General features: G+C 38.7%; 5 protein-coding genes, 1 long non-coding RNA gene and 1 pseudogene across 6 annotated transcripts; 5 read left to right on the top strand and 2 right to left on the bottom strand.

Moving 5' to 3' along the window:
* Window positions 1–1,169: 1,169 nt before the first annotated feature.
* LOC131002363 (uncharacterized) lies at window positions 1,170–8,434 on the bottom strand. Its single transcript, XR_009094266.1, has 2 exons — window positions 7,121–8,434; window positions 1,170–1,348 (listed from the first exon to the last, which is right to left on the bottom strand). It is a non-coding gene; the product is annotated as an uncharacterized LOC131002363 (long non-coding RNA).
* On the top strand, window positions 1,176–2,649 carry LOC131002360 (F-box/kelch-repeat protein At3g23880-like). Its single transcript, XM_057928856.1, has 2 exons — window positions 1,176–2,165; window positions 2,297–2,649. Exons 1-2 carry the CDS (start codon window positions 1,285–1,287, stop codon window positions 2,307–2,309), a joined length of 894 nt encoding a protein of 297 aa, XP_057784839.1. The 5' UTR covers window positions 1,176–1,284; the 3' UTR covers window positions 2,310–2,649.
* On the top strand, window positions 6,868–9,501 carry LOC131002362 (F-box/kelch-repeat protein At3g23880-like). Its single transcript, XM_057928857.1, has 2 exons — window positions 6,868–7,937; window positions 8,946–9,501. The coding sequence occupies exons 1-2, from the start codon at window positions 7,057–7,059 to the stop codon at window positions 8,947–8,949; spliced, it is 885 nt and encodes a 294-aa protein (XP_057784840.1). The 5' UTR covers window positions 6,868–7,056; the 3' UTR covers window positions 8,950–9,501.
* A 22,585-nt stretch (window positions 9,502–32,086) lies between these two features.
* On the bottom strand, window positions 32,087–33,483 carry LOC131002364 (elongation factor 1-beta-like). Its single transcript, XM_057928858.1, has one exon. It carries the CDS (start codon window positions 32,653–32,655, stop codon window positions 32,398–32,400), a length of 258 nt encoding a protein of 85 aa, XP_057784841.1. The 5' UTR covers window positions 32,656–33,483; the 3' UTR covers window positions 32,087–32,397.
* A 3,280-nt stretch (window positions 33,484–36,763) lies between these two features.
* Window positions 36,764–38,347, top strand: LOC131002365 (putative F-box protein At5g50220). Its single transcript, XM_057928860.1, has 2 exons — window positions 36,764–37,559; window positions 37,674–38,347. Exons 1-2 carry the CDS (start codon window positions 37,328–37,330, stop codon window positions 38,117–38,119), a joined length of 678 nt encoding a protein of 225 aa, XP_057784843.1. The 5' UTR covers window positions 36,764–37,327; the 3' UTR covers window positions 38,120–38,347.
* An 845-nt stretch (window positions 38,348–39,192) lies between these two features.
* Window positions 39,193–42,363, top strand: LOC131002366 (pentatricopeptide repeat-containing protein At1g12775, mitochondrial-like; annotated as a pseudogene).
* Window positions 42,364–54,174: 11,811 nt separating this feature from the next.
* Window positions 54,175–55,329, top strand: LOC131002340 (F-box/kelch-repeat protein At3g23880-like). Its single transcript, XM_057928830.1, has one exon. The coding sequence runs from the start codon at window positions 54,175–54,177 to the stop codon at window positions 55,327–55,329; it is 1,155 nt and encodes a 384-aa protein (XP_057784813.1).
* Window positions 55,330–72,089: the final 16,760 nt, after the last annotated feature.

Below are 72,089 nucleotides of genomic sequence, written 5' to 3' on the forward strand. Positions count from 1 at the left end.
GAATTCGAGATGAAAGACTTAGGAAGACTGAAGTACTTTCTTGGCATTGAAGTACTCAGATCAAAGAGAGGAATCTTCATCAGTCAGAAGAAATACACTCTAGATCTTCTTGCAGAGACAGGAATGCTGGATTGCAAACCAGCAGAAACACCTATTGTGACAAATCATGGGCTACAGATTGTGAAGGGAGCAGAGTTAGCTGATCGTGGACAATATCAACGTCTGGTAGGGAAGCTTATCTATCTCTCCCATACTCGACCGGATATTGCCTACGCTGTTGGAGTGGTTAGCCAATTCATGCATCAACCCCAAGTTGATCACTGGGAAGCCGCACTTAGAATTGTGAGATATCTGAAAGGAACCTTTAATTATGGAGTGTTATTCAAGAAATCTGGACACCTTGAGATACAGGCATACACTGATGCTGACTGGGCTGGAAATCCTGTCGACCGAAAGTCAACAGCAGGATACTTCACCTTTATTGGAGGCAACCTTGTCTCATGGAGGAGTAAAAAACAGAAAGTGGTGGCACTCTCAAGTGCAGAAGCAGAATTCAGGGGAATCAAGAGTGGGCTGACTGAAGTTCTTTGGTTGAGAAGGCTACTAATGGAGTTAGGTCTTTATCCAACAAAAACATGCCAAATGTTCTGTGACAACAAAGCCGCCATCAGCATATCTGAAAATCCGGTGCAACATGATAGAACCAAACATGTTGAAGTTGATAGGCACTTCATCAAAGAGAAGATCGAAGGAGGGATCGTGACCCTACCCTTTGTCAGATCCGAAGATCAACTCGCTGACATCTTAACCAAAGCTGTGAACTCCAAGAGTTTTTCAGAAGTTCTTGGCAAGTTGAATATCGGGAATCCCGTTACTCAACTTGAGGGGGAGTGTTGAAAATAACACAACAAAAGTCATAAAGAGCAACAACAAAAGTCATAAAGAGGAGCTGCACCAACCAAAGTCATAAAGAGGAACAACGGTGCATTTATTTAGCAGTCAAATATTTACCACGGATCCCTTAATAATAGGGATCCTGGTATGACTTTAGAAATGTAATGCATTATAAAGAGATCATTGTATTCTTCAGAAATAACAAGAAAGCAATACAAGAAACAATATTCAATCTATCATTCTCTCTTCTATTATGAAGATATCATATTTTAACAGAAATTATTATCTGTTGCCCTATTTTCATTTCCGCCGCCCCCATTCCCACCGCTCCCGCACTTCAGATTGGAGTTTCTATTATACTGTTGAAAAACCCTCTCAATCCATCCCAAAATGGAGGCAGATTTCTTCAAAAATCTACCATCCGAAATCATCACCGAGATCCTCTTAAGACTACCTGTTGTAAGCATTCCAATAAGCAAATGTGTTTGCAAGCGATGGCTCCATCTGCTTGAGTCTGATGCATTTGTCAAGTCTCATTTTGCCAGATCCGCCCCCGCCCTCGTTGTTGTGGGGAATTCAAATCAGTTGAAAGTTTTGGAATTGGAAGGCGAGCTCAATCTCCATCTCGAGAGCTACAATCCACTCACCCAGTATGATGTCCCTTACCGCTTGATTGGAAGAATAAGGAATTGTTTTGATGGTTTTCTTGTTATAAATTTGAGTTTTGATAAGCTTGTTGTATGTAATCCGATCACTCGTGAAGTTATTGAGCTGGATCTGCCTGCAGATCCACAACAGTCTACTCTTCTAGAAGTATCTGCTTTGGGATTTGGGGGAAGCGAGGTAGTCTGTATTAAACGTAGGCCCTATGATGATAAATTGGATTGTCATGTATACACTCTTGGAGCAGGATCATGGAGACGCCTTGAAGGTATTCCATATAATTACCATGATGGTGAAGGTGCATTTGTTAATGGAAATCTCCATTGGATAGCAACCATTGGAGGAGAAGCGTCATGGATTTCTTGCTTTGATGTTAAAACAGAATGTTTTAGCTTCTTTAAAGCTCCTCCTTATCATGCTCAAGGATTGCCCTTGATAAGAGTAACGTCCATTTCTGCTTTGAACGGTTGCCTATGGTTTTGCAAGGTAGCATCCGAATATGTGAATTATGGTGGGGGATGCGAGCTTACTATATGGATTATGAAGGAATATGGAGTGGACGAATCTTGGAGCTTGGAATATGTGATCCCCATTGATGATGGCTTGAGGTATGTTGATCCCATCAAAGTTTTCGAAAATGGCGACCTATTGTTGTTAATGACGGTATACTTTTCCGATCGCCTTTTCTACTACTCTAAGAAGACTAAAACTATGCAAAGTATTGATTTGTTTGGTGCAGGGGAGACCTCTGACCGTGTCAAGTGTGGGCTTTTCACTCCCACCTTTGTTTCACTAAAAACTTTAGGTTTAGGTGTGGAGAATGTAACCTCATTCTGATTGATTGCATTTTCATAATGCTGCATCAACTAAATGTATGTTTGAAGATTGAATTAGTGATGAAGCATATCATTTAGATCAAGGAAATTATCTTATCTACATATATTATGGTTCCTTTTGGTACATTTCATAGTGGCATTGATGCTGCTCCTACTCTTACTTGTATAGTTTGAGGGATTATTATCCGTATTTTTTTTTAATGAATGATGTGATGATGAGATTGTTGTTTGTTATATATGTTGTGATATTTGTCAATATGAAATTTGTATGTAGCTTGTGTTAATTTGAGTTTTTATTTGTCTGTGGAATGACTGAATGAACAGTTGTTATATGTGGCTTTTGAGTTTGTAAAGATCATGTTATTTGAATTGAGTAGAAGGCCTATGATTGGAGATAATGAAAATTCATTTGGAGATGAGTTTGGAAATTCTGAAAATTCATTTGGCTGATAAAGATGAATTAGAAATAAGGAGTATGTTTGTCTTTTCAAAATAATTAGAAGGTTATAATTGAAAAATCTGATTTGAATTTTAAGCACAACTACCAAACAACTAGTTTGTGTTATGTAGGGTTTATATATTAGCTACCAAACAATTACACTATCAATAATACCTTATTTAGGATAGGTATCTTGATTTTACTTATCTTAATTTATCTCAACATGGCTAGCAAACATGGCTTCATGTATTATTATGTGGATTAGAATTTAGACGCAACACTAATTAAACACCATCAGAAATCTTCAATAGTATATTACTTCCTCCGTCCCATTGATAATGACTCATTATTTTTGGGTAGGGATGTCGGTGGGTGGGTATTACTCAGACCAGAACCGAAACTGTTCATAACCCGTTGAGCTATTAAGCAATGGTTCTGGTTCTGGTTCTAGACGTGACTTGCTCAGACCCAGTACCTAATCGGTCCAGACCCAATTCAACCCGTTTGTTTCGGGTCTGGTCCGACCTGAACCATAAGCCTTTTTTTTGTTGAAGCAAGGAATATGTGATCCCTCTTGATTATGACATGCTGAGAGTTGATCCCATCAAAGTTTTCGAAAATGGCCACCTATTGATGTTAGTGAAGAAAGACATTTCTTGGCGCCTTTTCTACTACTCTAACAAGACTAAAACTATGCAAAGTATTGATTTGTTTGGTGTAGGGGAGACCTCTGACGATGTCAAGTATGGGCTTTTCACTCCCACCCTTGTTTCACTCAAAACTTTAGGTGTAGGTGTGGAGAATGTAATCTCATTCTGATTGTTTGCTTCATTCTCATAATGCTACCATCAACTAAATGTATGTTTGAAGATTGAGTTAGTGATGAAGCATATCATTTAGATCAAGGAAACTATCCTATATATATTATGGTTCCTTTGGTACATTTCTTAGTGGCAATGATGTGTTTTTTTGTACAGTTTGAAGGATTATTACCTGTGTTTTTTTGTGATGAATCATGTGATGATGAGATTGTTGTTTGTTATATATGGATTTATGTAGTGATATCTGGCAATATGAAATAATTGCATGATTGGACAAATAAACAAGAATAGAGGATGTGTATAGATTAAAGAATTATGTTATGTGATACGCCCAACCCAATCTCTAAATTGGCCCAATTATGCTCCAACCCATTAGCCCATTAGGTTTTTGTTATGAGATATAAATATGTAATCTCTAAGTTTGCTCAGCAGGAAATGAATATTTTGGTTGATTTTTATCAAATCTCTCACTTCTTTCTTAATTTCTGGAGTTTGAGCTTGCTCGAAAAGCTCTACCATTGATATAATCGTATCAATTGGTGCTTTCATTGACAGAAACTCTCTTTGAATATCCATTTTTTATATAAAAAAAAAAGGTGTTGCGTTTAGCAGTCGGCATCGTGCGAAACCAAGTGGAAGAAGAAGAAGGAGAGATGGATTTGGGTTATTTGCAGTGTGGAGAACAAGAAATAAGAGAAAGGAATTGAAGCAATTGAGGTCAGGGTTACTTGCCAAAATTTCTTTTTGTTTGCAGACCAGTAGTTTACCTGGCTTGCTGCAAATCTCGTTGCTCGATTCTTCTACTGTGGTTGATTCGTATGAGTTGGTATTGTTGAATGGGTATTAGTTTTAGGCAAGAGGATTAGTGGGCATAGCTTTTCGGAAAAGAAAAGAAAAAAAAAAACAGGGGGTGCAAGGATGTTAAATTAATTGTAGATATGGCGGGGAGTTTTGTATGCATTTGAAAAAAAAAAAAACAAAAAAAATTGATTGAACTTGTTGATGGTTTGTGAGAAGCAGGCACGCTGACGAATAATTGAATTTCTTTTGTTGAAGGAATTTTAGGAGTTTAATATTTGAGGATCTAAGAGGACTCCCAGCAGATCACTTAAATGCATCACTAATTCTAAATTTAGGCTAAAACAATTGAAAATGAGATAAAAAATGGATCCAGCAGATCCCCTAAATTGGATGGAGCCCACAAAATTTTTTACACCTACCTAAATTCAATCTTAAATTTAGATTCACCCTAAATTTATTTTAAACTTATAATTAGTAGGGCCCACACATAATTATTATTTTTATGTAGAAAATAAGAGATCTGATGTATGCATTTATAAAATCTAAATCCTAAAATTAAATGGATAATATAGGAGTATAATTTTAGGATTTCTGCTGGGAATGCTCTAAGTCCACTTCTCCCTTGTTTCTAGGAGCTACCAACAAGCTCCTCTTTTCTCTCTCCCTTTATCTCCACATCCTTCTTCTTCATAGGAACAACCGAGTCTCCTCTTTCAATCTCTTTGACTTGGTCGAAACACCCTACAAAACTTTTAATTGGAGAAAGGCAAAACAATACTAACAACAAGAGAGATATTTATCGAGTTAGAAAATCAACTCCAACAATTTTAGTTGTGAATTCATCAAATTGGTTGTTAATTCTAGTTTTAGTTGCAATAGATCTAGTTGTGAATTCAAGAACATTAAGTTATGAATTCATAGATCTAATCGTGAATTCAAGAACATTAATTAATTATCTATTTTTTTTTTCTTTCAATCGATCAAAATACTATATGGATCCACCTTATTGATGTAAACGTAGCATCGAAGTTATTTGATAATAGTGTTTTTATCCAATCCAAAACCAATAACCCACCCTTCTTGGATATTTTCGATATCTTTCGAAAATGGCAAAATTTTGGATTTTGAGTAATGGAATGATTGATACTCATCGCAATATGTATTTTAATCTCTCCAATTTTGGAGTTTCACTAGAAATATGTATTAGATCTAATCCCATGGCTACATCTCACTATTAATTTGCTCTAATTAAAAAAAAAAGAGAGAAAGAAAACACAATATCTTCGAGTTTCGACAGCACCTTGATCTGATTGCTTGCTCAAAAAAGCATGATTTTGAAATGTGTAGTATTTTCGTGATGATGCATTTGTGAGTAATTTTTTAATTTTAACTAGTAAGGCCATTCGTGCGATGCACGACGAACATCAAAATTAAATAATAATTTAAATAAATATATATAAATATTAAATAAAAGTATAATATAAATAAATATAAAATACATTTTAAAAATAAAATAAAATAATCCATGTCAATTACTCAATGAAATCCTGAATTTGAATATGTGTGTATATATATATATGTATATATGTATAAATTTTTAACTTTGTATAAAGCGTAATGATAATTAAAGTTATTAAATAAATTTTAAAAAAATCGATAATAAAAATTAGCATTATGCATTATTATCATTATAGAGTGTTACACGTCATAATAAATAAATAAATATTTTCATACACAAACATAAATAAAAAGTTGTAAACTTTTAATAAAGAGAGAAAATAAAATATTTTACATTTTAATCTTTTTCATATCTTATTTTTTTTAAATTCATTTTTCATAATTTTGATACTATATTAAATTTAAAATGCATATTGAATATTTTTTTTCATGAATCAAATGTAACAATGTTTAGAAAAAAATTAAAATACATAAAAAAATAGTGAAAAGATTAGTGGGAGAAGAGAGAGAAAAAAGAGAGGAAGAAATTGGAGGAAAAAAACTCCTCTTTTATATATTATATAGATATATATTAAATTAAATTTTTTGTCATTATCTTTAATTTGATATGTATATTGAAGATTTTATTATTAATTAAAATATATTAATTTTAAAAAAAGAAGAAGAAACGAAAATGACAAAAAGAAATAGAAAAAAGGTTTTAAAAAAAAGTAGCATGAAAAACGGGTATATTAAGATATGCTTGGGGGCTTCTTTCTTTGCAGCATTGAGTTGGCCGAAAATGTAGGAACGTGAATTCAAAAAAAAATGATTTTCTTTTTTAAATTTTGACGATAAAAAGTAGCCGTTGAACTGCTCTTTTATATAATATATAGATTTTAAAAGCAATTTAGTCATTTAACAAAAAATTGGGTAATTTTTAAAGTTTTTATTATAATATATAGATTTTAAAAGCACTTGAGAGGATTTGAAATTATTATCTGTTGCCCTATTTTCATTTCCGCCGCCGCCATTCCCACCGCTTCCGCCCTTCACTCTCTTTTTTTGCCTCCAATTATTATCTGCTCCATGAATTTGTTCAACACAAGTCTCAGATTGGAGTTTCTATTATACTCTTAAGAACCCCTCTCAATCCATCCCCAAAATGGAGCCAGATTTCTTCAAAAATCTACCGGCAGAAATCATCACCGAGAACCTCTTAAGACTACCTGTTGTAAGCATTCCAATAAGCAAATGTGTTTGCAAGCGATGGCTCCATCTGCTTGAGTCTGATGCATTTGTCAAGTCTCATTTTGCCAGATCCGCCCCCGCCCTCGTTGTTGTGGGGAATTCAAATCAGTTGAAAGTTTTGGAATTGGAAGGCGAGCTCAATCTCCATCTCGAGAGCTACAATCCACTCACCCAGTATGATGTCCCTTACCGCTTGATTGGAAGAATAAGGAATTGTTTTGATGGTTTTCTTGTTATAAATTTGAGTTTTGATAAGCTTGTTGTATGTAATCCGATCACTCGTGAAGTTATTGAGCTGGATCTGCCTGCAGATCCACAACAGTCTACTCTTCTAGAAGTATCTGCTTTGGGATTTGGGGGAAGCGAGGTAGTCTGTATTAAACGTAGGCCCTATGATGATAAATTGGATTGTCATGTATACACTCTTGGAGCAGGATCATGGAGACGCCTTGAAGGTATTCCATATAATTACCATGATGGTGAAGGTGCATTTGTTAATGGAAATCTCCATTGGATAGCAACCATTGGAGGAGAAGCGTCATGGATTTCTTGCTTTGATGTTAAAACAGAATGTTTTAGCTTCTTTAAAGCTCCTCCTTATCATGCTCAAGGATTGCCCTTGATAAGAGTAACGTCCATTTCTGCTTTGAACGGTTGCCTATGGTTTTGCAAGGTAGCATCCGAATATGTGAATTATGGTGGGGGATGCGAGCTTACTATATGGATTATGAAGGAATATGGAGTGGACGAATCTTGGAGCTTGGAATATGTGATCCCCATTGATGATGGCTTGAGGTATGTTGATCCCATCAAAGTTTTCGAAAATGGCGACCTATTGTTGTTAATGACGGTATACTTTTCCGATCGCCTTTTCTACTACTCTAAGAAGACTAAAACTATGCAAAGTATTGATTTGTTTGGTGCAGGGGAGACCTCTGACCGTGTCAAGTGTGGGCTTTTCACTCCCACCTTTGTTTCACTAAAAACTTTAGGTTTAGGTGTGGAGAATGTAACCTCATTCTGATTGATTGCATTTTCATAATGCTGCATCAACTAAATGTATGTTTGAAGATTGAATTAGTGATGAAGCATATCATTTAGATCAAGGAAATTATCTATATATATTATGGTTCCTTTTGGTACATTTCATAGTGGCATTGATGCTGCTCCTACTCCTACTTGTATAGTTTGAGGGATTATTATCCGTGTTTTTTCTTTTTTTGATGAATCATGTGATGATGAGATTGTTGTTTGTTATATATGTAGTGATATTTGTCAATATGAAATTTGTATGTAGCTTGTGTTAATTTGAGTTTTTATTTGTATGTGGAATGACTGAATGAACAGTTGTTATATGTGGCTTTTGAGTTTGTAAAGATCATGTTGTCTGAATTGAGTAGAAGGCCTATGATTGGAAATAATGAAAATTCATTTGGAGATGAGTTTGGAAATTCTGAAGATTCATTTGGCTGATAAAGATGAATTAGAAATAAGGAGTATGTTTGTCTTTTCAAAATAATTAGAAGGTTATAATTGAAAAAGTGTTAATATATAAGAGTACCCACTTTCATATAGTAAAAATAAATTTTACCCACTCAAATAAAAACATAAAAAAATACCCACTTTTTGTGTTAAAGGACTAAATTACCCTTCTATATAAATGGGCAAACCCTAATTTCATTTCATTCTCTCATTTTTCTCTCTCTCTTCTCTCTCTCTACCCGCTCTCTTCTCTCTCTCTCTCTCTATACATGCCCTCTCTCTTCTCTCTCTTTCTCTCGATCTTTCTCTTCCAAGCGGCAGTTGAATGGCGGAGGTGGCGGTGAGGTTGCGGGTGACGCGCTATCTGGTGGCGGGGAAGCCAGAGCTGGAGAGGGGGTGGGATTTGGAGAAGTGGCAGGAGGCGTAGGAGGAGGAGGAGGGGTCGATGTTGCAGGAGCAGTAGGCGGCCTCCACGAAGTTGCCGTAGCGGATGATCTCGCGGCGGAGGATGATCCTCGTTGGACCGCGCCGCCCCGTCCTTCACCACGCCGTCGACCTGGATCTGCATCGCCGCGGGCCTAGATCTGCATCGCCGCTGGATCTGCAGTGCCCGCGCAGTCTGGAGAAGCATGCCACCGTCTACTTCCTCCCGGCGCCGACCGCTACGAGCCGGAGGTGGCGTACAACGACCGCGTGAAGTCCGCCGAAGGTCGGCGTGAAGCGAGCCTGGCCTAATTTAGTTTCCTGATTTGGTTTTTGATTTAGTTTCCTAATTTGGGGAAATCGTGCCCTAATTTGAGATGAACTTGGGGCTTTTTTAAATTTTTCTTATTTTGGGGATTTTCGATGTTTACAAGCGATGTATTTCGTTTCAAGAAAGGAAATGTAATAAATTTTCTGCATAAGCTTTGCTTTGATTGAATACTATATATATTGGATCACAGATTGAAGAAATTGATGAAAATCGCTCAATTTTGTATAAATGTTCTTGAATTCACAAACAAGTTTATGAATTCACAACTAAATTATCGGCGTTGGTTGTGAATTCACAATTGAAATAGTGTTGATTGTGCATTCAAGTTTTATTAGTTGTGAATTCACAACTTGAAAAAATATTGGTTGTGAATTCAAGTTTATCGGTTGTGAATTCAAACTTTAAAACTTGAATTCACAACCAATACTTGTTATTCAGTTGTGAATTCGAGTTTTAAAGCTTGAATTCATAACCAAAATTTATTTTGGTTGTGAATTCACTGGTTGTGAATTCGTGGGTATTTGTAAAAAATTTATATGTAAGGGTAAAATGGTCAATGTGGGTATTTTTTTAAGTTTTTATATTAGTGGGTAAATTTTATTTTTACTATATAAAAGTGGCTATTTTCAAAATCCACTCATTGAAAAATCTCACATTAATTTGAATTTTAAGCACAACACCAAACACCTAGGGTCCGTTTGAGTGGTATAGAAATGAAGGTATTAATTACATAGAGATAATTAATCTATATTTTGTGAGTTTAATTAACTAAACTATTGTTTGATGGACACTAAATAATGTATGTATAACTGGAATTAAATGTTTGATAGGTTTTACTAAAATAATTTAACAGACATATTAGATACTGAAATTACCTTAATACCCTCTATTGTTACAAGAAAATGACAAAATTATCATGAGCATAATTAGAAAAAAGAAAAAAGAAAAAAAAAACTATGACACAACACGTAAGCCCCCCACCCCTTTGTTGTGCAGACACCTCAACCCCCCACCCCACCCCTTTCTTCCTAATTCAATTTACGCTTCCCCCATCTAAGTCTGCAAAAAAATAAAATCCGCAAACAAATCTTGATTGCTTTCGCCAGATTTTGACATACAAAATTTGGTTGCTCGATTGGGGTTATAGTTAATTGAGTCGCCAGATTTTGCAAACTATGATTGGGCTTGATTGGGGTTGCTTTCGCCAAATTTCGCTCCCCCATCTCTGTATGTGATACGGTACCAACCAAGACTAGCCCAGCTGAGGAAGAGCGCTATGTTGAAGACGAAGCCCATCAGGAGGATATTCATGAAGCTGAAGAACCAAGCTTGGCCCAACGCCGGACGCGCCACGACATCAAGAAACCAGCCCGTTTTAATAACGGCCCATAGCATTAGGGCTCCATAATTATTTCCTTCTTTTTTTTGGCGTCGCTTATGTCTTTTTATTAGACTAGGGTTTCATTTTGTTGGCATGTTATGAATATTTTGATTGAGAATTGATTCTTGCGTGATCGTGAGAGTTTGTTTGGGAGTTTCACGTTCTCCTCAACGTGATTATTAATACATCTCGTATTAATTGGTGCTTTCATTGACGTCTCATGGCCCCCGACGCTCCCGAATGGCAAGCGCCGTTCACCGCTATGCAAAAACAGATCGATGAACTGGTCGCTCTCTTCAAGATGTCCCACCAGTCGCACTCTTCCAACCCCGGCGACTCTCATCCACCTCGCGGTCCACTGCTCCGCCTCGATGTTCCTCGCTTCGATGGCGACGATCCTCACTCTTGGATTTTCAAAATCGAGGAATATTTTCAATATCACAATATTCCGGACGCCCAACGCCTTCAGATTATTGCCTTTCATCTGGATGGCCGAGCTTCTACATGGTTTCAGTGGCTGAAATCCCAAGGTATTCTCTCCTCATGGTCAGATTTTTTATCTCGCGTTCGCTCTCGTTTCGGGCCTTCTCAGTTTGAGGACCCCGAGGGTATGCTCGCCAAGCTTTCACAGACCGGATCTGTCGCCGACTACCAGTCCTCCTTCGAGGCTCTTATGGGCCGCACTCACGGCATCTCAGAGCCCCTATTGACCTCCTTCTATATTTCGGGTCTTCAACCATCGATCCGTAGAGAGTTACAGATGAACCGTCCTCATACTTTGGACGAGACTTTTTCTCTCGCACGTATCTTTGAGAGCAAACACATGGACACTCAAACTGAGACTCGTAGCTTCTCTCGGTCCTTTTCTCGCCCTACGTCCACGCCGCCTGTGGTGCCACAATCATTAACGACGCCGCCGTCTCCCTTATCAGGCTCGACCCCCGTCCACGCAGCTGCATCCGCGTCCGTTCCTCGACACGAGGGCACTACACCACTACCAGTTCGACGGCTCACTCCTGCCAAAACCCGTGAGAAACGCGAGCGCGGATTATGTTTCCGTTGCGACCAAAAATGGAACCCGTCTCATCGCTGCCAAAATAAAGGCACGGTCATGCTTCTTGAGGGCGACGATCCCCCATCTGACGACGACAGTAACGATCCACCGGGCTCCGACCCCAACACGGGTCTTATTCTGGGCGATATCTCCAGCCTCCACTCACTCTTTGGCACCACCCAGCCACGCTCTCTCCGTCTCTGGGGAACCAAGCATCATCACCGTTTTCAGGTAATGATTGACAACGGCAGTACTCATAATTTTCTTAACCCTACTCTTGCAGAACGCCTATAGCTTCCTCTCACGCCTATCCCGCAATTCCGGGTCTCTATTGGCAATGGCGACTCACTTGTGTGCCGACACAAGTGCACGAGTGTCACACTCGAGCTACAAGGGACTTCTTTTACACTGGATTTATTTGTCTTAGCCATCAAAGGACCATATATTATTCTCGGCGTACAGTGGCTTCAAGAATTGGGCAGAGTCACTCACGACTACAGTAACAGCCGCATGGAATTCCAGTGGCACGACAAGCAAGTGGTTTTAGAGGGCGACGCATCCCTGGACTGCCGTCAAATCAATGTATCGATGCTTCAATCGTTACTTCACTCATCTGAGGCCGACTCTCTGTTCGAAATCTGGCTGGTCAGTCCCGACACCACCGCCCCTCCACTTGATTTGGCCGCGGTCCCATCGACATTCCACAGTGTGCTCCATCAGTTTTCAGATGTTTTCGCCGAGCCCCGCGACCTCCCTCCGCGTCGCTTATTCGACCACCGCATCCATCTGGAGCATGGGGTTAAACCCGTCAATGTGCGACCATATTGGTACTCCCACTTCCAAAAGACCGAGATGGAACGCTTGGTTCGCGAGATGCTCGAGCAAGGCATCATCCGCCCTAGCCAAAGCCCATTCTCTTCCCCGGTCCTTTTGGTTAAGAAAAAGGACGGAACTTATCGCTTTTGTGTCGACTATCGTGCCTTGAATGCCGTCACTATCAAAGATAAGTTTCCTATTCCTACTGTGGACGAACTCATCGATGAACTTGGCAGTTCCGTGGTCTTCTCTAAGCTCGATTTACGCGCGGGATTTCACCAAATTCGCCTTTATGAGAAGGACATCTTTAAGACGGCCTTCCGCACTCACGACGGCCATTATGAGTTCCTCGTCATGCCCTTTGGCTTGATGAACGCCCCCTCCACCTTTCAAGCTACCATGAACTATATTCTGAAAGATTTTCTGCGTCGCTTTGTGGTAGTGTTTTTCGACGATATTCTCATCTACAGTCCCACCGAAACGGACCATATTGCACATTTAGAGGCCGTGCTTCATTGCCTCCGGGATAACTGTCTCTTTGTCAAATTCTCCAAGTGCACATTTGGCACACCATCTGTCGAGTATCTGGGACACATCGTTAGCACCGGCGAGCTCCGCGCCGATCCCAAAAAGATTGAGGCTATGTTGGATTGGCCCCAACCTACTTCGCCCAAACAGCTCCGCGGGTTTCTCGGCCTCACTGGGTATTATCGCAAATTTGTTCGCGATTATGCTTCCATCGCCTCTCCCTTGACGGACCTCCTCCGTAAGGATAATTTTGTCTGGTCCGACACCGCCTCTTTGGCGTTTGCTGCATTGAAAAACGCCATGGCCTCGGCCCCTGTCCTTCGGCTGCCGGATTTCTCCAAACCTTTCATCGTTGAAACGGATGCGTGGGATGTGGGTTTTGGTGCGGTCTTAATTCAGGTCAACTTACCTATTGCTTATCATAGTCGCAAGATCGGCGTCCGTCTCCGCGGTGCTTCGACTTATCTCAAAGAACTCCATGCCATCAGCGAGGCCATCAGTAAATGGCGCCAATACCTCCTCGGTCGTCGTTTCATCATCCACACTGATCATCATAGCTTGAAGGAGCTCCTTCACCAGCAACTTCATACTCCCGATCAGCACCGCTACATCCGTAAGCTCTTGGGATACGACTTTCAAATCGAGTATAAACCCGGCAAGCATAATGTAGTTGCCGACGCCCTATCGCGCGCCCACCACTACGAGCCTGAGCTTAACTCCATCACACCTCCCTTCGCCGCTGCGTATATGTTCACGCCTGCGTGCCTCACCATTCAAAGCATTCCGGTGTCCACCTTTATCGACCAGCTGCGTCTCGCCAATTCGACTGATGCCGAATTCCTTTCTTATCATCAGCGGTTTCAGAGCGGTGTACTCTCCCCCGATTATGGTGTGGTTGATGGCCTTCTTACCTATCGGCGTAAATATTTCATTACTCCTTCGTCTCCTTTTAAACAGCAACTACTCCAGGAGTACCATTGCTCCCCCATCGGCGGCCATGGCGGCATCAAGAAGACCTTGATTGGCCTTTCAACTCTCTTCTTTTGGCCTCACATGCGAAGAGATGTGGAGAACTTTGTGCGTGCTTGCACGATATGTCAACAGGTGAAATCGTTGACGACAGCGCCGGCCGGCCTTCTTCAACCATTGCCCATCCCTGCCTTGGTGTGGAACGAGCTCACGATGGATTTCATCACTCACCTCCCCACATCTCATGGTTATTCTGTGATTCTAGTGGTCGTCGACCGCCTCACCAAAGCTGCCCACTTCGGCACTCTGACCGCCGGCTTTACGGCTAGCAAAGTCGCTCGCCTTTTCACGGATATGGTGGTCAAGTTACATGGGTTTCCATCTTCTATTATATCGGATCGTGACCCGATCTTCATGAGCCGATTTTGGGCAGAACTTTTCAAGCTCAGTGGGACGACTCTCAAGCACAGTTCCGCCTACCACCCTCAAACGGACGGCCAAATAGAGGTTGTAAATCGTTGCTTGGAGCAGTATTTACGTGCGATGACCTCTGATCATCCCGCTCGTTGGACCGAATATCTAGGTTGGGCAGAGTTTCATTACAACACCTCCTATCACTCAAGTATCTCTATGAGTCCTTTTCAGGCAGTTTATGGACGCCTTCCGCCGGTCGTTCCTCGCTATATTACTAGCTCTACATCCGTGGATGCGCTGGACACGCTGCTCGTCGAGCGTGATCAACTTTTGCAATCTTTGAAGGCCACTTTAGCCTCGGCGCAACACCAGCAAACAAACATCGCCGTGATCTCACCTTTGCTGTTGGTGATTTGGTGTGGGTAAAGCTCCAACTGTATCGCCAGCTTTCGGTCGCTCGCCGCCCTTCTCCCAAGCTTGCTAAACGCTATTTTGGTCCTTACCCGATCTTGGAGAAGATTGGTGCTGTTGCTTACCGCCTGGATTTGCTCGCAGGTAGCCGTATCCACCCGGTGTTTCACATTTCCTTGCTTAAGCCATTTGTCGGCGCAGCCTCGGCCCCACTCAACCCGATTCCAGTCGATGCTTCGGGATTACCCGCTATGGTACCCATCGTCATTGTCTCCGCTCGTACTGTTTTCAGGGATGGCAGCCCCGAAGACCAAGTCTTAGTTCAATGGGAAGGACTCCCGCCCGAGGCCGCTACTTGGGAGTCCCTTACCGCGTTCCGTTCTTCATTTCCAGATTTTCACCTTGAGGACAAGGTGGTTTTCGAGGGCGGGGGAGTTGATACGGTACCAACCAAGACTAGCCCAGCTGAGGAAGAGCGCTATGTTGAAGACGAAGTTGAAGACGAAGCCCATCAGGAGGATATTCATGAAGCTGAAGAACCAAGCTTGGCCCAACGCCGGACGCGCCGCGACATCAAGAAACCAGCCCGTTTTAATAACGGCCCATAGCATTAGGGCTCCATAATTATTTCCTTCTTTTTTTTGGCGTCGCTTACGTCTTTTTATTAGACTAGGGTTTCATTTTGTTGGCATGTTATGAATATTTTGATTGAGAACTGATTCTTGCGTGATCGTGAGAGTTTGTTTGGGAGTTTCACGTTCTCCTCAACGTGATTATTAATACATCTCGTATTAGTATGCGAAATCAACAAATTTCGCAAAAAAAAATTCCACTGAGCAAGACGCACAGAAGCATTAGCTCCATCATTCTCTCACCTCCATTGTTCATGGCAAACTCAGCCATCCCTCCCTCATGCGACACTCAAGCACCAAATTGAGTAATAGATTTGTATCGAAAGCAAACAATTAATTTCAGGGAGATTCGACTGAAGAACTCCTCTTTGCTGTGTATCGATTTTGAAGTAACTTCAGGGAGAAAATTGGAAACACAAAACTAATCTCAATCACTGTTCCAAGTGAGAAAACCGATCAGGGGGGTTGGGGCGGATGTATTTTCTAAAGGCTATAGTGCTTTTGGTACGGGCTTCATCAATTTTGCGGGCCTGAAAGATTATCAATATTGCCTATCAAACAGAGAGATATGGTGAGAATAATTATCTATCTCACCTAATAACGGCTATCAAACACACCCCTAGTTTGTGTTATGCAGGGTTTATATATTAGCTACCAAACAGTTACACTATCAATAATACCTTATTTAGGATAGGTATCTTGATTTTACTTATCTTAATTTATCTCAACATGGCTAGCAAACATGGCTTCATGTATTATTATGTGCATTAGAATTTAGACACAACACTAATTAAACACCATCAGAAATCTTCAAAATATATTACTTCCTCCGTCTCATTGATAATTCCCGGACCAGAACTGAAACTGTTCATTATCCGTTGAGCTATTAAGCAATGATTTTGGTTCTGGTTTTGGTTCTGGTTCTGGTTCTAGACCCGACTTGCTCAGACCCAGAACCTAATCGGTCCAGACCCAATTCGACTCGTTTATTTTGGGTCCGGTCCGACCTGAACCATAAACCTTTTTTTTTCCGAGTTCGTTTCTTTTTTATATATATAGTTTTGAGCCCGATCGTAAATATATATATTTTTTTAATTCGATGTCAGTACGACCCGTTGTGACATAATATGATTAAAGAGCACAATCAAATAGAAAACGTAAAGAAGACACAGATTTACGTAGTTCACCAATTTGGCTACATCTACGGGCAAAGTGGAGAACATATTTTATTATGCGGCTAGGGCTACCCACGGGCAGCGAGACCCCCGTACATTTTGACCGAAGTGGGAAATTCAAGGCATCAACAAAATGCATTTCATTTTTACAAATTTTGGTATTTTTGCCACCCCAACCCCACCCCCACCCCCACCCCCCAAGCCATTTTTTTTCTTCTACAAATCTGATTTTTTCACCATTGACCCACCACCCACCTACCCCACAACCCCCAAGCCAATTTTTTATTTTTATTTTTATTTTTTAAGTTTATAAATTTTATTATTTTTTTAAAAAAATTGATCTCGAGTGGTGGGGGCGGGGGTGGTCAGCGGTGAAAAAATCAGATTTGTCGAAAAGAAAAAAAATTAGCTTGGGGTGAAATTCATTTTTGTGTGAAACTTTATGCATTTTTTGTGTAAAAAGTTTTGCATTTTGGATAAAAAACAAAAAGAAAGTAAAAAAAAAATTGGCTTGGGGTAAGGAGGAGAGGGGGGATGGCGAAAATACCAAAATTTGTAAAAATGAAATTCATTTTTGTGTGAAACTTTATGCATTTTTTGTGTAAAAAGTTTTGCATTTTGAAAAAAAAAATTAGAAAAAGGTTGGGGGGGGGGGGTTCGTGGGCGATGTCTGTAATGTACTCTGTCGAACTCGAAATGTCAAATTGAGGGATCTGATTCCAAATTCCAAATTCAGACGGTCAGACTCATGGGCTTTTTTGGGTTTGATAATGGGTATTATTGGATCCATGTGTATTATCAGATCCATGGGTAATTAACCTACCCGAACCATTTTATTTTATCACTTAATGGTTCGTTCCAGATCCGGATCCAACAATGAGTCGATTCTGGATCTGGAACCATAATAATTTTAACGGTTCTGGTCCGGATAATACCCACTCATTGACATCCCTACTTTTGGGCACTATTATTAAGAAAAATAGTGATTTAAGGGTAAAAGTGATATAAAGTGGTGCCCATAACTTTTTGTGAGAGAAGGTGGTTTACTTTTATGGAATACGCCATTATCAATGGGACAAACTAAAAAAGAATGTGAGTCATTATCAATGAGACAGAGGGAGTATTATTTAAAAATCTTACACTAACACATAAATGTAAGCTGGAACACAAAATAGCTAGGGAATTATGCAAAAATAACCGAGTTTATCTCCTCACTAGTACATACATAATTTCGGGCGAAAGGGTATTATCATATACTCCATCCGTCCGCGATATCGTTTCCACATTATGGACGGTGCGGGTTTTAAGAAAAATGGTGAATAGTAGTAAATGGTAGTGAATATTATAGTGAGTGGAGTTTGGATCCCACTATTATTGTGAGTGGAAGTTTGTGGACCTTACTTCTATAAATGAAAGTGAAAACGATATCGCGGACGGAGGGAGTATTATGTTTATCTAGTGTGATGAGGACAAAAATACGCATCGCTACAACACCAAAAGAGAGTATCCAAATTTAGAAAATGCCCACAAGGAACAACGTTGTTTTATCTGGAGCAGTCCTGTAGGGCCCAAAACACCGCCAGAACAAGCAGAAGCCCAATTATGAGGAGTCCATATAAGCCCGTTGAGCTCGTTAGCCCTTAAACTACTTTGACCGAGGTCCAAACTACAATCGCCCCATGATATTGCAAGCCTAACTCCCTGTAGATACAACCCACCCAATGAAGAATTCAATAAGTGCTGATAATCAAGACCGAGATCAAAAAGATTTCAGGAAGATCGGGATAAAAGCATAAAGATAAGCATGAAGATTCATAGTTATGTTCTAAGTCTAGATAGAGTTTTATTCCTAACACAATTCATTGTCATTACCTATAAATATGGGTGAAGTCCTAATGTAAGATCATCGTCAATCATAGTTTTCGTATTAGAATAGCCTCACGCATAAAATCAATACAAAGTTCTACGTTTTATCATTCTTTGCTTTCTTGTTGCTTTCTATCATAGCTGTTATTTTCGGGCACAACATAGTGCTACTTATTTCAACAAACTTTGATCATAGTGATATATATATATATATATATATATATATATATATATATATATATATATATATATATATATATATATAGGGAGAGGTTCAGGAAAGAACCATAAATAAAAGAAGACTGGAGAACCATTTTCAGCCATTCGATCATCAAGATCTACGGTGGATGCATCATCTTGTTGGATGAATGCAGATCCTGGGTTCGAATCCTGAAGGGAGCATTTTTTTTTTATTTTTTTAGTGCATTAATTTTAACAGTGAATGCATTAATTTTTACAGTAGATGCATTAGATTTGATGGTTCTCCCGTTCTCACAAATAATGTAGTTCTCTCTAGAACCACACCCTATATATATATATATAGGCCAAGGTTCAATGAAGAAGGCCTAAATGTAAGAAAGAATAGAGAAGTAATCTCATCCGTTGATCTTATCTAATCTAACGGGCATGATTTGTTCACGCCATGTTCAACGGATTTTATCGTTGAACATGTAGGGGGTCGAAACCCAGAACCCCCAAAAATATTGTATATGTTCACGAATGTTCAACGAAAAAATCTGTTGAACATGGCGTGAACAAATCATGTCCGTTAGATTAGACAAGATCAACGGATGAGATTACTTCTCTCTTCTTTCTTATATTTAGGCCTTTTTCATTGAACCTAACCCTATATATATATATATATATATATATATCTATATCTATCTATACTAATAGAAAAAGTATGTTGGGCACAAAGTATAGATTTCCTTATAACATATTTATTTTTAAGGGCAATTTTGTAAATTATATAATTTAAAAAAATATAATAATTTATAAAATATTAAAATACTACAAAAATATATTAATTAATTACATCACCTTATCCTTAAATGAATTTACATCCCCTTATTCAAATCTATTTGATATATATCTGAAACTTTTTTTTTGAATTTTGAAAAAAAACAAAATCCTATAAAATCTATTTGCTTAACTAGATAAATAAAAATAACAATAAATCACTATATATAAATAAATAGAGTACATATACACTAAATTATATATAAATGTTATCGTACTTTGATATGTATATGTTTGAAAATATAGTATAAATGATAGATTTCTTAAAAAGTACAATCAAATATTTTATTAGTTTAGAGAGATACTAATATATCTTGATATGTACATGTTTAAAATTTTAGTGTAAATGCTAGATTTTTAAAAAAATACAATAAAATATTTTATTACTTTAGAGAGATATTAAAATATCGATAAATTAATAATTTATTAATTTTGATAAATTAAGTAATTTTTTAATTCATAGAGTATTTTCTTAATTTTTAAAAATTACAATTTTAAATCAAGTTATAACATGTAAAAATAAATGTGAGATAATATTTAAATTAAATAAATACATGAATATATCAATATATCGTGCCTAATATTGTTGAAGATCCTAATGATGATAAAGTTGAAGATGATTCAACAATAGATTAATATTTTAATAAAGTTACCAAAGTATTCATGTTGGGGATGAATATGATAATTACGGAAGTGACGTCAGTCATGTCTGGATCGACGGACACTAGCAACTTGAAATCACGAGCAACATTAGAGCCCTCCGATGCCGGTGGGGGTGTCGATGGAAGGGCTTCCGATGCTCAAGTTAGTAAATTGATATAAATAATAGACGTAAGTAACGTAATAAAATAAATAAAATGAAAGAGAAGATATAGTAACAAGTAGTATATCCGGAAGATCGGGATGTCCCAGTGGTCAAAGTTAAAGCTAATGAGCGATGTGGAATAAAGGACGACGGACGTCCGACTCGCAGGGCTAGTCGGGTGATCGAAACCCCTAGAGTGTTGTGAGTATGGAGGCGGAACGATAGCAGGGAAAGCGAGAGTGAGAGATCGTGTGCAAGTACAAGCATTTATACGAGTGATTGTGGATCTTTATCTTGATTAATAAGTTTGAATATATACAAGACGAACCTACGGAGAGGCAACTAGGGTTAGGGTCTTGCTGGAATGCCTGTTGCAACCCTAGCAGTTCCGACTTCTTAGGAAATGATCTCCCGCGAATTTCGCTTGATTTCCCTTACGACCGAGCAAAAATAAAGAGTTCTGCTAATGGTTTTCTTATACTAATTAGGATGCATGTTGATGTTGATCTTAGGGTGCGTGTTGATATGCTTTCTATATGCAATCCGATCACTCGTGAAGTTAGTAAGATAGATCTGCTGTCAGATCCACAAATATCTTCTTCAGAAGTATCCGCAAAATCACTGGCCGATACAAGGCGATTTGTATTAAAGTTGAGGACTGTGATGATAAATTGGATTGTCATGTATACTCTGGAGAGGATTTGAAAAAGCATTGGAGAGGATTTTAAAAAACATTGTGATGATAAATTGGACCGTCAATACAAAGTGAGACTTTACAAATTAGTTGCCTAAGCCTCCTTCATCAAAGCAATCTTTGAAGAACCGGTGTCACGTTTACAGCAGGAAAATGACGAGTTGGTTGTGAGTGAATGTTAGGTCTTTGAAAATGCACTTCCAAAACGTATGAGAGAGGCTTCTTGCTGCTTTTATATACCTCCAAGTCGTGGTTAGTTCCCTCTACTTCTCACTTCCAGAAGCTTCCTATAACCGCTACAATCACCCTACAAATTACCCACTACTTTGGACCATGATTAACCACCATTCCACTTATTAAAAACATGGTCAACTATCATAAAACCTTTATTTCACAACCAAAGAATAATAAAATATAAAAGGAAGGTAAATATTAATTATATACAGTTATTAATGGAGAGTCAAAGTATAGCTTCAAGGCAGACTCCGGAATGTTGACAGCGAGAATGTTATCAGCATTCAACCCAACATTGTCGGAGTCAACATTGACTCTAACACAAAATATCCATTTTTTGTATTTCAAAATTCATTGCAATAATTATTTTTGAATATTTTCTTCTTCATTTTTATTGTACTTCTTTTTCATTTTATTTTTATTTCTTTTTGTACTTATTTATCATGTTCTTTTTTTTTTTCATTGTGATTTTTTTTTAAAAAAAATTTCTGTTTAATCTGTAGATCTGTTCTTCTTATTCTTTTACGATTTCTTTATTTTCTTCTTATTTCTTCTTCGATTTTCTCGGTTGCTGGTCATGCGCACACAACGACATTCCTAGCATTGTTGATGACGGGGAGGAGCGGCAGAAGAGCCGCTTAAATCTACTTGTGAATTCTTCCTCAAGAACTTCTTGATTTAGAGGGTAGTTTAAGAGAAGTATTCGTAGTGAGTAAAGTTATCGGAATGATGAGGAGGTATTGTTTTTTAAAGAGGAACAATGAATATAGCATCATGCTTCAAGACAATATGGGTGGTTTTAGTGAAGATGATGGGCTGTTGAGGGGGAAGCAATGGGGGTGAGTGAGGCACTTTCATGGATAAAGGCTAAAGATTTGACTATGGTAGAATTGGTGACGGACTCTAAGATTGTTGCAGATGCCCCGCGCGAGACCATAGCGGGGGCTCATGGGTTAGCTCGAGTGCTTGTGATTATCCCAATGTGTATGTTTGGGATGAACCTTTTGAATTTGTGGAGGGTCTTCTCCATTTACCATGAGTTTACTCTTGATAAAATCTTTTTAGTTTTGTAAAAAAAAAAATACAACCCATAACATTTTCTATAATATCTCATTTTTCTTTTATGTTTGTGTGATTAAAGTAGTGTTAAGTTCGAGTACCCTATAGTGCGGTCATTATTAAATAAAAAAAGAGTAACGTAGGCCATTGGTTTGTAGTTCTTGGCGAGGTGCTCTTGCAGTCAGGGGCGGAGCCAGACTTTCGCTCCAGGGGGTCCATTTAAAAAAAAAATAAAAAAATAAATTAATTAAAATAAATTAGGAATAAATAATACTAACACAATTATAAATATCTTTTAAATTACAAAAATACATTTCGTTCATACAAAACAACTTCAAAAAATGAAGATGGATAATACTTGGGATTTTGGCAAATAAAATCATGAACTATTTCGAATTTAACAATTTTAACGTGAATTTTTAAATGTGGCGAATTAATCACCATCTTTTCAATTTTTCCAAGTTCGTCCCTCGCAATTTTTTATGATCGTCAGATTGTTGACTTGGAATTTTTGTGGATTAATTATCCACATAATATTCATGTTACGAAAATAGTTTGTAATAAAATTACTAAATATTGAAAATTATGGTGCAAATACATGATACATCCCTTACTTATTTAAAGAAATTTTTAATTAAAACTGAACAACATCGTTTAGACGTCACAAAAACTGTATGAAGATAAATTTATATTTTTTTTTATTTTTAATACTAAAATTACGAAAATATACCTACTTTTTTTGAAATTCCCAGGGGGGCTAGCTCCGCCCATGCTTGCAGTGGTTGCGCCGCGACTGGGTGGTGGAAATTATGGAGTTGAGGGTGTAAAGGCGGTAGTTGTTTTCGTTTTCAGTGAAGAAATTGGGTGTTCTATTAAAAATAATTTTGCGAAATTATTTACGGCTGGTATTGAATTCGCTTTCACCATTTTTTTCTTGGAAACACAATTTAATAAAGCTTTGCAAATAATATGGTTGATCATCTTTGCTGGAGATATATTTCTTCTTGGAAACACAATTTAATAAAGTTTTGCAAAGATAGTTGATCATCTTTGCGAGAGATAGGAGATCCGCCCCCGCCCTAGCTGTTTTGGGGTATTCAGGTGGGTTGAAAGTTTTGGAATTGGAAGGCGAGCTCGAGCTCGATCTCCATCTCGATCCACTCACCCAGTGTGATTTCCCTTACCACCCAGCATATATATACAGTTCTGTTAATGGTTTTCTTGTTCTAATCAAGAATGGTTATGACTCTCTAATGAATCGTGTTGATGTTGATATGCTTTGCGTATGTAATCCGATCACTCGTGAATTTATTAAGTTGGATCTGCGGGATCTGTCTTCAGAAGTAGTATCTGCTTATGGATTTGGGGCAAGCAAAATCAGTGGCCGATACAAGGTGGTCTATATTCACTCTAAGCCCTATGATGATAAATTGGATTGTCATGTATACACTCTTGGAACAGGATCTTGGCAACGCCTTGAAGGTATTCCGTATGTGCACCTGTATGGTGAAGGTGCATTTGTTAATGGAAATCTGCATTGGACAGCAACCATTGGAGAAGAAGCGTCATGGATTTCTTGCTTTGATGTTGAAACAGAATGTTTTAGCTTCTTTAAAGCTCCTCCTTATCTTGCTCATGGATTGCCCTTCATAAGAGTAAGGTCCTTGTCTGCTGTGAGCGGTTGCCTATGGTTTTGCAAGGAAGCATCCGAATATGAAGGTGATACTGGGCGATGTGAGCTCACTATATGGATTATGAAGGAATATGGAGTGGACGAATCTTGGAGCTTGGCATATGTGATTCCTCTTGTTGATAATACCATGTGGCTTGTTGATCCCATCAAAGTTTCCGAAAATGGCGACCTAGTTATGTTAGTGTCGGTATGCTTAACCAGATATCTTTTCTACTACTCTAACAAGAATAAGACTATGCAAAGGATTGATTTGTTTGGTGCAGGGAAGGCCTCTGACTGGGTCGCCTGTGCGATTTTCACTCCCACCCTTGTTTTACTCAAAACTTTAGGTTTAGGTGTGGAGAATGTAATGTCATTGTGATTGTTTGCTTCATTTTCATAATGCTACCATCAACTAAATGTATGTTTGAAGATTGAATTAGTAATGAAGAATATCATTTAGATCAAGGAAACTATCTATATATATTATGGTTCCTTTTGGTACCTTTCTTAGGGGCAATGATGTTGCTCCTGCTTGTATAGTTTGAGGGATTACCTATGTTGTTTTGTGATGAATCATGTGATGACGAGATTGTTGTTTGTTGTATATGGATTTATGCAGAATATGAAATAATTGCAAGTAACAAGAAATCACAATTAATTAAAAAGTAAAATAAAAAAGGATAATAGTGGAACACAAAAACACAGAATAGAGGATAGCATGTGTAAGGATTAATGAATATGTTATGTCTCTTGGAATAGGTGATTAACATTTCAAAGTGTTGAGCTTGTGCAGCACCTCCTCTATCAATGTTAAACTTAGGGGGGTGTATTGGTTGTAGAGTCTGTAGACTTTTTTTAGACTTTGAAACTCTGTGGGTATTCAATCCAGATTTTTAAAAGTCTTTAAAAATCTAGAGGTATTCAATATGAATTTTAAAAAGTCTTAAAAAATACTTAGGTATCCAAAAGTCTGTGCATTTTAAAACTCGATGAATTTTGATGGATTCTCCTTGAAAAATACAAAGAAAGAAATCTCATCTCATCACATGAGATTTCTGTGGATTCTTTCACCTATCTTCTGTCCAGCGTTTGCTCGAAACCAATGAGCATTGGTGGTTTGAGCACCAAGCATCTCAGCGCCGGGTGATTTCACTAGAGAAAGCATAAGAGAGTTCATTAACCCCCAAAACCCGTCCTCAGTTCGGATTGCAGGCTGCAACTCACCTGTCTTAGATCCAATAGTATTCCATCTATTGATGCTACACTTGCCAACCATCTCACTAACTAGAACGAAGGGGTTCAGTAGTCACTTGAGAAATTACCCGATTGACTCTAACTCATTCTTCCCTTTGGTTTAAATCAAGGGAAATTTCTTTGCTTAATTGGGTTCAACATATAACAATCTCCCTCTCGTTGTGAGATTTGGGGCCATATCAAGGGCTGAATATTCCGGCCGAGGCCAAGAAAGGTCTCTTAGATTTGACGCCCCATATATATATTGGGGAAGCTCGAATTGGCCATGAAGTTGAATCTTGTTAGAAGCAAGCCACAATTTTTGTAGGGGATGTTTCTGCCTGTATATGTAAAATCACTATTGATGAATATATAATTCCGGCAACCCATTCAAAAAATTTGCTTAGGTTAGTTTTAGAAAATAGTAACTGATGTTGTTGTTTGAAAATCTTACTTGATGTAACTTTTTAAAAACAAGAGACACAACAGTTCAAGGTGATTGACTTTTCCAATTCGAGTAGGGCAAAGCAACACAAGTTTGCGGATGAAAAATCTTGTGCTGAAGATATTGGTGAGCCTCAAGGCCGTGCTAATAGAGATATTTATGCTAATACAAGTAATCCGATTCAATTCAAATATTAATACTTAGTTAACAAAAATGCAAAGAGTAACCAAGATTCTATTTTATTGTTCACGATTCATAACAATATATGATACGATCAACATATCTATCCTAATTACCAGATAAACTTGGAAACAATAAATATATATAATAATCTAATTCTAGCAGGATCCTGAATTTATAGCTATAATATCTAAATAGAATAATAAAATCTTAAACTTCAAATATCACATATCTCGACAAGATATCAAAATTAAAGGTTATAATAAATATATATTAAATAGATTATAACTATGTATAATATAAAATATGTAGAGGGGTAAAATAGGCAATCCACAAGTTGTCCCATAGAATGCTTAGGCTCTTTCTTCTTGTAATTTTTATTATAAAAAATATCATCCTTACAATCCAACATTTTAAAAAAACGTAATGATAATTGGAAAAATATCCCCTTAATTTTTCAGTATTTTTAATAAAAATATCCCCTTAACTTTTAGTTTTGAGGTTTTGGCAAATAAATTGCTTGAAAGAAGAGAATACTCTTGGAGGATTCAGTTCTTACTTACAAGTAGTCAATGTATGACATTATTCCTGCAGCATAGGGGCATAAGAGTGAGCTTGTTGAATGAAGAAGAAAGTAAGAAATTACTTGGTGAGAAGGTGCTTAATGAAGACGGTTCCCCTTTCCAACTTGAGGAACTGTGTTGTGACAGAATAGGATTAAAGAACACAATTAAACAAAAACGTAAAGAAGACACAGATTTACGTGGTTCACCAATTTGGCTACATCCACGAACAGAGAAGAGAACAGATTTTATTATGCGGCTAGGGTTACATACTCAAGTATTTATAGTATTGAGATAAAACACCCAAATTTGGCTAAAAGCCCGAAATTGCATACCGTTGGGCCGGGGGCGTCTCCGCCCCTCGACCCCCCGACTCGCTGACCGGGCAGCGAGACCCCCGTGTGCGAAGCGGGAGATTCAAGAGACAACAAAAAACTGGGGAAGAAGATTGCAGAGAAATGTGAAGGCCTCCCTCTTATGATAATCACGGTTGCACTGCTCCTATCAAAAGCCAACAAGAGCCCAGAATACTGGACTGGGGTACTCAAACAACATAGTTCAGTCTTCGTGGAAGCATATAATCAAATACCAGAGGTACTTTTCCCAAGCTATGACTACTTACCCCAACATTTAAAAATGCTTTTCCTCTTGGGAGCTTTCCCTCCATATGCTGATCAGAATCCAAACAAAATCAATTATATGTCGATCAGTGCTGAAGGCTTTCTTGAACTGAATGTTGAAAAGAGCTAGTTTTGAATGTTTATGGGAAAAGCTTTCTAAGTGGTATCATCTTGTTCTCGGCACAGAAAATTTTTGGCATTTAAATAGACAATATCGCATGCATTCTTGTGGGAAGCACTTATGTAAGGTACAAGGTAGTAGGATTAAGTTTCTACATGTCTTACGAGGTTGTGATGATGTTATAAAAGACCAGCGCCGCTTGTGTGCCCATTGGAGCGGTTTACTCTACTTCAAACAATTGTATGATTTGATAAAAAGTGATTGTGCATCCACGGCCCGTTCTATCCTTTGTCATAATCCTTATCACCCATATCCAATCCCAATACATGCCATGGGTTTCAAGTTGCTCAGGGTACTATTTGCTTTTTATTTTCTAGGATTCATCTTTAAATAAATAATTTTAATTCGAAGGATTCTAGCAAAATTAATCTTGTAATTATGTTTATCAGAACCGATCACTTACCCATCGTGGGCAAGCATAATGTGCCTACCATTGATGTGACAATTTTAATTTGGAAAGAGAATTAACATATCTTACTCTAATTAAAATTATCTTACTCTAATTAAGATTGCCACATCAATGGTGGGCACATTATGTATGCCCACGGTAGGTAGGTGATCGGTTCTGTAATATTTATATGTATAATATAATAAATTACACAATTGACCTTATATTAAGTATATATGAGGTACAACAGCGATTTGAGATCTATAATTTGTTTAATCTCAATTTGCTTATTATAATTCCTTCTTCTTCTCCGTTTCTTTCTTAGGCGATTTCCACCACCGGATTTTATTCTGCGCTAAGAGCATCAGCATCGCTGGGTGCGATGGCCGGATCAAACCCGGCCTATCGCACCCAGCGCCGTTGCCGCACCCGGGAGCGAAGGGAGGGGGCGTTCGAACGCACTCGGCAATAGTGGGAGCGAAGGAGGGGCGTGTTTTACACGCGGCCCATTTCCGAAAAAAAAAAAAAAATTTAAACGGTCATTTGACCGTTGAAGGCAACGGTCTTCTCGGCCGAATTTCTTTTTTCTTTTTTTTCCTTTTTCACCTATATATATCCCCTTCCCTCAATCACAAACACTACATCCACCAATTCTCTTCAATTCTTAAAAAAAATGTCTTCATCCACCAATTCTTCCAACAATAATTCTTCCTCAAATTCTTCATCCGACGAAGAAGTTCATGTTGATCCCGCACAACTTCCTCCTCTTCCCGATCCTACTCAAGCCCCCGATTTATTTTTTATGAGATGTGCTGTGAATTTTATGACAGTGGCAAGTTCATATCATTTCGATCCACCTCCACCACGCCCGAGGAAGAAGCGGGCAGTGGTTCATCGTGACCGTGAAGGTGGAGCTGAGCGCCTCCATCGCGATTATTTCGCCGTCGAGCCTGTTTATGGGCCACAATTCTTTCGCCGTCGATTTCGCATGAGCCGGGAGTTGTTTCTACGCATTGTCAATGCGCTAGAAGTCGATCCTTACTTCCAACAACGTCCGGATGCTGTTGGCCGCTTAAGCTTCTCCCCGATCCAGAAGTGCACTGCCGCTGTTCGACAATTGGCATACGGAACTTCTGCTGATTGTTGTGACGAATATCTCCGTATAGGAGAGTCGACGGCGTTGGAATGCTTGAAGAAATTCTGCAAGGCCGTCGTTCGTATCTTTGGTGGCACGTATTTGAGGCGGCCAACAACTGCCGATGTGCAACGCATCACTGCAATGCACGAAGCCTGCCATGGGTTCCCGGGAATGTTGGGGAGCCTAGACTGCATGCATTGGGGATGGAAGAATTGCCCCGTGGCTTGGCACGGCGCCTACACTCGAGGGGATCAAGGCGAGCCAACAATTATATTAGAGGCCGTTGCATCACAAGATTTGTGGATCTGGCATGCATTCTTTGGAGTCGCTGGGTCCAACAACGACATCAACGTGCTCCACCAGTCCATGCTATTCAACGATGTTTTAGCGGGGCATGAAGCGGCTGTGCACTTCCTCGCCAACAATACTCACCACACTCGAGGATACTACTTAACAGACGGCATCTATCCGGACTGGCCGGTGTTCGTGAAGAGCTTCCAGTTTCCGAACGATGAGAAGAAGCGGAGGTTCAAGGTGATGCAAGAAGCTGCAAGGAAGGATGTGGAACGAGCTTTCGGTGTTCTTCAGGCTCGGTGGGGTATAATTAAAGGACTGTCGCGTTTGTGGAAGGCGGAGCAAATGAGTTCGATCATGTTTGCATGCATCATATTGCACAACATGATCATTGAGGAAGAAGGTGGAAATGCAAGTAATTTTGACGGTGACGACGGCGAGGGACCAAGTTCTACTCCTCAAACACAATTCAATTCCGGAGCACCACCGGAGTTCGCCGCCTATTTAGCACGGAATGCAAGCTTGAAGGATGCACGATTGCATGCTCGCCTCCGCGACGATTTGGTTGAGCATATATGGGCACGCTTTGGTCCGGTTGACCCGTAGTTCGACGGCTTTAAATTTTTCGAAAATTGGATGTTTTAAATATTTGTTGTTTTTTTAATTTTATTTGTAATGTTTGGATTTTTAGTTGAATGAATTTTATGTTGTTAAAATTGAAGTTGTTTAATTTAAATTGAAAAAAGAATAAAAGTAAAGAGAAAATGAAATTAAAATCTATTGCACCCGGGTGGGTGCAATACCATTGTTGGAGTGGGTGCAATAGAAGTGAGACCCATTCTATTGCACCCACTATCGGTGCAAGCATTGTGAATGCTCTAATTGTAGTTGATTTTAAGCTTCATTTTGGAGGAAAATTGCAGAGCTAACTCATATTCTGAGCTGATAATTTGAAGGCGCTGAAAATACAGGGCCCATATAATTATATATAGGATATTTTATTATTAGCTTTATTGGCGTGCGTTTTCTCTTACGAAAACTAGTGGAAAACCATGTGTTTTCACACTTTTATCATTCTTTTTACATGATCTTTAAAGTGAATAAAGGATTCATCTTTAAAAATACAAATTTTCATTCTTTTTCACACGTAGTGGAAACCTTGTGTGTGGATGAATACAATTTCAAAATAATATAGCAGCGGAGTATAAGGCGTTGATGGTGGAGAGCCTCAACCACTCTCACTTTAACAATACCACCTTCAAAAATCCTTATTCTGTTTCAGATCTTCCACCACCACCACCACCACCACCACCACAATCATATTTCCATCAAGTCATGGCTGCTTATGCTGCAGCGGCTTCTCTCAAGAATACGATTCAGCGTATTCTACAATCGTCTCGCATTTCTATCGTTTCCCACTCTCCGCAAATAGTACCCTCAGCTGATTGTGGTGCAGCGACTTTTCTCAAGAATACGATTCACCGTATTCTACAATCGTTTCACATTTCACTCTTTTCCCACTCTCCAAAAATCTTACAGCCTGTCTACGACCAGATGAATAGCTTGCAGAAAGTTCTGCTAAAACTGGACGAGACCAGCTGCAGCAAGATCAGGACGGAGGTGAATGCTGCGGATAAACTCATAAAAGAGGCAATTTGGGAATTCGAAGATTTACTCGAATCCCATATCTTACCTCAGATTCTTTCACAGCTCGAAAGCGAGAGAAACAACTTGTCATTCTCTGTAGATCTGCAGAGTCTGCAACACCATGTTGATTGCTTCGTCGAGATGGTGAAGATGATGGAGGTGGAGTACACTAAAGAAATGAAGAATATGGCTGAAGAAGAAGGCGAGCCTATTTCCTCCAGAATCGATTCTGGTGGAATGATCAAGTCAAAGATGGTTGGATTATCTGATGAATTTCAAGAAGCCAGAGATGATCTTCTTAACGGTAATGACTATTCGATTATTGGGATGGCGGGCGTTGGAAAGACAACTCTTGCTAAACATATTTTTGAAGATCCATCGATTCGGAGCCATTTTGAGTTTCGAGCATGGGTCAAAGTGGGCAGAAAATGCGAATCCAATGAACTATTACGTTGCGTTCGAGCTCAAGTGGATCCCAACGCTCATGAAATGCTTATCCAAGGAGGTGATGATGATAAGGAATTAGTTCGACTATTGAAAGAAAAATTGAACGATAAGAAATGTCTCATCCTGCGTACAATGGAGTATCCGCTGCATCCAATATGTTATAAATCTGCTGAACGTCATTATTGGGCGACTGCTCCAGATTTGGAGGATCTTGGTAATTACTAGGTCCAGCATGGTCATGCACCATCCTTTCGTAGTTATTGTATGATCCATCATCCTCATCCATTATAATATGTTATGTCGGCACATACAGCGGTGCTTCCCCGTGAGAAATCCAATTTGTGTAATTCAGGACAAATCCACGCCTAATAACATGTTTTCTGACCGTAGGTACATCTAAATACGCTTGATTCTTGCACTTCTTACACGGGCACCTAATGTTACCTTCTCCATTTGTGTGCGCCGTTTGATTTCTCGCCCACTCAAGGAAAGTCTCAAGTCCCGTTTCAAATGCAGTACGATCATTGTATCTCGCGTACATCCACATACAATTATCACTCATTCTTGCAAATTCTAATTGAAAAAAACAAATAAAATATAATAAATTACTTGAAATCTAACAAAATTTCGGCAGCATAACCCTACTATCCTAACTACCAAGTGCTCGACTCTACCAGCAGCTATAGTGACCATAGTGGTCCTAATTTACTAAGCCTATACTAGGTCTACCCGGCCCCCAATGTCGAAGCAATAATACAATACAAATAAAAGCAATAAAAACTAGGGTAATTAAATTAGGGTAAATATCAGTTTATGACCCATCGTTTGAGCGTTTTCTCAAATATATCCCACCCTAAGCATATTTACAAAACAATACCCATCGTTTCATTTTTTTCTTATTTGTGGCCCGAAAAAATAATCCGGCGACCGGTATTTGACGTGTCTGGCCAAGCGCCATGTTGTAAGTACACGTGGAATAAAAAAAAAAAAAAACTAAAGAAATTTCATATCTTTAAATAATGGTAAGCATGATCTGGAGCTTCTTAATCCCATAACCAATTGGGACCAATTTGGATGCTCCCCAGAAGAATCCTGGCATCTTAATACTTCGAACACATTCTTCAAGCTTCTTCATGTCTGTCTCGTCATCTCAGGGCTTATTATCCATGAGAACAGATGACTTCCCACTTTCTTTATTCTTAGCAGGTGCCTTGGCTGCTTCCCTCGCTTCTGCAGCCTTCCTTTCCTCTGTCTCATCGCCAAAGAGATCAAGATCATCATCATCTTTCGTCAACTGACTCCCGGAGATGTATGACTTGCCGGAGAGGAAGGCATCGAGGGCCTTGAGGCCGGATTCTGTGTGCAGATCTGAGAAGGTAACCGCCATCTTCAGAGCTTCTCTCTGCATTTTTCTCTTCCCTTTCTCCTCAATATCTGCTATTTTCCATTAATTGCTTTCACATCTCGGAACCAATTGCTTCAAGTTTACTGGACCAGCAAGCAGCTGGTTGTATCACGTGAAACCGTCCTGTTCACGGCGAGGGAGAGAGAAGAAGAAAATTAGGGATTCGTAGATTTTGGGGATCTTGGTGTTTTGAGTCAGGGTAGGACTGAGGCGGCAAGCGGCGGCGGCTTTGTTGCAGCTGTTCGGTGGTAAGGGAGATAAGGTACGTGCTGTCGGTGAGAGAAGAAGGCGGTGGTGGAGCTTCCGTGGCCGGCGAGCGGCGGTGGCGATGTCAGAGAGGGAGAGGGAGATGGAAAGAGGGGGAAAAGCCGGCTGGAATGGCGACGTTGTTGCTGCCGTCCGGTTGAGGCGAGAAAGGGTAGACGATGGCTGCAGGTGTCGGTCGAAGTCAGAGAGAAGGAAGGCGGCACCGGCGTAGGGGAGAGGACCTAGGGTTTTTGAAATTTTGGGGATTTTTGGTGGGAGGAGATGAGGGGGACGAGCGAGAAAGTGAGTAAGAGATCAGAGATGGGGGAGAATAACCGGCGACTTCGCCAGAACAGGGGGCGTGGACAGAGGTTATCTGTGTGAGAATGAGAGGGAGCGAGAGTGGCTAGAAGATGAGAGAGTGAATGAAGGGGAGAGAGAGAGAGAGAGAGAGAGAGAGAGAGAAAGAGAGGCGCATACACGTGTTTTCTACAAATTTGTTTTATTCCACGTGTACTTCCAACATGCCGCTTGTCCGAACACGTCAAATATCGGTCGCCGGATTATTTTTGCGGGCCACAAATAAGAAAAAAATGAAACGATGGGTATTGTTTTGTAAATATGCTTAGGGTGTGATATATTTGAGAAAACGCTCAAACGATGAGCCATAAACTGATATTTACCCATTAAATTAAATACAATCATTTGTTGGGTGAAGATCCTTAAATAATCAATTTCTATCCCAAAGGGAGAAAATCCTTAAGAAATTGATTAAATCTATCCCACAATATATAATAACATAACATTTCATAAACACATAGCACATAACATTTAATTTAACAAAATTATCCAACATATATAAATTATTCTAACAAACAACTTAAATTAACAACTTAAACTAATTGATTAAACTAATTACACATTTCATTATATATAAACTAACAACTTAAACTAATTAATTAAAATTAATCATGCTTAATATTTAATAAATTACACTAATAATTTAAAATTAATCATGCTCCATATAATTTATTATAAACTAACAAACTTAATCATTAATTCTTCATAATTAATTAACTAGATCTAACAAATAAATCTATTTAATTAACATAAATACATAAATAATTAAATAAATAAATAGAGAAACAAAAAGCGTACGGTGGTGGTTTCCGGCGGGGTGTCGTGAAGAAGGCGGCGTAACGGGGTCGTCGAACTACAACAAAAATTAGTGAAAATTAAATAATTATATATATAATTAAAATGAGAGAGAGAGAGAGAGAGAGTTACCTGGGCACGGCGATGGCGGGTGGCGACCGGAGAAGCAGCAGCGGGGGGGGGGGGGGGGGGGGGGGGGAAGGGTGTGCGGCGCAAAGTAGGAAAAAAGGGCTCTGCACGCCCTAATATTAAAATATTATCAATGACATTTACCATCGCTAGTGGGTTGGTAATGTTATAAAATTAAATCGATAATGTTCATAATATATTTACCAACGGCGTCGCCTACACTAGTTAGCGGCGGCGGTTTTGCCGTCGGTAATTGGTCGGTGACTGAGAAAAGGTGGGTCATCTGAATTTCTGTCGCCGTGCCCTCGGTATTTACCGACGGCCTCTCCGTCGTCGCTATTTTCCGCCGCTAAATCGCGTGTTTTTTGTAGTGTGTGTGTGTGTATATATATATATATATATAGATTGATTGAAGAAAATTAGAATGGAGTGATTGTACGACGCCACGTAGAATAGAATTTATTTTGTTGGAATATTTATATAATGATTTTTTATATATGTAGTTTTTAAATGTATCATGATTTTTAGATTTTTAATGGTTTTTAGATATAGAAATTGATTAAAATTTGAAAAAAATAAGAATGAATGAGAATTGAGAAAAATTAGAATGGAGTGATTGTAGGATGCCACGTAGGATATGATTTATTTTGCTTTAATATATATATATATATATATATATATATATATATATATATATATATATATAGGGGTGGGCTAGAATAAAAACACTCTTAAGTGTATAAAATATAAACGCTTTTTAATGTACGAATTTTATGTAGAACACGTATGAATTTATCCAACAGAGTTACGAATTGCGAAAAATAAATTTTTGTTACCTTTGGGATTCGAACTCAGGACCACGAATTCATCCAACATGGTTACGAATCAACCGTAGATCTTGATGATCTAATGGCTGAAAATCATTTATATTTTATACACTTAAGAGTGTTTTTATTCTAGCCCTCCCCTATATATATATATATATATAGAACAAATCGGACTTTGTTTTTTTGTTATTTATAAAATCAATGATCCTAATAACAATTTATGAAGTATTAGACTAAAAATAAATATCTAAAACAAAAAAGATAATGCTAACAAGGGCTAAACGTGAGTGGTGCTCACATAAGGTATGTAGCATAACATTCCTATATATATATATATATATATATATATAGGAAGAGGTTCTAATAAAAACCTCTGTTAAAATGAGAACTAGGAACCTAATCTTGACCTTTTAAATATTAGATCTAATGGTTAGGATTTAGTCAACAAAAGAAACTGTGCATCTATTATATTTTACTGTACACTTAAAAAATATGCAATTTATGCAATTGAAACCAACAATGCAAAATACTCAAGCAAATCGAAATTGTGCATCTATGCAATTGAAACTGTGCATCTATGCAATCAAAATTGTGCATCTGTAGTTTAATCTCAGCCCTCTATTTTATTTAAATCAATGGCTTTAAATTGGTTCCTAGTTTTCATCTTAACATGGGTTTTTATATTAACGCTACCATATATATTTATATATATATGGTAGGGTTAACATAGAAACCCCCCTTAAAATGAAAACTAGGAACCAATTTAAAGTCATTGATTTAAATAAAATTGAGGGCTGAGATTAAACTACAGATGAATAATTTCGATTGCATAGATGCACAATTTCAATTGCATAGATGCACAATTACGATTTGCTTGAGTATTTTGCATTGTTGGTTTTAATTGCATAAGAGCACTCCCAGCAGAAATCCCAAAATTATGCTCCTATATTCCTCCCTAAAGCTTCCCTATTTAATTTTAGGATTTCGATTTTATAAATGGATACACCAGATCTCCTATTTTCTACATAAAAACAATAATTATGTGTGAGCCCTACTAATTATAAACTTAAAATAAATTTAGGGTGGGTGTAAATTTAAGATTGAATTTAGGTGGGTGTAAAATTTTTTGTGGGCCCCATCCAATTTAGGGGATCTGCTGGATGCATTTTTTATCTCATTTTTAATTGTTTTAGCTTAAATTTAGAGTTAGTGATACATTTAGGTGATCTGCTGGGAGTGCTCTAAATTGCATATTTTTTAAGTGCACAGTAAAATATAATAGATGCACAATTTCTTTTGTTGACTAAATCCTAACCATTAGATCTAATATTTAAAAGACCAAGATTAGGTTCCTAGTTCTCATTTTAGCAGAGGTTTTTATTAGAACCTCTTCCTATATATATATATATATATATATATATATATATATATAGATTCGAATCAACACAAAGTAAAGGAGAAACTATTATTAGTTCGTTTTAAAAAGTTGAAACGTAAAAATCGAATCAAACCATTGATTTTCAAACTATCTAATTCGATTTTCCTTTCAATTACTAGTGGAAATCAAACAAATGGATATGTTGACATCGAATACACCGAAAGTTATTACTAATTATTTTTGAATTAATTATATTTTGTACCTTTTACATTTAAAATGTTTTTTATTCAAACAAATGGGGGCCATTGCATCAGATTTGAAGCTGGATGCGTAACTAGTTTCTTCGCTTTCTGTGTTGAAATTAGTGTTTCCATTCCTATGCAACGATGGTTCCCAATTTAAGAAACTGGAAAAAAGGTGCTGTTCGACCCTCCCTAAATTGTGTCATCAAATCTTTAAGAAATCTTTTTTCTGACGCAGCATGTGATAAAAAAATCTCTCCTATCTTCATTCCCTTCACTATCTTCCTATCTTTTTCAACACAAGTCTCATATCGGAGTTTCTATTATACTCTTGAAAAACCCCTCTCAATCCATCCCAAAATGAAGCCAGATTCATTCAAAATCTACCACCAGAAATCATCACGGAGATCTTGTTAAGACTACCTGTTGTAAGCATTCCAATAAGCAAATGTGTTTGCAAGCGATGGCTCCATCTGCTGGAGTCTGATGCATTTGTCAAGTCTCATTTTGCCAGATCCGCCCCCGCCCTAGCTGTTTTGAGGTATTCAGGTGGGTTGAAAGTTTTGGAATTGGAAGGCGAGCTCGATCTCCATCTCGATCCACTCACCCAGTATGATTTCCCTTACTACCAGCAAGCAAATATATACAGTTCTGTTAATGGTTTTCTTATTCTAAGGAATTGTGGTTATGATGCTCTAATGGTGGTTGTTGATTGGCTTTCCGTATGTAATCCGATCACTCGTGAAGTTATTAAGCTGGCTCTGCCTTCAAAGCCAGAACTACCTTCAGATGGAGTAGCTGCTGTTGGATTTGGGGCAAGCAAAATCACTGGCCGATACAAGGCGGTCTGTATTAAACTTGTGCCCTATGATCATAAATTAGACTGTCATGTATACACTCTTGGAACAGGATCATGGAGACGCCTTGAAGGTAATCCGTTTAATTATTATCATGGTTCAGGTGCATTTGTTAATGGAAATCTCCATTGGATAGCACACATGACTGGAGAAGCGTCATGGATTTCTTGCTTTGATCTTGAAACAGAATGTTTTAGCTTCTTTAATGCTCCTCCCTATCTTGCTCAAGGATTGCCCTTCATAAAAGGAATGTCCATGTCTGCTTTGAGCGGTTGCCTATGGTTTTGCAAGGTAGCATCCGAATATGAAAATGATGGTGGGCGACGTGAGCTTACTATATGGATTATGAAGGAATATGGAGTGGACGAATCTTGGAGCAAGGAATATGTGATCCCCCTTGATGGCTTGAGGTCTGTTCATCCCATCAAAGTTTTCGAAAATGGCGACCTATTGATGTTAGTGACGGTACGCTTTCCAAAGCGCCTTTTCTACTACTCTAACAAGAATAAGACTATGCAAAGGATTGATTTGTTTGGTGCAGGCCCTGACAGTGTCGAGTGTGGGCTTTTCACTCCCACCCTTGTTTCACTCAAAACTTTAGGTTTAGGTGTGGAGAATGTAATCTCATTCTGATTGTTTGCATTTTCATAATGCTACCATCAACTAAATGTATGTTTGAAGATTGAGTTATTAATGAAGGAAACTATCCTATATATGTAAAAGAAAATTATGGTTCCTTTGGTACATTTCTTAGTGGCAATGATGTTGCTCCTGCTTGTATAGTTTGAGGGATTACCTGTGTTTTTTTGTGATGATTTATCTGATGATGAGATTGTTGTCTGTTATATATGGATTTATGCAGTGATATCTGTCAATATGAAATAATTGCAAGAAAAAACTGTAATTTTTGGGGCCACTGCATCAGACTTGAAGGTGGATGCAAGATAGGAAGTGGTTTCTTCGCTTTATGTGTTGAAAACTGATGCTTCCCAATTTAAGAAACTGGTTTGTTCCACCCTGCCTAAATTGTGTCATCAAATCTTTAAGAAATCCTTTTATAAATTCTGCAATCGATCTCATTCATGGAAGAAGATTTCTCAATCTATGGTCGCATAAATTCTCTCTCCATTCTTAGGGATGGCAATTTATCCGCGGGTAATGGATACCCACAAAAACCCAAACCTATTAGGGTGGGTTTGAGAGACATTGATATCCACGGATAGTTTCGTGGTTGCAATTCACTATCCATTTAGTTCGTGGGTATGGGTTTGGATACTTACTATCTATACCCGCGAAACCCGTTTATCAGCGAAAAATATCCGCAAAAATACCCGCCAATTACCCGTGAAATACCCATCAATTACCCGTTAACTTTGTTATAAATTTATAATTAAATTTTATTTCGTGGGTATCCAATGGATAGTGGGTAGCGAGTATCCGGCGGATAGTGGGTGGCGGGTATTCGACGGATAGTGGGTGGCTGGTATTCGACAGATAGCGGGTGGCGGATACCCGATGGGTAGCGGGTTTGGATACCATTTGATATCCATGGATAGTTTCGTGGTTAAAAATCACTATCCATTTAATTCGTGGGTATGGGTATGAATAGTCACTATCCGTACCCGTCGTACCCGATTGCCATCCATATCCATTCTCCCACTTCTCTTCCGAGGCTTTTCAACCTAAGTGGCCCAAAATCGATTTCAGTTGTGTTAATGAATTAAAGGATGCTATTGAATTGTTTCAAAAAATGAAGAGTATGCAGCCGGAGCCTTCTGTTCTCGTGTATAATAAACTTATGAGTGTTAGTGTAAAAATTGAGCAGTACTCTTTTGCCCTTGATGTGTTCGATGAAATGCTTAGGATGGGTGTCCCTGTTAATGTTTACACGATGAACATTGCTGTCAACTGTTGTTGTCTCTTGAAAGACATAAAATCTGGCTTTGCTATAATGGGTCTATTTTTCAAGAGTGGTCGCGAACCAAATGTCACGACATTCAACACTCTGATTAAAGGGCTGTTCTTAAATCATAAGGTGGTCGAGGCTGGGAAATTGTTCAATAAGCTTTTGCGTTTCAGAATATGTGAGCCTAATGATGTGATGATTCTGGCGATGGTAGATGGGCTTTGAAATCATGAAATGTCCTTCCAGCGAGAGATTTAGTTCGTAGATTCGAAAGAAGTAGGTTGAGACCTAATGTTGAGGCTTATAGTGCATTACTCGACGGGCTACGCAAATCTGAAATGGTGGATGATGCTTTCAGCTCCTATCCAGGATGATCAACAAGGGTATTTCACCCGATGTTGTTACGTATAGCTCGATGATTCAGGGATTGTGCGACCTAGGGAGACTGGAGGATGTTAAGGTTCTTGTGAATGAAATGTCTTATTCTAATATTTCTCTCAATATCTTTACTTTCAGTATATTGATTGATGCATACTGCAAGAAGAGAAAGATGAAAAAGGCTGAGGATTTGTTGGAAATTTTGAAGCAACGTAACGTATGCCCTGATGTTGTCACTTATAATACGTTGATTGATAGGTATTGTTTGAGAGGGGAAATTGAAAAAGCACGACAAGTTTTGATTCCATGGTTGACAAGGGACTTAAGCCTAATATTGTTAGCTACAACTGCTTACTAAATAGATATCACAAAAAGGGGAGAATAAACGAAGCTTGGCTTCATTTTCTTGAAGTTCCTTGTAAAGGTTTGGAACATAATACATGTACTTACACAACCATGATACATGGATTGTTTAGTAAGGGTAGATTTGTTGACGGCTGGAAGCTTTTCAAGGATATAGAAGCTCGACGAGTAAGTCCTAACATATATATTTATAGTACATTGTTGGATGGGTTGTGCAAGAATGGGGAGATGGATGAGGCTCTTTCTTTTCTGCACATGATTGAAGGGAAAGGAGTTAATCCTAATAGAGTCACGTATGGGGCTGTCATTAATGGGTTATGCAAAAATGGGAAACTTGATGTTGCCAGAGATCTTTTCAACCAACTACCTTCTAGGGGTGTGCAACCTAATGCTCGTATATATAATATGATGGGGTTATTGCCATAAAATACATCAAGTTTGCTAATTTTTTGGTTTATATCATCATTTTTTTTTGCCAGAAAATACATGAATTTATAATTTATTCGTAATTGTCCCACCATTTATAATTTCGCCCAAATTAATTTGAGGTGACTGCCGAAATTGCCAACGTGGCTGCCGGAATTGCCAAATCACACATACACACACTTCTCTCTCTTTTTCACAGACACACATGTACACACACACAGCCACTGCGCCGCGCGCACACAGGCACTCCCCCTTCTTCCTTCTCCGGCGACGGTAGCTTCACCGCCGCCGCCCCCCTCTCATACTCAAACTTCCCTTTCGTCTTCTTCTCCACCACCACAACATTACCTTCCCTAATCTCATTCAAGCAACTCAAAACCTCATCCATGGAGAGCCTAGCCTCCTTCTCCGCCTGCAGGCGTCTAAATGCCAGTGGCGCCACCACCTCAATCATCCTTGCAGTCTCCGCATCCATCCCATACCCAAGGGACTCGTCAACCAGCTCCTCGATCGCGCCACTCTCGATCCGGGCCGCGGTGAGGCTGGCCAGATTGATCTCGTCGATCTGGGCCGCCGCCTTCCCCCACCAGCAGAGCCCCCTCTCCGCCGTCCTCCCCGACTAGCAGAACCTCCCCCCTTCGCCGCCCTCCTCCACCAACAGAGCCCCCCTCCGCCGCCCTCCCCCACCAGCAGACCCTCCCCCTTCACCGCCCTCCTTCACCAACAGAGCCCCGCCTCTGCCGCCCTCCCCCACCACCAGCAGGCCCTCCCCCCTTCGCCGCCCTCCTCTACCAACAGAGCTCGCCCTCCAGTCTCTCTCCCTCGACCAAAACCACCAATCTCTCTCACTCGACCAAAACCACCAATTTCACCATGCTCAATTATAGATCTGCAAATTGGAAGACTTTAGGTGAAGGCGGCAGAGATCGAGAGGAGAAGTGATGGCGACGGGGTTGGGGGAAGGGGAAGGCTCCGCTCACCGGGCAGGAGAAGTGGCAGCGGCGGCGAGTGAGGGAGGGGGACGGTCTGTTGGGTTGGGGGGGAGAGAGGGGGGAAGGGGACGGTCTGTGGGGAGTGGCAACACATCATCATTCTCAAATAAATTAAATGCCACGTCAGTGCCACATAAGCCACGTAAATGACACATAATTTTCGATTTCGCCAGAGATATTCATCGTGGGATTTTTACGAATAAATTATAAATTCATGTATTTTTTAGCCAAAAAAAAGGTGATGATATAAATTAGAAAATTGACAAACTTGATGCATTTTATGGCAATAACCCCTAATATGATCATTGGTGCACTTTGTCAAGAAAGTTCTACGGAGGAGGCAAAATGTTTGCTTACAGAGATACAGAGTCTTGCTTGTGCACCTAGCGAATCGACATACAACATCATGACGTGAAGTTTCCTAAAGAAGAAAGAGCTTAGCAAGGCAATACCATACTTGGAAGTAATGCGCGAAAAGGGACTCTCAGCAGATGTTTCTACTCTGTCCGTGCTCGTTGATCAAATACAAGGACAAACTAAAGATGATGTTCTTCTCAAATTGATGAAGGATGTTTTGCCAAAGGATTTTGTATCATAGTCATCTCGTCATCTGAGATGCAACCAACTCAGGCTTTGGGCTGATCTCCGTGTCTTTTTATTTCTTCTATTTTTTTTTCATCTAAAGATTTTTCTTGTGATTTTTGGAAGGGTACTTGCTTGCGTTTATTTATGGGTGGTTTTTCAATTAGTTGATTTTTGTAATATATCTCATGTTGTGTGCAAATATATTCTCATATATTCTAATAATTCAATTCATATGCGTATGTTGCAGAAATGGATATTCATTTATTTTCTTCTACGTTTGTGGTACTCTTAAGTATCTGTCCCCTTTGAGCAAGAAGCAGCCTTCTAGCTGAAGTGTCTCTTTCCTAGATTAGTTTCTTCAACTTATTGCATATCAAATTAAATATCACTATAAGAGTTTTATTTTGATATTTTGTTTAAATATTTGATTTAAAATGTAAGAGTTGTATTTATACTTAAGATTAAATTTTTTAAAAATTCTCTCTTATCTCTCCTCTTTTTTCGAATAAATCTATTTTTTTTATCTTTGTTTTATTCTTTTTACTCATTATTATGCCTTTTCATGATACCAATTTTGATCATTTATGAACTTTGCAGGGTGTCCAAATTGGAGCAATAATGTTCAATGGAGATATAGATAATTTTGTCCGAAAATTTGAGGTGGATAAGACATATTTAATCTCTAATGAGGAGGTTAGATAGTTTGATGGACGATATCCTAGCATACATCCTGAAAAAGAATTGATTCTCACAAAGTACACTGTTGTGACTGAAACATTTGATAGTATTGATATGAAGATACAATACAATTTTGTTGAGTTCAAGGATATAGAATCAAAGTTTGACAAAAAAGAGGAACTCAATAAGCCTCAAATGATTGCTTTTCTTTATTATTACTAATTACAACATATATTTCATGTATATTATTTACATGTGTATACTGAGCAGATGTCTTTGGAACTTTGGTACGAGTTGAAAATAGTAAAATGGTACCAACGAAAACCACATCGGGTGCACATTCAAAAACGGTGTGAGACATAACTATCGTAAACAAAGAGTAAATATTTTATTTTTTATATGATGTCATTATTTGTTTGTTTTTAAAATAAAATACAATAAAAAATTCATGATTATTTCATCAATTTTAATTATTTTTAATGATACATGAATCAATTTATGAAAATCAGTCTTTGGGAAGATATGCCAATAAATGAAGGAGATAAGCTACAAAAAGTTTTAGAGAAAAATCCAATTATTGTCATCCAAATGTACTGCAAAAAAGTTTTTGGGTAAATCATGCACATTTAAAATTTTAATTTATATATTACCACCCTGAATAACAAAATACGTTTAATTCATATATATATAGAGAGAGAGAGAGAGAGAGAAGAGTTCAATGGAGACCACTAAATATTCAAATAATAGAGACCAAATATCAGCCGTTGATCTTATTTAATCTAATGGTCACTATTTATTCACGCCATGTTCAACGGATTTGATGAACATTCATCAAATCCGTAGAATATATAATATATAGATCCATGGAGAATGCTAAATATTTTGAGAAAGGAGAATGCGTGAAAAATTAACGAATTCGATGAACAAATCAATGTACCGTATGAATAAGATTTTGACATGGGTTCGAATCCTGATATGGGCAAGATTTTCACTATATTTACTGTATTTACTGAATACATCTGTTTATTAGTTATGCTGATCTGTTCGTAAAAGATCAGGTCAGCTATCAGGTCACCTCACTGCGGCCTCTTGACTCAATGTGGTCCCCCTTCTATCAGGTCACCCCCACTGTGGATGTTCTAATATAATAAGAAGATAATTAACAATGGTTCACTCATCCAATTATGGTTTATAATTATTTTTTTCATATTTATTTAAATTAATAATTAATTATTTGGGTTAATTAATTCAAATTTAGGGTATATAATTTTTTTAAATTTCATTTTTTAGTTATAAATATTAATTAGAGTTCATAATATAATAATATTTTTTATTTTTACAACAAATAATTATAAAATAGACATATTAAGAGTGGTACACACTACATTGTGGAACAAATGATCTCATCTGCCGCCAATATACCATTATAAGGTGCGTTGTTATATATATATATAGGAGGCCGCTCCAATGAGACCCCCTAATTTTAGTGAGATCTAGGACACGATCTGGTGCGTTTATTTTATCAATCTTATGGCTGATATTGTATTTGGAGGGAGATTTTTTTTGCAGGGTTCGAATCCTAGAGGGAGCATAATATTTTATTTTTTGTTATTTATCAGTATATATTGCATTGTTCATCAATACATATTGTCTTGTTCATCAGTATATATGTCTTATTCATTACCAATTTTTTAAAATTTATTTTTCAACAGTATATACATCTTATTCATTAAATATACGTCTTGTTCATTAGTATTATATGTCCTATTTATTGTCCTTATGTTACACTAAAAATAAGGGGTCTCACTGGAGTGCGCCCCTATATATATATATATATATATATATATATATATATATAGGGTTGCATTATACAGAAACACAATATTAGATGGAGAATGGAGTCGCAATCTGGTTCGTCAGATCAATCTTGATCAAAGGCCGAGATTAGAAGTTAATATAATTAAAATTGGTAAGATTTATAATATCCCTTAATTTACTCTCTTCTCTCTCCTCTCTCCTCTCTCCTCTCTCCTCTCACGTCACCCCTCACCTCTCTCCTCTCTCTCTCTCGTCCCCCCTCTCCTCTCTCCTCTCTCTCTCTCTCTCTCTGTCTCTCTTAAAATCAAAATACATAATTAAGTTCATGACAAGTTCAACACAAGTTCAGAAGTTCAACAAATTCAGAAGTTCAGAAGTTCAAGACAAGTTCAACACAAATTCAACACAAGTTCAACAACACAAGTTCAGAAGTTCAACAAATTCAGAAGTTCAGAAGTTCAAGACAAGTTCAAGACAAGTTCAATACAAGTTCAACACAAGTTCAACAGAATTATACGTATAAGTTCACCGCCAGCAGCGCCGCCGTGCACACCCACCCCTCCGGCCACGTTCACCGCCAGCAGCGCCGCCGTGCACACCCCGCCCGTCAGCGACGTCGTCAGGAACACCATCCCCGTGTGTGTGTGTGTGTTCTGTGTGAGAGACGAGAGAGAGAGAGGGAAAAAGGGAAGGGAGAGAGAGAGAAATGAGAGAGGAGAGAGGAGAGAGGGAAAAAGTGACGGAAAAGAGAGAGAGGAGAGAGGAGAGAGGGATGTGAGTAATTTAAGGGATACTAATATTAGCTTTTAATCTCAGCCCTTGATTAAAATCGATCTAACGAACGAGATTATGACTCTAGACTTTGCAAATATTTATGTTCTTGTTGAACTCTTCCCTATATATATATATGTATATATATATATATATATATATATATATATATATATAATAGAGTTCTATGGAGACCATCAAAAATTCGAAGAACGAAGACCAAATTCTGTGCGTCGATCTTGGTATATCCAAGGGTGATGATTCATCTGGTGAAGATTTGATATTTTCGTTAATTGTCATAGATATAGATAATCAAATCTTTTATTTATGGAATATTAATTTGACGAAGAGTCTGTTACGTAAATAATGCATCCACATATTATATTTATTGATATGTTCGTAGAAAATATTAATGAACATACTAATGTTCGTAAAAAAGCAATGAACATACTAATTTTCGTTGATATGTTCGTAAAAAATAAATGAACATACTAATGTTCGTCGATATTTTCGTAGGAAAACAAATAAACATAATAATGTTCACATATTATGTTAATTGACGGATCAGGTCCCAGAACAAGAAGTTCCGGAATTTCTGGGATTTATTCAACGTGATCCCAGATTTCAGTGGATTTAATCAACCAATATTTAATTACATCAAAAATCAAATCAGGAAATTATATGAACCGTTAGATTAAATACTGAATCAAGGAACAGTTTCAAATGTTGATTGACTTTTGTCTATTCATTTTCCCACCAAAACCACTTCAATAGCCAGTGTATGGTATTGTCCAATAGTACTTGGTTAAAATATGTAATAGAGTGGCTTATCTAGAAATTTACATTTAGGCATGCTTTGAAATTGTGTGTGACATTGAATGAGTCATCCCTCTCAGGTATTATGCAGCCAAAACCAACAGATGTTTTGAAGTTCAGGAGCTCTTTAGGGTATGACCGTGCCGGCCGGGACCTATCTAGCAAGCGATCACTCAAGTGTATCAAACCAAAAGGTCAACGCGTAACCTGTCGAAATTCGACAGGGAACCACTTTATATCATAATTATTATTCTATATTGTTTATAAGAGTGGATTTTTAAAATGGCTACTTTTGTTGTAAATATATCTATAAGATATATCTTATGTGTGTTGACCAAGAAATCTCCCTAAAACCCTAGCTTCCTACTTGTATAAATAGAGGCCTTTGGCCCTCATATTGAATACACTCCATTCGTATTCTCTTCTCTATTCTCTCGCTTCTCTCTAGTTTATAACACGTTATCAGCACCATAGTTCTAGTTGTCATCATCTCCCTTCGATCGTAAAAGGTAATTTTATTTTAATCTTTGTGTCGTTTTTATGTGAATTATATAAGAGTGTAGTTAATTAAATAACTCCATCTCTATTTGATTTCACGAAATTCTCATATTATATATGATTTCTAGGATTGCCTTAGACGAATTCAATTATGTATGTTAATGCAATCTAATTGAACCTTTTTATATATGTTTTGACATGATAATTACGTAGTATCTATTGCGTAGTTCTTAGTGATGGATTCTTGGACACTAGTTTGCTATCTAATGGTTAGTTGAGATCTTTCAATTAACATACGAAAGTTTATGTTAATTTTTTTTCCCTCTATTATGAAATTGGATGGATACTTGATGACTTTTGTTGTAGTTATGTTATTTATTAAATGCTTTTGAGATATAATATATCATTGTTGACCTCTGAGATGAATTAAATTATATAAATGCTTTGGTTTTTCATCACGTTAATACTTTGGTTTATTTTATGTCAATTTATGTCGATTAGTAATGGGCTAATAAAAATGGTGTAGTTGACACTGTTTTTGATTTGCAATTCATATACACGTGAATACATATATTAAATGATTTGCTTGAATATATATTCTATTATTTTTCTAATTTTATGTCAATTTATATTACACGTGACTCATAAAATACGTCTACTTTAATTGACTTCATTTGCAATTGAACTGAATATTATATAACCAATGGAGATCTTAAATTATTTTTACATAGGAATTACTAATTTTTCATGTCAAAATCAGTGATTTTTATGTTCTTATTTCGAATATTTGACATGTTATATTCTGAAATATATTATATATATACATTCTATTTTTTTTCAAAATGATCTTGAAAATTAATTGATGTTATTTAAATAACACAAGTACTATTTCTGAAGAATATTACATTCAAGATCTTAAATTAATGCTATTAAAGTAGCATAAGTAATATTCCTAAAGGATATTACATACTTTTGAAGAGCAATTCATATTATATGCTCACGAAAATTAGACATTGAGCACAAGTAGTGTTCTGAATAATATTACATTCAAGATCTTTAGTTGATGCTATTAAAGTAGCACAAGTAATATTCCTGAAGAATATTACATGCTCTTGAATAGAAACATATATTACATGTTTTTTGAAAATTAGACCGTGAAGGTCAAATGGCCCTAAAGGCCAAATGGTTGTACTCTTTTTTCCTTACTAAGTTTTTTTTTACTACGAGGTTTTCTTAGTTAAGGTTTTTAACGAGACAACTATAGTGTAATATATGCGTAAATATATATGTCTTGTACTCTTTTCCTCTACCGAATTTTTCCTTTAAGGTTTTTGCGGAGAGGTTTTTAACAAGGCATAAACATCTATACACTAACATCATATGGAATCTTATGATATTTGTCTTGGTGATAGTGACATGCAATACACAAATTATTCTTCAAAAGAAGAAGTATTTCCTTAAGTTGACATTAGATGAGAATAATGTTAACACAATATCAGGTGCATCAAACATCATTGAAGGCTCCGGAAGAGCTTGTATCATTTTGCCAAATGATACTAAATTAGATATTAAAAATGCCCTGTACTCTAGTAAGTTTAAAATGAACTTACTAAGTTTCAAAGATATCCGTAATAATGGATACCACATCGAGACAATTATGTGGAAGGTAGAAATGAATATCTTTGCATAAATTCTTTTGTTCTTTTGTTTCAGGCTATAAGCTGACAAAAGAAAAATTAGCATCACTACCTTCTGGAATGTATTATACATTCATAAAAGCAATTGAGACAAACCATGTCATGAACGTGAAGTTCAATGACACAAAAGCTTTAAGCTTTGGCATGATAGGTTTGGACATCATGGAGCAACTATGATGCGCTGAATAATCAATAATTCATATGGGCACAACATAAGAATCAAAAGGTTCTTTCTACAAATGAATTCCCATGTGATGCTTGTGCGCAAGGCAAGTTAGTCATTAGACCTTCATATACGAAGGTTAATACTGAATCTCCATCTTTCTTAGAAAGAATTTAAGGAGACATTTATGGACCTATACATCCACTTTGTGGATCTTTTCGATATTTTATGGTATTAATTGATGTCTTTCATAGATGGTCACATGTATGCTTGCTTTCTACTAGAAATGCAACATTTGCTAGACTACTTGCTCAAATCATAAAATTAAGAGCTCGATTCACAGACAATTCAATTAAAAGAATTCGTCTTGATAATGCTAGTGAGTTTATGTCTCAAGCATTAGTATGAGCTATTGGAATTGAGATTGAACATTCAGTTGCTCAGGTCAATACTCAAAATGGTTTAGCAAAATCATTGATTAAACGTCTTCAAATTATTGCTACACCATTACTTATGAAATCAAAACTCCCAACTACTGCTTGGGGTCATGCCATATTACATGCTGTAACATTAGTTCGACTAAGGCCATCAACCAATCATGAATACTCCCCAATGCAAATTATTTTTGGCCGAGAACCTGATGTTTCTCAATTACGAACTTTTAGTTGCGCGGTTTAAGTCCCAATTGCACCCCCCACAACGAACAAAAATGGGTTCCCAACAAAGACTTGAGATATATGTTGGATTTGATTCACCCTCGGTTATAAGGTATATAGAACCTTTAATAGGTGATTTATTTACTGCACGTTTTGCAGATTGTCATTTTGACGAAATGACATTTCCAACATTATGAGGAATAAATCTACATCCAGAAAAGCACAAGGAACTCTCTTGAAATGAGAAAAACTTACCACATTTTGATTATAGAACAAATCAATGTGAACAAGAAATTGAAAAGATCATTCATTTGCAAAATATTGCAAATCAAATTCCTGATGCTTTTGTAGATACAAGAAAAGTGACACAATCTCACATACATGCTGCAAATACTCCAGCTAAAATAAAATTGATGTCCTTGAAGGACAAATAAATTTGGCAGCAAATGAGTCTAAAATTCGTCAAAAATGTGGTCGACCAGTTGGTTCCAAAGATTCTATGCCTAGAAAAAGAAAGGGGCAAGATGGAAACCAAATAATGACGAAAATGACTAATCAACCAATGAAAGCGATGTAATTCCTAAAGAATTACAAGTATTTGAAAATCATGAGATCTCAATAAATTATTTACATCAGATACTAGAGAGAGAAAATATTATTGTTGATGATATATTTGCCTTTCATATAGCTCTTCATGTTTTAAATGAGGATCCTCAACTAAAATCTGTTGCAGAATGCAAACAGAGACTTGATTGGCCAAAGTGAAAAGAAGCTATAGAAAGGGAATTAAATTCCTGTGATAACCGGAAAGTATTTGAATATATAGATCTAACTCCGGAATCTAAAATCCATGTTGAATACAAGTGGATCTTTGTTAGAAAGAGAACTGAGAAAAATGAAGTTACAGATATAGAGCAAAACTCGTAGCACAAGGTTTCTCACAAAAATCAGGAATTGATTATGAGGAAATATACTCTCCCGTAATGAACGCTATTACTTTCAGATTTTGATTAGTCTGGCTGTGTCACAAAGGCTTGATATGCGCCTTATGGATGTAGTAACTGCTTATCTATATGGGTCATTACATAATGACATATATATGAAAATTCCTGAAGGATTTAACAAATGCCTGAAGGATTGCAGTCAAAACTCAAAAGCATGTATTCAATTAAACTGTAAAAATCGTTGTATGGGCTGAAACAGTCTAGTCGTATGTGGTACAATAGACTGAGCGAGTATCTTTTGAAAGAGGATACAAGAATAAAGATATCCGCCCTTGTGTTTTCATTAAGAAAACAGAAAGTGGATTTGCAATCATAGCAGTTTATGTTGATGATTTAAATTTAATTGGGACTCCTGAAGAGCTCAATAAAACTGCTGAATATTTGAAGAAAGAATTGAGATGAAAGATTTGGGAAAGACAAAGTTTTGTCTTGGTTTGCAAATGGAACGTATCCGTGGAGGAACGTTTATCCATCAATCCACATATACAGAAAAAGTGTTAAAACGCTTTTACATGGATAATGCACATTCATCACCAATGGTCGTTAGATCTATTGATACTAAGAAATATCCATTTCGACCAATTGAAGAGGGTGAAACAATACATGGTCCTAAAGTACCATATCTAAGTGCAATTGGAGCATTGACTTATCTGGCTAATAATAATAGATCAGATATAACTTTTTCTGTCAATCTTCTAGCAAGATTTAGCGATGTACCCACTTTGAGACATTGGAATGGTGTTAAGCACATTCTACATTATCTAAAGGGGTACCATTGACCTTGAATTATATTATCAAGAAAAAAATTTGATAATACTCTAGTGGGGTACTCGGATGCAGGATTTTTATCCGATCCACATGAAGCTAAGTCACAAACTAGATACGTTTCACATGTGGTGGAACTGCTACATCATGAAAATCTGTGAAGCAAACCTTGACTGCAACATCCTCAAATCATTCTGAAATCATTGCAATCCACGAAACAAGTCGAGAAATGTGTATGGTTGAGAAATGTGACGAGTCAGATCCAAGAGTCGTGCTGGTTAGCTTCATCAAAGGCCAAACCAATCATTTTATATGAAGACAATATTGCTTGCATCGCGCAACTCAAGGAAGGATACATCAAAGGCGATCAGACGAAGCATATTTCTCCCAAGCTCTTCTACACACACGACCTTCAAAAGAATGGCGATATCGACGTTCAACAAATTCGCTCAAGTGATAATCTGGCGGACTTATTCACCAAGGCATTACCAACATCGACATTCAGAAAGTTGGTACATGAGATCGGCATACGTCGACTCAAAGATTTTCTATGATCTCAAGTTCAGGGGAAGCAGTTGTACTCTTTTTCCTTCGACTAGGTTTTGTCCCATTGGGTTTTCCTAGCAAGGTTTTAATGAGGCAACAACTTTTGTTTTAGGGATTGGTCAATCAAGGGGAAGTGTTGTAAATATATCTTATGTGTGTTGACCAAGAAATCTCCCTAAAACCCTAGCTTCCTACTTGTATAAATAGAGGCCTTTGGCCCTCATATTGAATACACTCCATTCGTATTCTCTTCTCTATTCTCTCGCTTCTCTCTAGTTTATAACAACTTTCATATTGTAAAGATAAAAAATGTCCACTAAAATAAAAAACTTAAAAAATGTCCACTGTTACCAAAATACCCTTCACATTAAAAATTTAAAAAATGTCCACTTTACATCACCCCTTTAAAAATCCCGCAATTCACAACCAATGTGAATTCACAACCAAATTTTTTTGGTTGTGAATTCACACTGGTTGTGAACTGAGAATTCACAACCAGTCGAATTCACAATCATAATTTTTTGTTTGTGAATTCACAACTAGTCGAATTCACAGTCAAAATTTAATTCACACCCAGTCGAATTCACAACCAAAATTTAGTTCACAACTAGAATTTTTTGGTTGTGAATTCACAACAAACGAATTCACAACCAGATTTATGTTGGTTGTGAATTCACAATCAGTCGAATTCACAACCTGAATTTAATTCACAACTAGAATTTATTTTGGTTGTGAATTCAAGTAGTTGTGAATTTGAGTTTTTAAAGTTTGAATTCACAATTAAAACTGTAATTTATTTTGATTGTGAATTTATAGATTTGGTTGTAAATTCAAGAATATTAAGTTGTGAATTAATAGATTTGGTTGTGAATTCAAGAATATTAAGTTGTGAATTCTCGAGCTGGTTGTGAATTCAAGAATATTAAGTTGTGAATTCATAAATCTGATTGTGAATTTAAAAAAATGAAGTTGTGAATTCATAAATTTGGTCGTGAATTCAAGAACATTAATCAAAATGTTTCAGTTTCACAATCAAAATCAAAAACCACACATTAAGATCAAAGCTAAAAATTCTCATAAGAACCTAAAAACTTCAAATTGAGTTCGACTAAATTATCCATGTCAACTTCTCAAGACAAAGATATTCACAACAGATTGAGCCAATTTCACCAGAAATTCAGCGCAAGAGTACACGCATAAAACTATGAAATCTACGAACATCAAAACTCAGAGGTTTCAATATGACAACTTATCAAACCTTATTTGTGTACTATACACAAATAAGCATCTAACTCATGCTCAAAAACCCCTACACAATAATCATCTAAAATTACGAAGCTAGTCAAAATCATCTAACTTTAAACAAGCATCTGGAGATCCCTACTCACCGCCGGCGGCAATAACACCGTCGCCGCTAGAAGACCTCCAGTGGAACCGACTCCGGCCTTCGACTCCTCTATGGCCCTAGCAATCCTGGTCCTTCTCACCGCCATGTTCTTCCTCGGCTTCTTCTTCGTCTACATCCGACGCTTCGCCGCCGAGACCGCTCCCCCCTCGCAAGGGAGGCGGCGGGCTCGATAGCTCCGCCGTGGATTCTCTCGTGAGAAGAAATCGAGCAGATCTGTGGCTGGCGAGCAGATCTGTCGTTGCAGCTGGAGGAGGCAATGCGACGGCAATTCGTTGTCGGAAGAGGCGGAGCGAGGGACAACGTTGCAGATCTGTGGCCATCTTCGCAGTCGAGTTCGACACCGTCCAGCGCGAGATCTGCAGCAAAGGCGGCGGCGGCGTTTTCTCCTCCAACTGATGCGCTTCGATCACCACCGTCGTCCTCGGGCTTGAACTTCCGTCCACGATCCCAGGCACGTCGTTATCCGATCAATCTCCACCATCACATTCGACCGCCTCATCCTCCACGTCGCAGCACCCTTCCTCTCCCCTCCCAAAACAACCTGCTCAATCTCAGGCACCGCCGGCTCCGCCGCCATCCTCGCGATCGATTCCAAGCCGAAGCACGCCTTGAACGGCGCCACCGCCGCCGTGCTATTCATCCCCAAATTCGCAGACCTAGAGAGAGAAAGAGGAGAGATAGAGAGAAAGAGGGAGAGGAGATGAAATGGGCTATTTTAGGCTGAGGGGCATTTCGGTCATTTCAATCACAAAGTGGACAGTTTTTATTATTTTTATCTTAGTGGACATTTTTTATCTTTACAATATGAAAGTGGACAGTTTTATATATTTACTCTGTTTATAATCATATTATATGAAATAGTCTTTATATATATAATTTTTTTATTACTTTTATATTGTTTCAAAATGAATAAAGAAAAATAAAAAATGCTATATTTGATGAAGCCGTTGTTTAAAAAAAGAATCAAGAAATTATTAAAATCAATTTAATGGGCTTAAATGGGGAAAAAAAATGTGAAAATGCGCTCAGTACAATAAATATAAATGGGTTAAAATGGGAAAAAAGTTCTGTTCGACTCTCCCTAAATTGCGTCATCAAATCTTTAACAAATCTTTATCTTTTTTTCTGAAACCGCATGTGATAAAATCTTCATTTTCTGCCTTCAGTTATTATGCTCGATGAATTTGTTCTTGAAAAACCCTCTCAATCCATCCCAAAATGAATCCAGATTTATTCAAAAATCTACCACCAGAAATCATCACCGAGATCTTCTTAAGACTGCCTGCTGTAAGCATTCCAATAAGCAAATGTGTTTGCAAGCGATGGCTCCATCTGCTGGAGTCTGATGCTTTTGTCAAGTCTCATTTTGCCAGATCCGCCCCCGCCCTCGTTGTTTTGGGGATTTCAAATCAGTTGAAAGTTTTGGAATTGGAAGGCGAGCTCGATCTCGATCCACTCATCAAGTATCATTTCCCTAAATACCACCGAGGAAGAATACAGAGTTCGGTTAATGGTTTTCTTGTTATAAGGATCCATGTTGATGTTGATCCAATGGTGCATGTTGATATGCTTTGTGTATGCAATCCGATCACTCGTGAAGTTATTAAGCTGGATCTGCCTACAGATCCACAACTATCTCCTCCAGAAATAGTATCTGCTTTTGGATTTGGGGCAAGCAAAATCAGTGGCCGATACAAGGCGGTCTGTATTAAAAATAAGCCCTATGATGATAAATTGGATTGTCATGTATACACTCTTGGAACAGGATCTTGGCGACGCCTTGAAGGTATTCCGTATAATTACCATGATGGTTCAGGTGCATTTGTTAATGGAAATCTCCATTGGATAGCAACCATTGGAGAAGATTCGTCATGGATTTCTTGCTTTGATCTTGAAACAGAATGTTTTAGCTTCTTTAAAACTCCTCCTTATCATGCTCAAGGATTGCCCTTCATAAGAGGAACGTCCATTTTTGCTTTGAGCGGTTGCCTATGGTTTTGCAAGGAAGCATCCGATCATAGATATGAAATTGAAGGTGAGCTTACTATATGGATTATGAAGAAATATGGAGTGGACGAATCTTGGAGCAAGGAATATGTGATCCCTCTTGTTGATGGCATGAGACTTTATTATCCCTGCATCAGGTATGTTGAGCCCATCAAAGTTTTCGAAAATGGCGACCTATTGATGTTAGAGATGGTATACTTTTACGGGCAGCTTTTCTACTACTCTAACAAGACTAAAACTACGCAAAGGATTGTTTTGTTTGGTGCACGGGAGGCCTCTGACCGTGTCGACTGTGGGATTTTCACTCCCACCCTTGTTTCTCTCAAAACTTTAGGTTTAGGTGTGGAGAATGTAATCTCATTCTGATTATTTGCATTTTCATAATGCTACCATCTCTTTAGTCTAAACTATCTATATATTATGGTTCCTTTGGTACATTTCTTAGTGGCAATGATGCTGCTCCTGCCTGTATAGTTTGAAGGATTATTACCTGTGTTTTTTTTTGTGATGAATCATGTGATGATGAGAGTGTTGTTTGTTATATATGGATTTATGTAGTGATATCTGTCAATATGCAATAATTGCAAGATTGGATAAATAAACAAGAATAGAGAATAGCATGTGTAAAGATTAAAGAATGTGCTATCTCTTGGAATAGGTGATTAATATTTTGGAAGCCATATATTTGACTTGGCTTGTACCAAGTTTAGGCTTCAACACCAAACATGTATTTCAATAAACTTAGACTTCATGTATTATTATATGCATATGACATAGCACTGATTTAAGACCAAGAATCTTACACTAACATACATGTAAGCTGCAACACAAAATAAACAAGGGATTATGCAAAAATAACCAACCTTATCTCCCAATACATACACAATTTAGGGCGCGCGAAAGGGTATTATATACTATATTATGTTTATCTAGTGCTACTTTGTCACGACCGGTCCTAATTAAGGATAATTAAGCCGGGAAACCGTGACTAATGGAGGGATATTAGAAGCGGGGTAGAAAGGGGATAATTAAACAAAGAAGAATCACATTTCATCATTTAACAAAAGGAATATTTATAATATAACAGAAGTTTAGTCGTATAGACTCAAATAACTGATAAGTTCAGATATCTCTGACTTAGCCAAATAAACATAAAACTTCTGAGTACGCAGCGGAATATGATTCTGATTACATGTATGAAGACATGTAACCCTAGAGTTCATTAATACATAATAAGACAAAAGAATCCCGCTCGTCACTTCATCAACATCGGCAGCTGCTCAACCTGCACATTTAGAAATATATGCAGGGCTTGAGTACCAAAAGTACTCAGTGGGCACGTATGCCTAAGTATAAAAATAAATACTTCAAAACTGTAAATTGTCATGCCATAATTAAACAGTACAGCAAGGGAGTTTTTCGCTAAAAGGCCCAAGCTTACTAAATTCATTTGTGATTCTTAGAGTTCGACTGCAGTCTAAGTTCTCTTGTAATCTATCATATCTGGAACTTTGTGCCGGAGAGGTGGCCACCTCTCACGGTCACTTGACCGGCCAACCCGCTAGATGACTCACGGTCACTGGTGTACACTAGCCCTGGCAAGATAGCTATCAACTGCTCAAGGCCCGAATTCGATTACATGATAAAAGCCACATCAGATAGATATCATACTGAAATTAAAACATTTTATGGCAAGACAATATTTGAAATAACTTCAATTAATTTAGTCATGAAATAACTTGCTTGAACGTAACATTTAAACTCATTTGATATATATGAAAGTAATGCCCACCTGTTAGAAACTTTTTGTGGTACCGTAGCTCCTTGACTGATTATTAATCTCGTGCTTGACCTTTATTACGAGAATATAAATAAGATATTGCTCGAGTAAAATCCTCAAATAATGAGATTACAGAATTAACTATGCATGATTTTTATGCATGATTTATTACTCCGAGATGATATTAGATAATTACTACTATTAATCCTCGCTATCAGATCAAATAAATACCAACTAGGTTTCATCTTGCGTGGTTGAGTAATTAACTAAAATAATCTGTTCGCCTCAGGTGTTCTAACCCACTAATTAAATAAATCCATCCTTCGTGGTCGTTACTAAAATATAACTAATTCGGCTTATTCGCTGAATAACCTCATAAAATCTCTCGGGCTTAATAAATAGGAATAGAAATAATATAATAAGTTCAAATAATTAAAAGGCTCAACATAAGACAGCCTAATAATTAATCAAACAAATATGGGCTTGATTTTAAATAAATCGTGGCATTCCAATAATTAAATTGAAAAGTTTAGTTGGAGTAATTCATGGACTCAAGTAATTAAATAATTTTAGGGCCCAGTTGAATAAATAACCAAGGCCTAAAGAAAATAATTAGGAGGCCCAATCGGAATAAAATAACAAAGCCCAATGAATTAATTAAATTAGGCCCAATGAATTAATTAAATTAGGCCCAATGAATTAAACTAAAGCCCAAGCAAAATAATTGAATTAGGCCCAATTATAATAAATACAACAAGGCCCAAAAATAAATAATTATGAAGCCCAAAGAAAATAAAATAAAGGCCCAAATTTTCGGCCCAACTCAAGCCCACTGTAATTTAAAATAAAATCGGCCCACTGAAACGAAGCCCAAATAAGGAGTCCAACATAATTAAATAAACTCCGGCCCAATGAAATGGCCCAATGTAATGGCCCAATTATTAAAATAAATAAAGTCCAACTCAATTAAATGAAGCCCATACAAATCAAAACAACAATTAAATCAAAGCCCATATAAATAAAATCGGAGGCCCAATCAGTAATTAAAATCGGCCATTTAAATAAAATCAGAGGCCCAATATTAATAAATAAGCCAGCCCAACTCAAGCCCACTAAAAATAAATCAACAAGGCCCAAAGAATTTAATAAATAAGCCCAATTAAAATAAGGAGCCCAACTTTAATTAAAATAGGAAAAGCCCAAAATTTCTCCCCCCAACATCTCGGTTCTCTCTCTCTATTTCAATACACACTCACATACACCCTCACACACACTCTCGGTTCTCCCTTATTCCTCAAAAATCAATTCTCGCCTTTCTCTCTCTGATCTCTCTCAAGGGCCGCTCGCTCCCTTTCTCAAAATCGGCGCTCGATCGGTTCCTTCTTCTCCGGCCGCTCAGCGGCCGTCGATTCCGGTCTGCTTCGACCGGCTGTCGCACCTCCATCTGAAATCTGGCGGCTCAAACGGCGCCGGTCGTCGTCTGGAAGTGGCTGCTGCTTCTCCTGGAGTCGCCGCCGGCTGGAGTTGCTGCTGCTCGTCCGGTGGTCAGCGCCTGCTGGAGGAGCGCTGCCGCCGCCCGCTGCTTAAGCCTTCCAGCGCCGCCGTGCTGTCACTGAGCAACCGGCGAGAAGAGTACGCCGCTGCTGCTGCCGTTCGAAGGTTCGGTAAAGTCGCTAGCGTCGCTCCCTCGAGCTCCGACGCCACTGCTGCTACTGGAATCTTCTGCTTCGCCGTGTCGCTGCACTCCAGAATCGGTGAGATTTGCCGCTGCTGCGCACGATCCTCTGCTCGGCCATGGTTCCGGTCGGCCTTAGCGATTCCCCAGCTCCGACGTCGTCGTTACTCGGATGCAGGCGAGACGACTAGAGGTCGCCGCCTTCTCCCTCCGTTCCGGCAGTTGGGGCTCGGCAGTTGCCTTGGGCAGTCGGCCCTTGGCTCTTCCCTGCACCTCTGCCTTGGCAACGAGGCGACAACCACCGTCTCTCGGCCATCCATACTTCCTCATGGTTCACCCATCGGTTCTCGGCTCAACGCTCATACAAAAACCGAGTTCTCCCAGCTCGGTCCCACACTAAGGTACTAAACGCAGTTAAGCAAGATAGGATTTTTTTGTGCTTTTCAATTATCAATGCACGTAACTCAATTCATTGTGAAACTATGGTGTTCTGTACTAGTCTTTGTTTCACTAGTTCTTGCGTGAAGTCTATAAGTATAAACTGAATGAGCTATTCATCAGCAACATATCATGGTTTATGCTGGATTATGGAAAGTATGACTTTGCTAAGTCTATACGCATATATACTTGTCTGTATAGTCTATATCCATTTAATAAAACATGTTTTGATGCTATGAAGTATAGATTTGAATAATTGAGATAGTATAATACCTTGCAATTGTTTGGTGGTTTGGTTGGCTGTTGTGTTTTCTTTTCGAGTTCTGTGGGGATTTACTGAAAGTATGAAATAAACCATAGATGTTGTTGGCCAAAAAAAATGCAGGCTGAAACTATAGAGGTGATGGAATACAGTATATGGGGCTAGGTAAATACCTTAAAATATGTAGTTGGCTATTGTGGTTGAGCTAGTGAATCAAACGTGCCAAAGCTCTTGGAACTTTCGGCAGAGAGTGAATGACTGAAATAATTTACAGATTTGTTTCTTCAATAACTGTAGGTGAAACCATGGAAGAAGGTGGAAGCATTAAAGAAAGCTTACCCTGGGAACTTTGGCAGAGACAGGGCAGGGGCTGCTCTTCGATAACTCTTGGTGAAAATAAAATGAGAGTGAGTATTGTTTTCTTTGGCTGGGGTTGAGACTAAAAGAGGGGAAGGTTGACTGCCATTGAGTGTGCTAGAGAATAGGTAGGAGGAGTAGGGGAAAATGATGAGTGATGGGGGAAAGTGGTTGGGAAAGAGTGAATGGTCGGGGTGAAAAATGAGTGGTGGGGAAAAGTGGTGGTCAAAGATTGATGGAAAGAAAAAAAAAATAGAGAAGAATTAATGATGTATTTTCTATGTCTCGGTGATTCCGTAACTGAAATAAAATACTGGCTTTGATTCTGCTTGATACTGTATTTACATAAATCTCGATTTCGACATGTGATATCTCGCTAAAATCGATAAGTTATAAAATGAATCAAAATTAAATCTGTAGATTTAATTCGTTCGTTGTTCTAATATATAAATTAAATCCGCAGATTTAATTAACTCACGAGTCTGAAATAATCCACAACTTGAGTAAGAATAAAATCTAATTCCATCTCGCTTAAATAAATAACGTGACTTTGCTAAGTCAGTTATAACTCTGAAATAATATCATTAACTGCTTTAACAATATAAATTCAGGATCATAAGCTGAATTCATATCAGAATAATAACCGTTTTCATTCACTGATGAACAAAAATAAACACTCATTACTGGATTTAAAATATATAAAAGAGCGGGTCACTACATACTACCCCTCTTAACAAAAATTTCATCCCGAAATTTGCATATTTCTTCTAAAACAGTTCAGGGTATTTATCCTTCATTTTGTCTTCAAGCTCCCACGTGGCTTCCTCTTGTCCGTGGTGTCTCCATAAGACTTTCACTGATGTGATTGCCTTATTCCTGAGTTGTTGTACTTTTCGATCTAGAATGGCCTCTGGTCTTTCTTCATAGCTCAAGTCTGGACAAAGGATCATCTCTTCTTGGTGGATTATGTGCTTTGGATCGAAAACGTATTTCCTGAGTTGTGATACGTGGAAAACATTGTGAACGTTTCCAAAGCTTGGCGGTAACGCCAACCTATAGGCTACTGGGCCTATTCTCTCCAAAATCTCATAAGGTCCTACGAATCGGGGCCTAAGTTTTCCCTTGACACCAAACCTAGTTATCCCCTTGGTAGGAGATACCTTTAGGAAGACCTTGTCTCCTATTTCAAAACATAACTCAGTTCGACGTGCATCAGCGTAAGATTTCTGTCTATCTTGTGCCTCTTTTATTCGCCCTCTGATCTGGCGGACTATCTCAACCATCTCGTTTACCATGTCTGGTCCTAAAACTTTTCTCTCACCCACTTCATCCCAATAAAGCGGTGATCTACATTTTCTTCCATATAATGCCTCATATGGTGCCATATCAATAGTCGCCTGATAACTGTTATTATAGGCAAATTCAATCAACGGCAGCACTGCTTCCCAACTTCCACCCCTGTCTAGGACCACTGTTCTCAACATATCTTCGAGGGTCTGAATTGTTCTTTCAGACTGCCCATCTGTCTGCGGGTGGAAGGCGGTGCTGAAATTTAACCTCGTGCCTAACTCCTTCTGTAAGCTCATCCAAAATCTAGAAGTAAATTTTGAGTCTCGGTCTGAAGTGATCGACACGGGTACACCGTGTAAACGTACAATCTCTTGAACATACAACTGAGCTAGCTTGTCTGACCCATGTGTGATCGGTATTGGTATAAAATGAGCACATTTTGTGAGTCGATCCACTATTACCCAAATGGCAGTGTTCCCTCTCTTTGTTTTGGGCAAACTGGTCACAAAATCCATTGCGATGTGCTCCCACTTCCATTCTGGAATTTCCAACGGTTGTAGTTTTCCATATGGCCTTTGATGTAAGGCCTTCACCTGTTGGCATGCTAGGCATTTCTCCACAAATGACGCTATGTCTCTCTTCATTCCTTCCCACCAAAAGTGTTTCTTTAGGTCCTGATACATCTTAGTACTGCCTGGGTGAGCAGTATAAGGGGTATCGTGAGCCTCACTCATGATTTTATCCTTAAGCTCATCATCGTGGGGGATGCATATTCTTCCTTCAAAGAGGATAACATTATCTGATGCTTCTTGATAATTCTTGACGCCTCCTTTTCTTACTGCTTCCCGTAGTTTTTCCATCTTCCCGTCTTTTCTTTGTGCTTCTACGATCATCTTCCTCAAGTTAGGTACTGTTGCCACAACGCTTGCTATCGTCCCTGGTGGTTTAACCACTTCTATGCTCATTTTGCTAAATTCCCTTATGAGCACCGTCTCTCGAGTGATGAGAGCTCCCAATTTAGATTGGGTCTTACGACTCAATGCATCAGCCACTACGTTGGCCTTGCCTGGGTGGTAGTTAATACCGCAGTCATAGTCTTTCACTAGTTCGAGCCATCTCCTCTGTCTCATGTTGAGATCCTTTTGCTCGAAAAAGTATTTCAGGCTTTTATGATCTGTGAATATTTCACACCTAACTCCATATAGGTGGTGCCTCCAAATCTTCAGCGCATGCACCACTGCAGCTAACTCCAGATCATGAGTCGGGTAATTCAGTTCATGTGGCCTAAGCTGTCGTGACGCATATGCTATCACTCTTCCTTCTTGCATCAGCACGCAACCAAGTCCATTTTTGGACGCGTCTGTGTAGATCATGTATTCCTTATCAGCTGTTGGGACGGCTAACACTGGTGCCGTAGTTAACTTCTCCTTAAGTTCTTGGAAGCTCTTCTCGCACTCCTCTGTCCAAGAAAATTTTATTCCCTTCCTGAGTAGTTGCGTCATTGGCCTTGCAATTTTGGAAAATCCTTCCATAAACCTCCTATAGTAACCTGCCAATCCTAAGAAACTTCTTATCTCATTAGGGTTAGTAGGCGATTTCCATTCGCGCACTGCTTGCACTTTTTCAGGGTCCACTTTAATCCCTTCTGATGATACAATATGTCCTAAAAACGTGACTTCGCTGAGCCAAAACTCACACTTGCTGAATTTGGCATAAAGGCGCTCTGTCCTCAACGTTTGTAGAACAATTCTCAGATGTTCCTCATGGTCTTTATCGTTCTTCGAGTAGATCAGGATGTCATCTATGAATACCAAGACAAATTTGTCTAAATACGGATGGAACACTCGATTCATGAGGTCCATGAACACGGCTGGCGCATTAGTTAGCCCGAATGGCACAACTACAAATTCGTAGTGGCCATACCTAGTTCGAAATGCCGTCTTAGGTACGTCTTCTGGTCGAATCTTCAGCTGGTGATAACCAGACCGCAAATCAATCTTCGAGAACACGCTTGCTCCTTTGAGCTGGTCGAAGAGGTCATCTATCCTTGGTAAAGGATATTTGTTCTTGAGTGTCACTTTGTTCAGTTCTCTATAGTCTATACACATTCTCAATGTGCCATCCTTTTTCTTCACAAAAAGTACGGGTGCACCCCAAGGTGATACACTTGGCCTAATGAATCCAAGTTCCAAAAGTTCTTGCAGTTGTATCTTGAGTTCTTCCAACTCTTTAGGAGCCATCCGGTATGGTGCCTTCGAAATGGGAGCTGCCCCGGGCTCCAAATCAATGGTAAACTCAATTGGTCTGTCCGGTGGTGGCCCTGGCAGAATCTCTGGAAATACATCTGAAAAGTCCCGTACAATTGCTACATCTTCTATACTCTTTTCAGTACCCAGTTCTCCGTGCAAGTATACGAGGTAAGCTGGGTATCCCTTCTTCATCATTTTCGTTGCTTGTAGGGCAGAGATGATCATCTTTCTTCTTCCCATACTAATTCTGTGGAAATGTGACGGCTTCCTTCCTGGGGGTCGAAACAATATCTGTCTTTCGTTACAAAGGATGGTGGCATAGTTCTCGGCTAGCCAGTCCATTCCTAGGATTATGTCCACATCTCCCATCGGTATAACATAGGAGTTGTTCACTACAATCTTGTGTGACCCTATGTTCAGTTCTAGGTTCAAGCACACATGATCTACTGTCGTCATTCCTCCTATAGGTGATGATATACTCAACTCCTGGTCAGCTCTTTCCATTTTAAGTTTTAATGTATCAACACATGTACTTGAAATGAAAGTATGCGATGCGCCCGTATCAAATAGAAGTACAACAGGAGTATTGAGTAGCATGCCCATACCTGCCAGGTTTCCCTGGTTGTTCTCGGGCTGCTTCTGCCTCATAGCATAGGCTCTAGCATGACGAGGTTTTTCATGTTGTTTCTGTTGTCGCTGCTGTTGTTGGCGGGCCTGTTGCTGATACTGTTGTTGAGGTTGTGGTTGGTACTGTAGCTGTTGGTGCTGCTGTGGCTGCTGATACTGTGGTTGCTGCCTTGGGTATGGTTGGGGCAAAACTTGAATTGCTCGCAGATGCGGAGCCTGGATAGGTGGGTTTGGCCTTGAACTCGTTCCATGTTGCTTATTCGGGCACCGGTTTGCATAGTGCCCCTTCTGGTTACAGATATAGCAACTATCACTGCCGGCCTTACAGATTCCCACATGATTTTTGTTACATTTGGGGCAATGTGGGGCCCTCTGTTGGTTATTTCCCATCTGTTTCGGTGCACTCTGACCTCCATAGCCCTGTGACTGGAAGACCCGTCCCTGCCATGGCCTCTTCTCGCTTTGGTTCGGGTTACTGTTGTCCCATCTCCTCTTCCCTTTGAAATTCTGATTATGATTTTGATCATGTAGAGGTGCTGGAGCAGGTACAGTTGCAAGTCTTTCTCCTGGCATGGCTGCCTCAATGTCTAACGCTCGGCTGAGCGACTCAGTGTAAGACAATCCTCCATGGCTTGCCAAGGCCATCCTAATCTCGTGCCTCAGACCGGCACAAAACTTTTCAGCCATCTTCTCATCTGTGTCCACTTGTTCCGGCGCATATCTAGACATATCGCAGAACATCCTGTCATATTGAGTTACCGACATCTTCCCTTGCTTTAGATTGTAAAATTCAGCTTCCTTCTTCTTGCGGTAGCTCTTGGGTATATACTTGTCATATATACCAGCTTTGAATTGTTCCCAGGTCAGGTTTTCTAACTGCTCTGTTGTCATCGTTTTCATCCGTGCTTCCCACCAGAAATCAGCTGACCCAGTCAACTGAAAGGACATACAAGTCAGACGTTCTTGGTCGGTGCAATGCAGGAAGTTGAAAATGCGTTCAATAGCGCGAACCCAAGTTTCAGCTTCTGCCGGGTCTCCTGTCCCGTTGAAGGTAGGTGGGTTCTGTCGCAAGAATAATTCTTCAATCCGTCGTTCTGGTTGAACAGGTGGTTGAACTATTTCGGGTTCTGGTTCTGGCCCTGTTTCTGGGCCTCTTCTTTCATTTCGGGGAATCCTGCCCCCTCCTCTTGGTCGTCCTCGTTTTGGCGGCATTCTATTGGGTTAAACACAAGTTGTCAGCGCATTAAAAAAAAACAATAAGGACATACTATCATTTCTATAGTTACTCTTTAACTCATCGAGTTCTGCTCTTGTTAAAACTTAAACGAACATATAAATAAAACATAGCGGAACGACTTGCTGCGAAAAACCAATAAGATCACCATATATAACATAGGGAAAATTGCCTCAATGAGGACTTTACATCATCATAAAATCTAGATTCAAAGATCTACCTAAGTACCACACATGATGAACTGGCTACCTAGTGAGCCATTACAAAAACTACTCAGTCACGGAACGTCCCAAGGTTTCGCGTCTTCGTCCTAATACTAGTCAAAAGTCTATGCCGACACATGGCATACAAAAGCATCAGAACAATCTATGTTTCTGGAATATTTAAATATCATCCTATTAGATATATATATAAACCGGTCTAAGAAGATCGGGTACAAGATCCCTGGGTCGGGGCATGGCTGTCTTCCTCTGGATCCTCTTCCGGATCTTCCTCTGGGTCTTCATCTGTTTCTCCGCCAGATGGGTGCGACTCACCCCCTCCTTCACCTGCTGCCTGGCCAATGATGGCTGAGCGAATCATCTTCAAGGTGACTCGAAGAGTTGGGCGGTCGTCCATGGCCGGGGCTTTTCCCCTATTGAGGAAATCCATGGTATCGGCTAAGACTCTGTCAACGTCGGCCATAGCGGCTGCTATCTCTGCCTTGCTCAACTGCCTCGATGACAATGGTGGCTCAAAGACTAATGGCACTGAACCCGTGCCAGGTGGAAAATCTCTGTAGGCTTGAGGTCTAGAGGGGCCTGCCTCAGCGTCGTGCCTCCTGGGTTGCCCTAAGATAGGGGCTGCTGGTGGAGTCGGCTCCGGAAGTGGGTCCAGTAGTTCGTCGGGCGAAGGTACTCCGACTCGAGCAAGGTCTCCCGAACGTATATACGGCCCTCGAGGAGCATTTCCCCAACGAGTGAATTGTGCCTGGATCTCAGCAGTAAATCCAGAGAAGTCATAATACAAGTCATAGGACCTGCCAGAACGAGTGATGTAGTGAGCGGAAATCATCCTCGCCCATCCCTGCCATTCTGATGGCAGCAATTCCATTAGCCGCTCCATCCCGTCATAGTCCGATATCCCATGGTCTCTTGCAGCGACCCAGTGTCGATGGAAGCCGGCCAAGAATTGGCCTAAGTCATCACCGTGGCATCGGCGATAAGTAAAATATGAGTTCCTGATAGCATCCGGACTAGCATCTCGACGCAACGGCCGTCGTCTGGTAAAGCGCATCCTCGCCATCTATACATGAAGGTCGCATAATCAAACTCACGAATATCAAAATAGGTGGCAAAAATAGTAAGGTTCAAACACATCTACAACAGTAAGGTAATAATTCTGCTTGAGTCTCGAAATTCTAACCACGGTATTATAATCATAAGAGCCTAACACTAGACTCGAATATATAACTCGTGAAGTCTTAAATATGCTGCAACTAGTACTAATTAGGGTTTTGAAAAGAATTAACTCCGTTATGTCGCAGTTTCCAAACTATGTAGGGCATTCTCATTACTATGAAAAGTGTTCCCACTATACTCTGGTTAAGGCAATAGTTGATTCGATATCCGCCTCGCGTGAATAATCCGAACGAAGATCTATGCCCGCGTCACTATCTCGTGTGTGACACTTTTCTTTACTCCCCATTGTATTTTGTTTGTTGATTTCTCGTCTGGTTCACTAACTTTGTAACTTACTCATCGCCTCAATTTACAGAGAAAAGCAAAAATGTTCTTGCTAAATTCCTTCTATTGTTGTGCTCATAACAGTGATCATGCATCCTTACCGCATCTAAATTCATTGAGTAACATCTCCATAAAAAGGCATAAGTCAAATCAACATTTGCATCAAGGCGAAATATAAACTTCAACATTCGAAACTTTCTGTTGCATTCCTTTCTGTTGAGCATAGCGATGTGATGAAGTGCTGAGCTTTTGCCGACTGACTCTTTCATACTAGTGATCATACTAGAAAAATTTATTAACTCTAGGGTTCAGAGCAAATGATTTGCTCTGATACCACTCTGTCACGACCGGTCCTAATTAAGGATAATTAAGCCGGGAAACCGTGACTAATGGAGGGATATTAGAAGCGGGGTAGAAAGGGGATAATTAAACAAAGAAGAATCACATTTCATCATTTAACAAAAGGAATATTTATAATATAACAGAAGTTTAGTCGTATAGACTCAAATAACTGATAAGTTCAGATATCTCTGACTTAGCCAAATAAACATAAAACTTCTGAGTACGCAGCGGAATATGATTCTGATTACATGTATGAAGACATGTAACCCTAGAGTTCATTAATACATAATAAGACAAAAGAATCCCGCTCGTCACTTCATCAACATCGGCAGCTGCTCAACCTGCACATTTAGAAATATATGCAGGGCTTGAGTACCAAAAGTACTCAGTGGGCACGTATGCCTAAGTATAAAAATAAATACTTCAAAACTGTAAATTGTCATGCCATAATTAAACAGTACAGCAAGGGAGTTTTTCGCTAAAAGGCCCAAGCTTACTAAATTCATTTGTGATTCTTAGAGTTCGACTGCAGTCTAAGTTCTCTTGTAATCTATCATATCTGGAACTTTGTGCCGGAGAGGTGGCCACCTCTCACGGTCACTTGACCGGCCAACCCGCTAGATGACTCACGGTCACTGGTGTACACTAGCCCTGGCAGGATAGCTATCAACTGCTCAAGGCCCGAATTCGATTACATGATAAAAGCCACATCAGATAGATATCATACTGAAATTAAAACATTTTATGGCAAGACAATATTTGAAATAACTTCAATTAATTTAGTCATGAAATAACTTGCTTGAACGTAACATTTAAACTCATTTGATATATATGAAAGTAATGCCCACCTGTTAGAAACTTTTTGTGGTACCGTAGCTCCTTGACTGATTATTAATCTCGTGCTTGACCTTTATTACGAGAATATAAATAAGATATTGCTCGAGTAAAATCCTCAAATAATGAGATTACAGAATTAACTATGCATGATTTTTATGCATGATTTATTACTCCGAGATGATATTAGATAATTACTACTATTAATCCTCGCTATCAGATCAAATAAATACCAACTAGGTTTCATCTTGCGTGGTTGAGTAATTAACTAAAATAATCTGTTCGCCTCAGGTGTTCTAACCCACTAATTAAATAAATCCATCCTTCGTGGTCGTTACTAAAATATAACTAATTCGGCTTATTCGCTGAATAACCTCATAAAATCTCTCGGGCTTAATAAATAGGAATAGAAATAATATAATAAGTTCAAATAATTAAAAGGCTCAACATAAGACAGCCTAATAATTAATCAAACAAATATGGGCTTGATTTTAAATAAATCGTGGCATTCCAATAATTAAATTGAAAAGTTTAGTTGGAGTAATTCATGGACTCAAGTAATTAAATAATTTTAGGGCCCAGTTGAATAAATAACCAAGGCCTAAAGAAAATAATTAGGAGGCCCAATCGGAATAAAATAACAAAGCCCAATGAATTAATTAAATTAGGCCCAATGAATTAATTAAATTAGGCCCAATGAATTAAACTAAAGCCCAAGCAAAATAATTGAATTAGGCCCAATTATAATAAATACAACAAGGCCCAAAAATAAATAATTATGAAGCCCAAAGAAAATAAAATAAAGGCCCAAATTTTCGGCCCAACTCAAGCCCACTGTAATTTAAAATAAAATCGGCCCACTGAAACGAAGCCCAAATAAGGAGTCCAACATAATTAAATAAACTCCGGCCCAATGAAATGGCCCAATGTAATGGCCCAATTATTAAAATAAATAAAGTCCAACTCAATTAAATGAAGCCCATACAAATCAAAACAACAATTAAATCAAAGCCCATATAAATAAAATCGGAGGCCCAATCAGTAATTAAAATCGGCCATTTAAATAAAATCAGAGGCCCAATATTAATAAATAAGCCAGCCCAACTCAAGCCCACTAAAAATAAATCAACAAGGCCCAAAGAATTTAATAAATAAGCCCAATTAAAATAAGGAGCCCAACTTTAATTAAAATAGGAAAAGCCCAAAATTTCTCCCCCCAACATCTCGGTTCTCTCTCTCTATTTCAATACACACTCACATACACCCTCACACACACTCTCGGTTCTCCCTTATTCCTCAAAAATCAATTCTCGCCTTTCTCTCTCTGATCTCTCTCAAGGGCCGCTCGCTCCCTTTCTCAAAATCGGCGCTCGATCGGTTCCTTCTTCTCCGGCCGCTCAGCGGCCGTCGATTCCGGTCTGCTTCGACCGGCTGTCGCACCTCCATCTGAAATCTGGCGGCTCAAACGGCGCCGGTCGTCGTCTGGAAGTGGCTGCTGCTTCGCCTGGAGTCGCCGCCGGCTGGAGTTGCTGCTGCTCGTCCGGTGGTCAGCGCCTGCTGGAGGAGCGCTGCCGCCGCCCGCTGCTTAAGCCTTCCAGCGCCGCCGTGCTGTCACTGAGCAACCGGCGAGAAGAGTACGCCGCTGCTGCTGCCGTTCGAAGGTTCGGTAAAGTCGCTAGCGTCGCTCCCTCGAGCTCCGACGCCACTGCTGCTACTGGAATCTTCTGCTTCGCCGTGTCGCTGCACTCCAGAATCGGTGAGATTTGCCGCTGCTGCGCACGATCCTCTGCTCGGCCATGGTTCCGGTCGGCCTTAGCGATTCCCCAGCTCCGACGTCGTCGTTACTCGGATGCAGGCGAGACGACTAGAGGTCGCCGCCTTCTCCCTCCGTTCCGGCAGTTGGGGCTCGGCAGTTGCCTTGGGCAGTCGGCCCTTGGCTCTTCCCTGCACCTCTGCCTTGGCAACGAGGCGACAACCACCGTCTCTCGGCCATCCATACTTCCTCATGGTTCACCCATCGGTTCTTGGCTCAACGCTCATACAAAAACCGAGTTCTCCCAGCTCGGTCCCACACTAAGGTACTAAACGCAGTTAAGCAAGATAGGATTTTTTTGTGCTTTTCAATTATCAATGCACGTAACTCAATTCATTGTGAAACTATGGTGTTCTGTACTAGTCTTTGTTTCACTAGTTCTTGCGTGAAGTCTATAAGTATAAACTGAATGAGCTATTCATCAGCAACATATCATGGTTTATGCTGGATTATGGAAAGTATGACTTTGCTAAGTCTATACGCATATATACTTGTCTGTATAGTCTATATCCATTTAATAAAACATGTTTTGATGCTATGAAGTATAGATTTGAATAATTGAGATAGTATAATACCTTGCAATTGTTTGGTGGTTTGGTTGGCTGTTGTGTTTTCTTTTCGAGTTCTGTGGGGATTTACTGAAAGTATGAAATAAACCATAGATGTTGTTGGCCAAAAAAAATGCAGGCTGAAACTATAGAGGTGATGGAATACAGTATATGGGGCTAGGTAAATACCTTAAAATATGTAGTTGGCTATTGTGGTTGAGCTAGTGAATCAAACGTGCCAAAGCTCTTGGAACTTTCGGCAGAGAGTGAATGACTGAAATAATTTACAGATTTGTTTCTTCAATAACTGTAGGTGAAACCATGGAAGAAGGTGGAAGCATTAAAGAAAGCTTACCCTGGGAACTTTGGCAGAGACAGGGCAGGGGCTGCTCTTCGATAACTCTTGGTGAAAATAAAATGAGAGTGAGTATTGTTTTCTTTGGCTGGGGTTGAGACTAAAAGAGGGGAAGGTTGACTGCCATTGAGTGTGCTAGAGAATAGGTAGGAGGTGTAGGGGAAAATGATGAGTGATGGGGGAAAGTAGTTGGGAAAGAGTGAATGGTCGGGGTGAAAAATGAGTGGTGGGGAAAAGTGGTGGTCAAAGATTGATGGAAAGAAAAAAAAAATAGAGAAGAATTAATGATGTATTTTCTATGTCTCGGTGATTCCGTAACTGAAATAAAATACTGGCTTTGATTCTGCTTGATACTGTATTTACATAAATCTCGATTTCGACATGTGATATCTCGCTAAAATCGATAAGTTATAAAATGAATCAAAATTAAATCCGTAGATTTAATTCGTTCGTTGTTCTAATATATAAATTAAATCCGCAGATTTAATTAACTCACGAGTCTGAAATAATCCACAACTTGAGTAAGAATAAAATCTAATTCCATCTCGCTTAAATAAATAACGTGACTTTGCTAAGTCAGTTATAACTCTGAAATAATATCATTAACTGCTTTAACAATATAAATTCAGGATCATAAGCTGAATTCATATCAGAATAATAACCGTTTTCATTCACTGATGAACAAAAATAAACACTCATTACTGGATTTAAAATATATAAAAGAGCGGGTCACTACATACTTATATATATCTATATCTATCTATACTAATAGAAAAAGTGTGTTGGGCACAAAAAATAGATTTCCCTATAGCATATTTAATTTTAAGGGTAATTTTGTAAATCATACTATATATTTAAAAAATATATATTAATTTATTAGATATTAAAATACTACAAAAATATACTTAATTAATTACATCACCTTATCAAAATCTATTTGATATATATCTCGAGATTTTTTTAGAATTCTGAAGAAAAAAAAAGATATCCTATAAAATTTATCTGCTTAACTAGATAAATGAAAATAACAATAAATCATTATATATAAATAAATAGAGTACATATACACTAGATTATATATAAATGTTACTGTGATATGTATATGTTTGAAAATTTAGTATAAATGACAGATTTAAAAAGAAACAATCCACCCAGATGGCCATAATGAGGAATGAAAATCAATTTTTGGCCCCGCCATTAATTAGGCGGTATGCCTATTATACCATTTTACTTGCGTGACCTAGCCCACTTGATTCTGAAAAAACTCTCACCAATTAGAGTTCAACGGCGGCGGTGGAGGTGTGTGGATTGGCGGCGGAACCCTCCGACCTCCTCCTCCTCCGCCGCCTCAGTTCAGCGTCGCCTTCGCCGCCCTCCAGGCTGGAAAACCGCCATTTCAGACGACTCTGCTCCTTCAAAGGCGTCTTCTGCTCTGATTCCGTCGATTTCATGGGCAATTCCGCCGGCCAAGTGGTGGCGGCGATAGTTCTCAATCACACCAATTTGCAAGGCACGCTGGTCAAAACAACAGCAACCGCTTCAGCGGCAGCGTACCGCTGTTGTTCAGAGACCTCGCCTCGCTCACCGAATTGACCTCA

Source organism: Salvia miltiorrhiza, unplaced genomic scaffold (genome assembly GCF_028751815.1).
Source record: "Salvia miltiorrhiza cultivar Shanhuang (shh) unplaced genomic scaffold, IMPLAD_Smil_shh fragScaff_scaffold_112_2, whole genome shotgun sequence".
Classification (NCBI taxonomy): Eukaryota; Viridiplantae; Streptophyta; class Magnoliopsida; order Lamiales; family Lamiaceae; genus Salvia; species Salvia miltiorrhiza.

Excerpts from the sequence above, each read along its gene's own strand:
- LOC131002360 (XM_057928856.1), top strand. The coding sequence starts at position 1,285 with ATGGAGGCAGATTTCTTCAAAAATCTACCATCCGAAATCATCACCGAG.
- LOC131002362 (XM_057928857.1), top strand. The coding sequence starts at position 7,057 with ATGGAGCCAGATTTCTTCAAAAATCTACCGGCAGAAATCATCACCGAG.
- LOC131002364 (XM_057928858.1), bottom strand. The coding sequence starts at position 32,655 with ATGCAGAGAGAAGCTCTGAAGATGGCGGTTACCTTCTCAGATCTGCAC.
- LOC131002365 (XM_057928860.1), top strand. The coding sequence starts at position 37,328 with ATGGTGGTTGTTGATTGGCTTTCCGTATGTAATCCGATCACTCGTGAA. Across the intron at positions 37,560-37,673 it reads ATCATGGAGACGCCTTGAAG|AATGTTTTAGCTTCTTTAAT; the intron begins GTAATCCGTTTA and ends ATCTTGAAACAG.
- LOC131002340 (XM_057928830.1), top strand. The coding sequence starts at position 54,175 with ATGAATCCAGATTTATTCAAAAATCTACCACCAGAAATCATCACCGAG.